General features: G+C 28.0%; 2 protein-coding genes across 3 annotated transcripts; both read right to left on the minus strand.

Moving 5' to 3' along the window:
- Positions 1–3,442: 3,442 nt before the first annotated feature.
- On the minus strand, positions 3,443–11,097 carry LOC107454951 (uncharacterized). Of its 2 annotated transcripts, none has more exons than XM_043057902.2 (2): positions 10,758–11,052; positions 3,443–4,060 (listed from the first exon to the last, which is right to left on the minus strand). In XM_043057902.2, the coding sequence occupies exons 1-2, from the start codon at positions 10,778–10,780 to the stop codon at positions 3,679–3,681; spliced, it is 405 nt and encodes a 134-aa protein (XP_042913836.1). In that variant the 5' UTR covers positions 10,781–11,052; the 3' UTR covers positions 3,443–3,678. The 2 variants fall into 2 exon arrangements, with proteins under 2 accessions (XP_042913836.1, XP_042913840.1); XM_043057906.2 differs by lacking the exon at positions 3,443–4,060 and adding an exon at positions 4,234–4,679 and having other exon boundaries at positions 10,758–11,097.
- Positions 11,098–23,395: 12,298 nt separating this feature from the next.
- On the minus strand, positions 23,396–29,809 carry LOC107454955 (uncharacterized). The gene is made up of 2 exons (XM_016072320.4): positions 29,536–29,809; positions 23,396–23,942 (listed from the first exon to the last, which is right to left on the minus strand). The coding sequence occupies exons 1-2, from the start codon at positions 29,571–29,573 to the stop codon at positions 23,591–23,593; spliced, it is 390 nt and encodes a 129-aa protein (XP_015927806.2). The 5' UTR covers positions 29,574–29,809; the 3' UTR covers positions 23,396–23,590.
- Positions 29,810–52,685: the final 22,876 nt, after the last annotated feature.

Here is a 52,685-nt window from a genome sequence, read left to right on the forward strand (position 1 = left end):
GTTAATAAGCAATAATAAGGTTTATAAAATCAAGGTTCTCACAAAATGTAATAATAATTATTAAAAATGCACATGGTAATCGAGAAAGAAGCATTTATATCATTTATTGAAATAGGGAGCCTTATCTCTTTACAGGAAGGGTTTATAAAATGAGAAATTTTTGAAGGAGCTTTTTTAGCTATAATAATATGAAATATAAAAACTCAGACTTTCAATAGTTTCGCGGTATATACATTACAGTATAGGTCATGTCCCACAAAAAATTTTATTAATTGGAAAATTTTCTTGTTAAAAAACAAAAAATTACTCTTAAACTTTGAAAGTGCTTATCTTCTCTGAGCAAAATGTTTTCTATGAATTAGGATTCTTGACACTCAAAATGAGTACTTTTGATATTGCTATATAATTACTAAAAGTATTTGTACTATTCATTTTAGTTACCTAGAAAGAAATGTAGAATCGGAAGTAGGTGTAAGTCAAGGCCTTTTTATAAATTAAATCGTTTCAACACTTAAAACATCAAAATTATTAATTCTATTAATTTGGTTTCGATCTCTGTCTATTTAGAGAAAAAAATACGTATAATCAAATATATTTATTTGTGTATATACAGTGACAAACAAGTCAATATGCATAAATACAAAACCGTACCTTTTATCAATGAAAAATTTTATAACTTTTGAACAACTTCTAATAGTTCTACAAATTTTACTGAGTCTTTATTTGATTCAGCGTGGAAAAACACTTCGGAAAAAATATGTCACCATACTTGAGCCGACGCATCAAGTTCAAGACCATTTACTTGGATGCAAACAGCAGCAATACTGAAAAAAGAACCAAGAGAAGGTGTATCACTCACATTATATATAAAAAATAAATATAAAAGCTAGCTAAACGCAAAAATACTTTTTCTCTATTTTACTATTAATCTGCTCTGAGGCGACTGGGGTAAGTCTTGGTTTAAAAAAATAAGAGGCATGTTAGAAACATTAGAAAACATAAAAAACGATGACTGGATGAAATGTTTAAGACGTATGCTGTGACTCCAGGTAAAATGTATAAGTTTTAAAACCCTTTGCCCAAAATGTGATTTTTTTTTAAAGTGATTGATTAAATCTACTCATTAAATTTCATTTGATAGATTTATTTGTACTTATTTTCAAGATAAAATTCATTCCTTACAGCCTATTTTAAGTTTTTCATATCAACTGTATGAAATGTGTTATTTCCTTTAAATTAAATTCACTTTTTCAATTGCTGTATTAAATCTCCTCTCGACATTAAGATATGACCAATTTTTATGTTTGCTTTCAAACAATTTTTTCTGATATTTTGTTCTTAATATTTCACTATTTTTTCTCAATATATGTTGAATAAATGTATGAGAATTTAAAATAAGCATAAACATTTCTTCTATTTCTGTTCTTAATATTTTTACTTTGATTTGAACCATATCTAAGACCTGCGCTATAAAAAGTATTAACTTATAATTGCATTTAGTGTTTGAATGAAAGTAAAAGCCAAATACAGAACTAAAAGGAGAATTGGACCGGCTTATTGTTCAAGTAGCATCTTGGAAATATCGTTTAATAGTTAAAGTTGAGAAAACAGGCNTAAAAAGTACTAATTTATAATTGCATTATTTAGTATTTGAATGAAAATATACTCCAAATGCAATGAACTAAAGAGAGAATTGGGACTGCTTATTGCTCAAATAACATCTGGGAAAACATAGTTAATGTTGAGAAACAGGCAGAAAATGAGAGTTTACTTATTATCAAGCAATCATTCACTTTACTGATCTAAGTTACATAATAGTAAATACTTGTGTTTTAATTAGGTAGTATTAAATGCTAAATAATCAGTAATCACTAGTTGCTTTTGTTCCTTATTGACGCATAGTTCTTAATGAGTCTTCTACCCTTGTTGCAAAAAATATAGTATTGTCTTGTTGAATAAATGAATGAACATAAAAAATGAGGGTGGGTGAGATCTAGGCCTCTCCCGATTTGTATGGTGAATGTCATACCATGAATAATTAGGAAAAAAGTTTTAAAATAGAGGGGGGAAATAAAGTTCTTTTTGTTTTTAATTTAATAACAAAAACTTTCAACCGATTGTACACATTTTTTTTGTTACTTAAATTGACTTCGTTTAAATGGATGTAGAAGTCGTTATAACTTATTCGTTTTTATTCTTGATAAAATACATTAAGAAAATCACAAAAATTTATTAATTTTCTATGATTTTCTTAAAATTCCTCTTGATGCTTGACTAATTTTTCAATAAGTAAATTTAACAATAGTGTGTGTTTTCTTTTCCTTTTTCGTATAGCCCCATACAAATAAAAGTTTATCAAGAAATGCATTCCAGTTTTTAATACATTATAAGGTAACCGACAAATCGCAAATAGAATTTCTTAAATTTGATAGTTTTTATGTGAGTTATTATCCCATAAATTTTCACAGAACTTCTTTATATACCTGTGTGAAGTATGGAATCTTTTTAGAGTTTGCATGCTTGTTTAACTTCAAAATGTATCAGAGGTACTGAACACTTATTGCAGCATTCAAAATTTACAAACAACACATTTCATAAACATTTATAGTCAGTTTTGTGTTAAATTTAATAAAACTGTTAAAGTTTTTGTTAGCAATATTAATATTTCAAAACTTGCTTCCATTATTCTTTATAAAAAATTATTATATTAATATATTAATTGCTGCGTTTTAATACTTTTTTTAAGAAAAATTAAAAAACATAAAAACTTAAATCATGGAATTTTTTTTCCCTTGAAGTAACATTTGAAAAAATTGAAATTCCAACTTCTACTACTCAAATTTCCTACACTAGAGTTTGGTGTGAATTGGATAAGGAATTTTTAAAAGAAGTAACTTCAAGAGATTTGGATTATTATGAAACTGAGATTTCATTCATTGTTAAGTAACAAAGCATAATATCAACTCCTTGATTGATTTCTCAATGAATATGTAACATTAAAAAATTCTTCCACTTTAATTCAGATAAAATAAACACTATCCTTAAATTACGGGATCAGATAAAACGTTTTTATAGGAATAATATATAGCATTAAATAAATGTCAGATTTAAACTTATAACACTGTTGCTTATGGGACATTTTTTAATTTGATGAGTGCTAAAATAAGCAACAAACTTCCATGTAAGGTTCGGGAAATTTATTATTATTACAGTTCTGAATTAATTTAATATATCCTAAGCAAAAATTCACTAGACTGAATAATCTGTGTGTTTAAATGTGGCAAGAATGATAATCTCGCTCTAGGAAAGATTAGCTAATAAACTCTTTTCTCGATAAATGAATAAATAATGCTGTATCAAATCTTGCAATTGGAAAAAAAATTTAAATAAAGCAATAAATCAGAAACAAAATAAATTTTTAAATAACCACAGTGCAAAAAAATAAGAAATAAAAAATTTATTGAAATCATTAAAAAAGAAACTAACTTACTATACACATCTGCTTTTATATATTCTTCAATCTAATTCATACAACATTACTCAAATAACATTTCCCTCATTCATTGCACAGACCGAGTACTCTTCCTTTCATCGCGCGCAAACATAGATACGGGATTTGATTTGTTAATTAAAATCGCGTTCTTTAAAATACCTATTTAACCCCCCAATTTTCTGCGTCTATGGTACATCTTTTTTTGCACCAATATCTTTAGGTTTTACCCATTTGTATGGATTAGGCTTTTGCTTTTCTAATTTCTCGAGCAGTAATCGGAAACTGTTGGGTTGCTCGTTCTCCTTGTTCTCGAAGAGCTCTATTTTTCTGGGACCAATGTGTCGGTAAATGCACTTCATATTTCTGCATGCGGCATTATACCTGCAGGTTGGATGCTGGAAGTGGCACTTTTGACCCATGCGGCACTTCGGAAAAAATCGGCACCTGGGAGTTTGCTGAAGTTTCTCTGTTTCAGGATCTCTTTTCATACTCTTGCTGTTTTTAGTAGCAATATCTTCAACCGCTTTTCTCTTTATCTGTTGAAAGGGTCTAACAGGTGCAGAGATTCTGAAAAAAAAATAAACAATTAAATCAAAACACTTCATAAAAAAAGCAATGTATCAGCAATGGTGTTATTAAATTACGCCGTAAAAAATTTCAAAACTAATGGCGGTAAAAAGTACTGGCACTCAGAGTAAAATATTTCACAGTAAAATATTTCGGGACAANATGGATACGGGATTTGATTTGTTAATTAAAATCGCGTTCTTTAAAATACCTATTCAACCCCCCAATTTTCTGCGTCTATGGTACATCTTTTTTTGCACCAATATCTTTAGGTTTTACCCATTTGTATGGATTAGGCTTTTGCTTTTCTAATTTCTCGAGCAGCAATCGGAAACTGTTGGGTTGTTCGTTCTCCTTGTTCTCGAAGAGCTCTATTTTTCTTGGACCAATGTGTCGGTATTTGCACTTCAGATTTCTGCATGCGGCATTATACCTGCAGGTTGGATGCTGGAAGTGGCACTTTTGACCCATGCGGCACTTCGGAAAAAATAGGCATCTGGGAGTTTGCTGAAGTTTCTCTGTTTCAGGATCTCTTTTCACACTCTTGCTGTTTTTAGTAGCAATATCTTCAACCGCTTTTCTTTTCATCTGTTGAAAGGGTCTAACTGGTGCAGAGATTCTGAAACAAAATATAAACAATTAAATCAAAACACTTCATAAAAAAGCAATGTATCAGCAATGGTGTTATTAAATTACGCCGTAAAAAATTTCAAAACTAATGGCTGTAAAAAGTACTAGCAGTCAGTGTGCTGGTGCGTTCCACAGTAAAATTTTTCGGGACAATATTTATATACTGCAAATTTTGCAATTATTTTTACTGTAAAATCACTAAATCACCGTAATTAAATAAATAATTCTGTTAAATTAAAGTGATTCCATAAACTAATGCATAAAATTTTATTAGAGGCGAAATAGCCTGTTGGTTTGGTAGGGAGTTGGAACCATGTCCGAGAAGCAGTGAGCTCTATCCCAGACTGGCGAAGACTCCCCGTGTATAGTAAATGGCACTGTCAGATCACTAAAACCTCCAAGTTCCCATAACAAATCAGTTACTCTGAACTCTAACTAATCGCTTTCTGATTTAGGTCAAAATTACGATCTGTGGATGTATGAATTGGTTCATCCTTTAACACGGGCTGTGACGGAAGTGTGGGGCTGAAGTCGTGTTCTTTGAAATAGATGGCGCCACTGAAAGCAGGAAAACGCACCATATGCCTTGGTTGGTTTCACATAACACATTTGCTGGTATTTGACAGATGGCATTAGAAACAATAAAAACATATAATTTTGCAGTAACAATGGATTTTGCAGTAAAATGGATTTTGAAGATGATGCACTAAGGGCACCAGTAATTTTTACCGTAATTGATTTCAGAATTTTTTACAATGTGCGCAGCATTTCCAGTGTCCGCTTAGTTAATTCTACATGACACTTTTCTTGAACCCATTAAAGAAAAAAATCACATATATGGAGTGGTTCAAAAACTACATGATTCGAAAAAATTAACGACATAAATTTATTTTAAGAATTCTTTTCTTAAAAATTTTACTTTAATGATGGGAATTTTAAAGTAAGACTTTTAGATCAAAAAACTTAAGCTTAAACAGCTTAAGTAGTATCTTGTTTCGCTTATAACCTGATATAACTTGACATATGATGACTCCAAAAACTATTAGCCCATATTGCAAGTATCAAAGTGAAAAAATTCTCAGAAACAATTCAGCACATTAAAGTTCATAGAAATAAAGCACACAATGGTTGCTACACTGTGAAATTTTTTTAATTAAATTACGATATAAAGTACATCGTCTGTGCGTGCATCAGCAGTGCACTCCAAATTTACCATAAAATAAGATACTTAAAAATCTTACAGTAATATTTATTTAATTAAAGTGATTTTACGGTAATTATTACTGCAAAAATTACGATATATCAAATTTCTTGCTCCGTAACATGCTCCAGTAAGAGTGGATTTTATGGCAAAAAGTATCGGCACCATGAGTGGTGGTACTTTATACCGTAATATGATCCGAAATCTCTTACAGTGTACAGAATATGGAGTATTTGCTGTTTATAAGCATGGTTAAATGGATATAAATCTTTTAAACTCATTAGTGAGAAATTTCGGATTTTTAAAAACAATTTAAAAATTTCAACTATGAGTCATAAATATTCTTCCAACATAAACTAAATTGAGAAATTATTTTTTAAGTTTTATCATTCACAGCATTTGCAATTTATTTTGCATGAAGCAAATTTAATAAATACAATTGTAATGATACAGGTAGTAGACAAAATTATGGAAACACTTTTATACTACTACATTTTTTCAAATTTCTCTGAAAATACATAACGAATTATTTTATAACTTTAGAAGTGTTTAGATCATACGATTTTTCATACATATCAATAAACTTAAGACCCTTGAGGGACTGACAATGAAATACAAACGAAAAAAAATACGATTTTTAGCACCCTATACCAAACAATGTGACAATAAATTTGTATTATTTGAATTATTTTGGTTCTTTTATGCAATGGCAGCACAAACTTTAGTAAGCCTAGCTTAAATATTTATGGAGATATAGTAATTTCTATAAAATTAAGCTAAATAATTATAACTAAGAATTAATAATTTTATAAGAAAAAAATATATCTTTCTTGTCGTACGTTGTTTTTCGATAACTTCAATGAAAAATATTCAATAAAATTAATCAGAATATTTAGAGAAATTTAAAATTAATTACAAAATGCATGCTTTAAAATTTGAGAAAAATTCTTTAATACTGCACGACATATGAGTAATGAAGAAAAAAATTTTACTGCACTTGCGCTGGAAAATTTTTACATTTTTTCTTCATAGTTTTGACATGCATCGCACTTGGCAACTAATTTATATTCAAGTCTCAGTTAAACATCTTTAAAACGTATAGAGTATCAAGCAGTTTTCTATGTAGCTTTTGTACTTTCTAAAATAAAACCCAAAATGAACAGGTGTCTTCCACAAATTTTAGTCCAATTTTACTTAATATTTTTTTAAATTTAGCAAAGCACCTAAGACAAAAAAATAAACATTTTATAAAAATGACCAAATCTCCATAAATACTTCAGTTTGGCTTACGAAATTTTGCATAATTATAGTATATACTAACCAAAATAACTGAGTAACTAACAAAAATATAAATCTATTGCTATATTTTTCGGCATAGGATGTTGTGTTCAAAAACATTATTTTGCATTTACAATATGGTGTCTGCCCTTCAAACCTCTGAAAAAGCTCTGATTTTCATTTATATGTTTGAGAAATTATATGATCTAAACCCTTCTAAAGTTATAAAATTATTCTTTAAGTTTTTTTTTTACAGAAATTTGAAACAAAAATGTATTAGTATAAAAGTTTTTCTATTGTTTTGTTCACCCCAGGTAACTTCTTAAGATCATATCTTGCGTAATTTTAGGTTTTGGGGTTGCATCCTGCGTTTTAACAATTGACGATATTTTTCAAATAAAGGAAAACAGTTCATTTGAACTTTTTCTCGGTATTATCATAGTAACTTCAGTATACTTTTTGTGTGACAAACTAAATATTGTTAAAGAATGGTGATTTAGTTAATAATGGCTTAAAATAATTGTTCATTTTACAGAAGAAAAAAAAACAGTTTTTTTTTTCAAAAAAACTTGCGTCTGTTTTTTCATCAGATAAGTACTGTTATTTCTGAATATTCCGTTATTTCAACAGAAATTTCTATGAAAAATTCATGTCTGCATTGCGGTCAGCGCATGCTGAGAGCAGCATTCGTACGACCTGTTGACGCGAAGATGGGATTCGAACCTGGGACATAGCAATGGATCCTCTGTACTACCGGAGCTCTAGCGTCCCAGTATGAAGAAAATCTTAAACTTTTTTCATCTTATATATTATTTCAATAACTAGTTTAAGTGTAAAAAAGTTTAAACTATAGAGGCCTACCAGAACGAAAATTTTTGGTAACTTAACTTCCGAAAAATTATATATTAAGGAAATATATAGTTAAAATATTGATTTAAAAATAAAATCAGATCGCAGTTTAATTTATACTGAAAGATAAGATCAAGTATTTTTCGATACTTTTCTACTACTTTCTATACTTAATAGTAAAATGATTTGAAAAAGAAAGAGTGATTATACGGTAAGAAAAACTACTTTGCAAATATAAATAAAGTCTGCAAAAATAACGGGAATTTTTTACAGTGAGCAGATAACGGAGAAAAACAGAAACAGTTTCTAAAACAGTGTTTTTTTCCTGTAAAAAATATCTTTTTCTTCCGTTAAGTTAATCCTTACTGTGCACGATACATCTTTAAATTTAGGACTCACTTATTATTCACAAACAAACTCGGAGCTAATAGTTCGATGTATCGATATCTCGTGAGCCGTCGATAATTTGAATTTATCGCGAGAATGGTATTTAAAGGATATTCTCACGAAATATAGTAAATGCAAAAAATTTTAACTTAAGCTAAATATTGATAAATATAAACACACGATGAATATCAAAAAATATATGGGCACAATAAATATCGACAAACGATAATATCGTAACAAATTCAGTAAAACCCATCCGTGAAGAAGAAAACCTTCTCCTTCACTACAGTATTTCACAGCCTAAGGACATGCTTGGTGCTATTCTTAGAGTACGCGATATATCAGTAAATCAGAGTACATATTTTACCCCTCTTTTTCACATGTATGATTTTTTTTCTTAATTTCTTTACATTTTAACTGAATTTGGAAAAATAACTAATATTAAAAACTTTATTTTTGATAAACCAAATCGAATATTATACTATTTTATTTATCTTTATCAATTGCAAATAATCAAATTAAATTTGACGTAAATTAATATTTTCTGACGTAATTGGATCAAAAATTTTCTATTTATAAGCAGCTGAATTCAAGATTAATGGATTAAATCTCTTTTTATATTCTAACGTCTCTGATGAAGTTTTAATTTTTTTCAAAAAAGATTAGATTAATGTGTAAAAAAAAAAGAAAAAAAATTTCTATAAGTATTTAACCCATTAATTTTTCAAATGTAAGGAAACTCAATTTTTTAAAGGTAAAAGTGCGAAAAGTAATCGCTTTTTTAATATCCATTTTCGCAAATAAAATGAAGAAAGTTTATTCACAAAAAATATATTTGACAAAATTTTAACATTACCACATATTTAAAATAACAAAACTAATTCAGAATCTATTAATTTAAAAAATTCAAAATAGTAACTTTGAACGAATAAATACTAAAACAAATAAAAGTAATGGCCAATGCGCGCATTGCAACTACTACAGCACTGCCTACTATTGACTATGACGAAATTTTAATAACAATATTTTAAGTAACGAAATCCATATCATCAATAAATTTAATTAAGTTTAACTAAAAACCAATTTCAGGAGAACAAAAACAAATAATTTAATACTCTCTATTATATTTACTTTGGTAAAAAAAGTATTACAAAAGAGAGAAGAAATTAGATATAATTTCGGACGTTTAAATGAAAAATCACCTAATTCCTCATACCTCAATACAGAATGAACTGATTCCTGATACCACAGAATAAAATATTTTATAAAATGAATTATAAATACTTTAAATAATGAAATCCATTTCAGCAATCAACTTAGCTAAATAAAATTTTTAAAAAAACTGTTTCTTAGGTCAAAAATAAATAACCTAAACAACTAAACCTTATATATAATTAAAATTACATTATATCACATTTGCTTTGCAAGAAAAGGTATTAAAAATGATAGCAAGGAAAAGCTGAGATATTTAGAGTTATTTCTGGGGCTTCGTTGCAGAATCAACTGATTCCTGAGACCACGGAATAAAATTTATTAATAAATATTTGAAATAACGAAATCCATATCATCAACAAACTTAATTAAGTTTAACTAAAAACCACAACAAAAACAAATAATTTAATACACTCAATTTCCCATCTAAATATTTACTTTGGTAGAAAAAAAGAATTACAAAAGACAGAAGAAATGAGATATAATTTCGGACGTTTAAATGAAAAATCACCTAATTCCTCATACCACAAAATAAATATGTAATAAAATGAATTTTAATTAACATTAATTATGAAAATACATTTAAGGAAATTATGTTAATTAAATTTAAATAAGAAAAAACTATTTGTGGAGTTAAGCACTTTAAGGCAAAATTAATTGAGATATTTGAAGATAATGTATGTAATTGTATCGATGTTTATTTAAAGTAAATTTGTGACGTTTAAATGCAGAATCAATTGATTCCTGATACCACAAGCTGAAATAATTTATAAAACAAATAAATAAATATTTTAAATACCGAAAACCATTTCAGCAATAAACAGAATTAAACTTTAAAAAACTTCTGGAGGAGTTCGAAAACAAATTATTTAATCAAATAAATCTTACATTAAATTAAAAATATATTAAGTCAAATTTACTTTCCTAGTTTATTTTCTAATATATCCAACAATTTCAAATACTAATTACAAATACTAAGAAATTTCAAATACTAAAACTTATATTCAGACACAGATGAACCATAACTGTAAGCCACATTTTTTTTTTCTAATTAGAGCGTATTAAATAAAATGGAGATAGTAGAATGAAAAGCCTTAATTAATCCATAAATAAATCAGTAAAATATAAAGAAGAACTTACTTAATATCCTTGAGCAGAGACATCGTTAATGATCCTAAGACTTTTCCACAAAATCTTGACAGAAAATTCACTACACCAAGCTTCAAGACTATAACGAAGTAACTATACTTTTCTACTAATATAACTATAACAAGTGAGCTCACAGTTCAACACCGAAATGAATATTACAATTTTAAAGTAACAGTTATGTACTTTTGCTGCAACAATAGATAGATACCTCCCATTGGTCAAACCTGGACACTGAATCATAACTATTGTCACTCGTGTCAAATCATAATCCTCCCCACACAATTCTTTTCATGCAACATACAAACTATAAGACATCATTCAGGGTATTATATACTTTGAAGCTCTTATCAATGACAATTAATCTTTACAAGAATGACATGTCTTTGAGGCTAATTTTACGAAAAGAAAAGTTCTATAAAGCTCAAAAAGCATTACAGAATTTTGTCACAATTCTTTGAAATTTAAATATTTCATTCAAATACTTAAAAAAAAACAGTTATTATTAGAATTCAATTAAGTAGCATTGAATATTTGTGTAAAAATAAAAGTGAGTTACGGATTGTTTCACTGAAGCAATTTATAAGTGATATAAACCTTCAGAAAAAGTCTTCAAATGTACTATCTAAAAGTTCATCTCCAACATTAATATTTGTGTTTAAGAGAAATAATTTTTTGCAAATAAAATCTTAAAACACTTTTGATTTGATATTATTCTCCATCTTATTGAGAATGATCTTTTTTTTAATGTAATTTTCAAAGATAGCTTATATGGATAGGGGCAGTGTCAGTTTTGGTTTTTCCACTGACAACAGAAAGGCTCATGTGTGTTTGTAGATAGTGTGTTCCCTGAAGAAGTACTGTCTACCAGGCACACATATATTCTATTTCATTACTTTTTCCTGCTTTAAAATTTGTTTCAATATCTAAACTTATATAGATAATATCAGATACTAAGGAGACTAACAATTTTTAGTAATATCTAAGTAATTTAAATGCATTTTTAATTATTTTTAATTTTGAAGTTTATTTTAGTTTTTTACATATTTTTTCCTTGCACTAAAAACGAGAATTTTATGGAAAAATAATGTGAAATTTTGAAACTGCTTACGGCAAAGTCAAATTTTTCATTCAATATTTTTATTCTCTTCCAATTTTCTTCTTTTATTGGAGCATTCCATTTTCGCCACGAAAATAACTTTGTGGATAATACTATAGGCTACAAATGATTCAAATAAAATATAAAATTCCGAAAATTTTACCCTAGCAACTATATCATTGAAACAATTTGGCTTAATTTTGCAATATTTGACGAAACATGCATAATAAAAACGAAACATAATTAAAAATGTACCAGGTTTCATGCAGTGAACATGAAAAAAAAAAGAATTCTAAATATTTTTTATGCAATTGTCAGATTTTCACGCATTATAACTTAAGAGTTTTGTACTCTGACATTGACTAAGTCGATTAATAAGCGCAAAAAAATAGTTAAGTTGTGAAATCTAACTCAAAGTTAACTTTCTTTAAATAACCTCACTTTTTTTTTAATTCTATTTAGATTTTTGACCATGAAAATATGGGTAGCTATAACGTTTAAAATATGTTCTTAGAAGTTTCGGTAGGAGTGCGGTCAAAAGCTGAGATAAGCTATAGAAAGTGTTAAATGAGGTCCAATAGTAAATTGAAGAAATTATAAAAACTCATATAAAACAGAAGACTTTCTTTTTCGAAAGTTTTACAACACATTTAAGAAGATCCACTAAAAAAAAGCGATTATCTCGTTCTTAAAATTACTCATCTGTTAAAGGAATTCTATGTAAGGAGGGAAATTCAATCACTCCTGCTTCAGTCTCCTCAAGAATATCTTTTATTTTCTCGGAAATGAGTTAATTCAAATAAGAATTTCTCAGAACAACACCTGTGAATTGACGACCACCCCCATAAGGTAGAAGATTGTTTGAGATAACATTCTTCTCTACATTGTTATGAGTCATTGTTATTGTCACACCTCTTATCATACCTAAGGACAAAGACACTTTCCATTCATATTAAAAGTACAAAAGGCAGTTTCCTGCTTCATAAATGAGAAAAATGATTTAGTAATAACCCCCCAGACTGACTCAAATCATCTTTTTCAGTCAAAAATTTTAAAAGATTGGTTCATGGACAAAGGATTGTAGAATACATACTTTTCTCAATCTAGAATTGTGAAGCATCAGTTTCCTTATCTGTCAGAGTAAAGAAAAATGTCCTGTGCATTTTTAAAGTTAATTTTTTTTCCGAATATGAAATTAGAGTTCCCCTTATTTTATGCCCGTTTTATTATACCTAAAAGCATTGTATTTTTAAATAATTAGCGGGGTTTTGAAAATTAGCTTACTATTAAATTAGCTAGAATTTAAATCAAAGGAGTACAGTGAAAGCTTCATATCGTGANAAAATCATACTTTTCTCAATCTAGAATTGTGAATCATCAGTTTCCTTATCTATCAAAGTAAAGAAAAGTGTCCTGTCCATTTTTAAAGTTAATTTTTTTCCGAATATGAAATTAGAGTTCCCCGTATTTTATGCCCGTTTTATTATACCTAAAAGCATTGTATTTTTAAATAATTAGCGGGGTGTTTGAAAATTAGCTTACTATTAAATTAGCTAGAATTTAAATCAAAGGAGTACAGTGAAAGCTTCATACGGCATATTTTTTCAGAAATGCTGTTTTTTATATGTTTTATTGCATAAAAAAGGACAAAATGGAAGAGATCAAAATTCTTTAGACCTTAAATTCTTTTTCTAAAGTTAGTCCTTTATTTTTGTATAACATACATGCGGGAATAACAACGATCAACTACCTTCCAAAAAGTAATCTTCCTACTTACAAAAGAAAAATGCAGTTTATTGAAATTTTCAATACTGCTTATTGAAGAAAAATTGCTATTTTAGCAATTAATGTAAGTATTCGCTCATTACATCAATTTTGCTGAAATGGAAGTTCCATCAGCTATTGTGAAATTTTACAAATAGAAATTAAAACTATATGACTAAAAAATAGTACATAATTTCAAAAAATTATATTTATATGGAAATATTTTTGAATTAACAAATTTTATAAATGTGGACAAAAACTTTTTGATGTGCTAAAAAATTTCCCGAATATATGCAAAAACTTAACTGTGTAAAACTAAACTATGTAGCAAAACTATATAAAAACTAAAATTAATATTAAAGAGCCAACTTTTGTGACTAAACTTTTCAGATTAATGACCGAAAATCTAAATCCATCGAAAAAAGTTACGGTTATTGAGAAATTTTACATTTGGTATGCTTACTTGTTGATCAAAAAACAATTAATTCATAACTTAAAATTTCGTCTTAACTTTAGAAATCTTACGTCACGTTTTCAAAGTATTAACATTGGTACTCAATTCTTGAAAATTCAATAATTATAACCAGCAATTTAGGGTAATATACATTTTCTTTTATTCATTGTATCACTACACATTAATTGAAATAATAGCAATCAGGTTGAAATAACAGTTGTAATGTGCTATATTTTCAATGAATATTTTTTATACAGAGCAACTCCACTGTAATGAACCTGTAATACAGTGAACATCCGATTGTAATCAACTTTTTAGTGGTCCTTCTGATTTCATTTAACTAATGTTATTTTATACCCTTATAGTGGACAGCTAAAAATGGGTAGTTCATTTATAGTGAATTTTTCAACTTTTTTTTCCTTTTTTTTTTTTTTTTTTTTTTTTTTTTTTTTTTTTTTTTTTTTTTTTATTTGTGATTTTAAGTGGAGACATTTCCTTACGCAGTGTCAAATTTTCAATCTAGCATGCCCTGCGAAAACAATTTGTTAAGCAGCAAATCCCCTTCATGTTGATGAAGAGCAAGGAATTTCACCAATTTACCTCAGGAATGAAATTTTCTTACAACAGAAAATGAGGATTAAAAAACATTGGATTCTGTATTAAAATTGTTGATACGGAACTGTGCTTCAAATCGAATTGTAGTACATCAGAAATCACTAATTTCTTCCGATCAATGTGAAAATTATTCAATTTACTTTTTATTATTCAATTTAATTGATTAGTTAAAACGAACTTTATTAAAACAATTATGAGTTTTCGTAATCCCTATTTCCATTATGTGCTGAAAATAATTTTTCAGAAATTGGAAATAGGGAACCGTCGCTTATAGTGAACCTGTCACTGGTCCCCAGACAGTTCATTATAACGGAGTACTACTGTCTTTTATTTTTTATTAGCATCTGTCATTCAGAAACTCTAGTATTAAAGGTATGATTAATTAAATTTTTACGCAATCTCGTACCTCTAAAAATATATTTTTTAATTTTGTGTTTTTTTTTCGGATATTATGGGAGTATCCTTCAAAATATAGGGGACTACCTTTTTGAGTGTTTCATCCCACCTTTGGAACAAAATAAATTTTTAAGACAATTTACACTCAATTATAAAAGTCTAAAAATAACTGCGTGTAAAATATTTTTTAATATTTATTTATTTATTATTTTTATTACTCACTTTTTCCCAATTCTAACCATATTTTAATTTGTAAGGCATTTACATTTTTTTCTATTTCAGAAATTATGTTACTTTAAATGACAATAGTGAAAATTTCCATAAAGTTCTTTATAAATAAAAAAAAATTTCAAAAATTTTAGATCTTGTCAGTTAAATTAGCATTTTTTAAATTACTGTGAAAACTTTATGTACCTCTAAATTAAATAAACTGTAGAAGAAAGTAATTAATCTCATATTGCCTGTAATTATTTTGAAATAAATATTTTTTAACAATTGTGTGCTTAAATTTTTGACTCGTTTAATTAGTTCCATCGTTGAAGTTTTCAAAGAGTATGAAGAATATTAATGGCTTTTAACTTTCAAACTAAGCTATTGGAACTATATTTTACAGATTGAAAATATTTTCTCCCTATTTTGAGGGTTGAAAAGGAGTATTAAAGTATTATTTTCGTGTCCGATTTCGTCACTTAACTCAAAATTACCACTAGTTAATATAATTCTTAATATTAATTTTTATGTAAAAATTTGATGATTAAATCGAATAGTTAGTTTTTATAGTGGACATTCAAACCAATGAAAAATAATCTAAAGAATCTTTTTTTTAATATATTTTAAAGCAATGCAGCTTAACATTTGCAAATAAAATAAAAAGTTTATAATAGATGAATTTTCTTGGAGCTATTAGGTTTTCTTACCCAATAGTTCTTTATTTAACTTAACTGCTACTATTTCGGAATTTTCATAATTTTTAAACTCCTTCAGAAGCACCAATTTTTTAAGTTCAATTTTCAAGCTAGCTGAACTTTTATTAATAATTAATTAAATAAATGTATCATTAGTTTTGCTGAAACTAAGTTGATTTGTAAAATAATTTTTAAAAATAAGTTAATATAGTTCTTTAAGAAAATCGAGTAATATGGCTAATTTATTATTTTTGGCAAAAAATGGGGGGAAAAGCATATTACATATCATGAAAATATATGGATAAAAATGACACGAAAAAAAAACAGGTTTAAACTTACATGACTAGAGAGCCAATAATATTTTTAAATTTTAGGTATCCTGGACTGGTTCAATATCGGCAAAATTAACAAAAATTTCCATTTTTCTAATGTGGTCTATTTTTGAAATGTTCTTGATTAGCTTACTAAGTCTTTTTACGTTGATTTTGAGAAAATCTTTTTACGTTAACACACATTGCAAAAAATGTTTAACATAAAGTTCTTTGAAACTTTGTAAGCAGTTTTTTCATATTATTAGCTCTATTTCGGATTAAAAGCTAATGTGCTAGTCTGAATTATTAATTTTATCAGCCTTAATTACGAATGTTAATAATTTTTATTTAAAAAATCAATAGTGAACAATTTATTGAGTTCCATTTCATTCTATAATCGAAATTCTTCGGATTTTGCAAACAAATTGTTGAGACTGACGGTACACCGTCATCCATTGATAATTCCACACACACACATCACTACTCCCACAGTGTAAAAATGGACGCCCGGGAAAATATTGTATTTTGGTTGACTAGTGTAAATTTCATAAATATCTAGAAAACAAGGAAAAACATTCTATAACTATATATACTTATATATAGCTACTAAGCTATGCTATTTAAGTAGGAAAAAGGCGTTTCCCCCCCCCCCCATTATTTCTATATATATCCAATTTTATCCGATAATGATAAACAATACCGAGTCTTAGCATAATTCCATAGAATAACCAATTTACACTATAACAAAAATTCAGCTTTTTTTGTTCTTTAAAAATTTTTTATTTTTTAAGCTAAAGATCTATCTGATTTCATGCAAATAAAAATTTAAGCGATTCTGTTTATGAAGTTGATTATGATAAGAAAATTTAAGGACCCGGTTTTTTGCACCATTGTAGTATTTATAAAATTTTATATAATCAAAATTTCGTACGAAATTTCCCAAAACTTCTCATTCAAAATTTTAGTTTTTTCAATAATTGCCCATTGATTGTCCCTTCAGTAATCAAAAGTAGAATTGAAATGAAAACAATTTTTGTTACTTTTTGTTTTGTTTCAACTAATTAAAAAAAGTTCCTTTTTCTCTTTACCTTTTGCTATGCATTTCTTTATGAAACATACTTTTTCGAAAATTTTTTCTAATGGAACAAACGGTTTAATTTTTAATAATAACTACTTTTAATGGCAAATAAAAAATAAAATTAGTTCTTCTAGAAAAAATATATAATTAAAAATAATTAAATAAAAAATAATTAATTAAAAAATACTGCTTTCTAATCTTTTAGCAACGTTAAATACCCGCCACCCTTTCCTTATTTAGCTGAACATTTTATTTTTATTTATTAATGATTCAAGAGTAATGCTTTAATTTTTTATTCATTGTTGAATAAAATCACTTTAAAGTTATCTTAACTAGTATAAAAATAATTAATTCATACAGCTTGATATTTATTTCAATGTCAAGTTATGTTCTAGTAAAATTCATAAATGATTCTCTGCTTAATTGACTATTAATAGTTATTTTACTAGCTTTCGAGAATATCTGCAATGAAGAGCAAAAGAAAAAAAGCAAACAGATATGTATTTAAATATATATTTTGTTCACTTGCGCATGAACAATTAAAAATGTGTAAAATAAATTAATTGAAGAAAAGAGTTATGCTATTAGTTTTTCGCAATTAATTCAATATAATTTTAGAGAATTAAACAAGGAAAAGTATCTATTTAATGCATTTTTCATAATTAACAAAACGCACTAAAATACCTTAAACCTAAATGAGATTAGCAGATTAATCCCACTTTAGAATTTCAAAAATTTATCTTAGGAATATATGAAGTTAGAAACATTGTTTCTAAATCAAGACCTATCAATATATATTTTTAAACATTTTTAATAAATGTATTTAAACATTTATAATATTTTATATATATTTAATAAAAATTTCAACTAAAATTTATATAAATAAGAACATTTAAAATGCATTTTTATAATAAAAATGTCTTTTAATGTATGCCAAAAAAAATCTTTCAAATATATTCAAATAGTTTATATAAACATAAGTCACTATGTTCTGAATGATGTTAACATCAAAATCATACGTGAATTCATCGTATTTTCCCTTCGAGATTAGAAATACATATGAATCGGATTGAATCTCTGAGTCTGCAACAGCGACGAAAATTGAACCCCATCCAATTCTTGAAACCAGTGTGACGGCGATCGCTGGTTGTTGCAACAGAAGGAGGATGAAAGAAGTGTGCATGCGTAAAGTCATTGCAACATGCGATTTGTTGCTGTTGCAGTCGGTATGGTATAAAGATATAAAGGGGGAGAATCCATACCGACAGAAGCTACGATTTCCATCCTTATGACGTCACTGTGTCCACAGATCTCGGAGATCGCAAGCAAAGATATTACGATAACTTTTCATCTTTCTCTTAGTAAAAATAAGCTAAGACTTTTTCTGGTTATTAGCTTTCAAACTTTACGTAATTAACACATTATTTCCGTTCATAAACATAGTTCAAAAAAAACTTTCTTGGTTATTATATTAAAAAAATACCATTTTAAACTTATAAAAATGTTTTGCTAGTTGGTGAAAATGACACGATAAATACTTTATTTTAAAAAGTTCAGTTTTAACTTTAACTATTAAGAAAAATGAAGGCATATATCGACACTTTTTTTATCTACATATTCTTTTATAACGATAAGTTAAGTTAAATTTAGAATCCCTGATTTTAAAATATGTCGTTAATAGCAATTTGTTCATACTTAATCATTAGGAAACATCAACCTTAAACGCTAATTACTGAAACAAAATAGTATAGGTTCATAATGACATTAGAAATTTTACAATTGTTTACAGATATTTAAATTTACTATATAATTTATAGATATTTAATTGAAGAGAATATAATTTTTAAAAAAAATCATAAATATTTGGAATAACTACATTAAAGAATATGTTATGAAATTAGGAGAATTTTAACTATATACTATAATTTTATTTATACTTTTTATTTACATTTTAATTTTCTTTGACTTTATCCATTTTTTAATTCTTTTCACCTGCCTTTCTTTTTGAAGTAACGAGGTGGTTTCTATTTATATAATGAATTTTTATAAGAGTTCTTAACGACAGAATAAACGTATTGCTTGTTTTATATTAACTGTGTCATTTCGGAATCCATTCCTTACATAGTTGTTCATTTACTTTAGGGAACACGCGGAAAATTATATTTTTTCCTTTTGTTTTTCTATCAGAATTTTTGCAAGTTGCAATCGCGCAAACTGGCATTTCGATAATAGATTTAAATTCTTGTAAATTCACTGCAAAAACTGTCATTATAGAAAATAACAAATGTCTTGGAATATCTCGCAAAAAGAAATGCTCCAATATTACTTAGAGCTAGTAAGACCGAACGCTCCGTTCTTGAAATAAAAGTGCGAGCTTTTACGTCACTAGAGAAAATCGGAGGATTGGCGCGGCGAGAGTTTTTTCAAAGGAGTGAAATAGCCCTTCTCTTCCAGCCCTTCCTTAGCCCTGCTCTTCAATAGGGACTTCTTGTTTATTTGTTGCTCTGAACAGGTGTTAGGAATATAGTTAAAGAATTAATCAAATCTTGCTGGTAGTTATACATTAGATTGAATGAAGGGAATTTTATCTCTCTTTGCTGTGCTTCGTAATTGCCTCAATTATAACCCCCCCACTGCTAACAGTATGGGGATTGCTCTTCTATGTAGGTCTCTCTTCCCATTGACATGTGAGAGGTGCAATTTATAAAAATCAAACATTATCTTGGCTAATAAGCCTGACCCAGATTAATGTATCGTAATACATTATATCAAGTTATGCCAAGAATAAATTTAATTTTTAGATCTACAACTAAAATATGATGGCTTTACTGATAATCTTGCATTTATCTTTAAATTTTTATTATCGTTATGGGTTATTGAATTTTACAAATGATGCTGAATTATAAATTTTGGAATAAAATAATGTATGAACTTTTCCTATTATTATTATTACTACTTTTTTTGTTTGCTTTTTTTTAAATTGACTTGTTATGAATAAAAAAAATTGATTAGGGCGCGTTTAAACGCATTATTATGTATAAAAGTCGTAATCAGTGTTTTGTAGTTAAAATTGGGAAACAGTGTCCTCCAAGTAATTTCTTAAGAGTAAGAATAAGTTTTACAAAACAACAACTCTTCTATGGTTTTGCCCGAAAAAGTAAAATATTGAGTGTAACTTTTGAAGTTATAAGAATTGAGTTGATATAGTTTTAGTCAATTTATCAAACATCGTGTTCATTTTATATAAATTTTATCTTAAAATAAGTTACAAGAATTTCTTACTAACTTTAAAAAGAAAAGCGGATGGTAAATCGGAGTTTTATGATTAATAATAACAATATGAAATAAATCCCCAACTTTTCTCTCTTTGAAAAAATAATACAGAATTCTTGCAACTCATTATTAATAAAATTTATTTTAAATGAACATGATATCAGAATTAACTGAGTCAACTCGATTCTCACAAATTGAAAAGCTACACTCAGTATTTTATATTTTAATTTTTCGTGCGAAACCATAGAAAAGTTGTTTTCTTAATCTAATTTTATAGTCTTTAATACTATTTCATCTTATGTCTCATTAAATGTTTAAAAAATTGCTCTTTAAAAAAATAAGAAAAAATAATAAATATTAAAAGAATTTCAGTTTTTTTTTCTCATTTTTGTAGATTTCGAAATGACACTGAAACTCGATATAAGATCAAATGCCTTTGTATTCCATATGCTATAGAGTGAACCTTATATAAATCTGCTTATATTCTTGCTAATCTCCATCAACAGAGTAGATAGATATAAAAATACAGGATACTTTTTAGCACTAGAATGTTAGAATAGATGAATATCAATTAAATTATCAGTTAAATAGCATTTATTTACTTTACAAAAAAAATATAAAAGATAATTTCGTTATAAATAAGAATTTCCTGGAATTTGGGTGAAATTTTAATTGATTATAGATCGGAATCGGAGTCAAGTTTAAGGAAAAGTCCGGAAACAGATTAGTTTATTTCAATAGCTCTAATCAACACAACAAAATCAAACACAAAACTAAAATACATGTACCAACACAATTAATAAAGATAACATTTTTCGGCTTTATTTATTTTTAGCATTTTTGTCGATAGCTTTGCGTTATTAAATGAAGTATACAATTTTCTTATAGGTTTAACAAATGAAAATAAAAATTGACTGACATCCGTATCATTTGACATGATATTGTTACCCAAGGCCCTCTCATGATAGCCACAATCAAGTACTTTTTTCTGGTTCCTTTCGTTGAACCATAAAAAACTTATTACCACAATACCTTATAAAAATAGCACCAATTGCCATAATACTTGTAAAACTAATGACCAAAATTAATTAAGTGGTGACAATAATACGTGGTGATTTGTTTATGGTTCCCCTTAATTAATTTAAGTATAAAATATTTTCATTCAATATTAGTAATAAATACATTCTTAAAGAAGTGATTTTTTTAAGTCTGATTTCATTGATAATGAATGTTTTTTAAGGGAGCTATTATAATAAAAGAAATAATAAAAGGCATATGCATCGAAAATGCTAAATTATTCCTTTCATCAAACAATGTATTGATTTATGTCAATAGTGATTTTTTTTAAATAAATCAATATTTTTAAACAAACGGATTAAAAAATATTATTGCTTGAAAAAAGTACTAATACAATATACAAGAGAATTAATAAATACTTTCTTTATAGAACAATTTTTTAAAATCTGATTTTATTGATAATGAGTGTTTTTTTTTTACTTAGAAATAACGAAAATGATATGCATGCAAATTATTATGTTTCAAAATTGACTAAACCTGAATATAAGTGTTATAAAACTTTTAAATTGCAACTTTCCTCTGAATACATTTAAAATAGTTTTCTGACTGAAAACATATTTCAATTATGCCCATTTTTGTTTATTAAAATGTAATGCTTTTCAATCTTATTAAATATGTAATATGTGGTAAACGTGTATCAAGACTTGTACAATCCAGAGTCGACATATTTTTTTCTTCAGTTATGTTTTTTGATCTAAACTAATTTACACTTCATTACATATCTAACAGACAAATTATCTCCAAATTTTTAACAATCATCAGCAAGTTGAGCTTGAAAAATATAACTATAATTATTTTAACTCAGTGATTAGTATGTAACAATATAATAATTTTATCCATTTCTGTAAGAAATTTTAACTATTTTTGTTATATTATTTAAATAATTAAAATCTTTAATCAGATGCTTTGGGTGATAAATTAAATAAAATCTAAAAAATTTGATTTATAGAAGAAGAAAAATTGCGATTCAAATCAAATATATGCTGATTTGTGATTTAAAAAAGAATCGCGATTTTTGCCAACCGTGGCTTTTGGTCAGAGTTGCAGTTATAAACATCTCCCTAGATGAACGGTGAAATGTAGAGTAAAAAATAAAACTTATTGTTCTTAATTTTCTTCGTTTTTTTTACGTCTTATTTATCATGAGGTTGTTCAGATATTACGCAAGCACCGAACAAATTTTAATTTGATTATTTTTGCTGACATTTGCTGGGGCAAGAGGGGTATGAACACTTTTTATGTAAGACGTTAAACTCATCTTGTTTTAAATTTTTTTAGCCGCATAAAAAATATCTATGTAAAACAAAAATTACACTCGGAAAATTTTCTAATTTGGAATTAAATTTGATGCAAAAAAAAATTTTTTTTTAATTTTTTGAAGCGTTTTAAAGATCAAGAAATTTGGCCTCAGAAAGAAAGCACAAAAATTTCATGAACAATAATTTACTCCAAATTTTATAAAATGAACGAAAATGCAAATTTTGTATTTGAATTTAAACCTAAAATCAGATTACTACAATGAAAGTTAAAGCAAAAGCTTTCATACGTAATCGTTGGAGAGAGTTTACGATTCATAAATGTTTTTTGACAAGAAGGTGGGTTGCTCAAAATTGCCAAAAAAATTCTTACGTAATATTTAAGAGAAAATTGAACGTAAAAATTGGAAAAATATTCACCAGATTTTATTATAAAGCAAAAACATAATCGAAACAACATTTTAAAGTTAAATCACGTGCTTTGAAATCACAAGTAAATTTAAGTAAATTGGAGAAAAACAAAATAAGAAAGTTTTCCAGTTTAAGTCGTTCGAGAACTTGTTGTTAGCAATGAGTAAAAAGAACTCTCCGATGTTCATTCATTGGGTCTCAGAACTAGACTCCATTTTCTGCTCATCGGTTTCTTCTTTCTCTTCCTTTTTCCATTTGTATGGATTAACTTCATTGTTGTTAATATCTAAGAACTCCAATTTCCTGGGACCGACATGAACGTAAGCACATTTTGGATTCCTGCATGCAGCGTTGTATTTACACTTGGGATGAACAAAGTGGCACTTCTGACCCATCCGGCATTTGGGGAAGTAACGGCACCTCGGTGCCTGTTTTGGAAACGGTCTCACAAGGCAAATTTTCTGTTGCTTGCTCGCGTTTTGATAGTCTTCAATGGCTTTTCTTTTGAGAAGTTGATTTACAGGAAATGCTGAATTAGATCTGGAAAAAAAAATAATAATTAAAATAAATTGCATATGGCAATTATGTAGCAAACTATCCATGTTTGGAATATCCCCCTTATCAATACCCTTAATATATTTTTAGAATCCTTGGGAAAAAAATTTTAATACATACATAAAATGTATAGCCTATAAAATATATATCTTTGAAAAAATGCATGTACTAAAAATCCCAAGTTAATATTTAAACCATGATAAAAAGGAAATACTGCGAATTTTTTCAGATCAAAACGATGACTAAATAAAAAAAAAAGAATCGTTTTGAGAAAGGCGAGATTAAAAGTATCAAAACATATATGACTGATAGGCGAAACTGTAAACTGTTAAAACGTATGATTTCTTTGTAAAACTTGTGCAAGTTTTAAGTTTCATAAAACAACCTTAGTAGTTTTGACACTTTTAATCCCGCCTTCCTTTATATTTCCAAGATCTTGTCATTGATTTTATTTTTTCCTCGCTTATTTATTATTTATAGGTTCCAATTTGTAGGACTTCATTTTTAAAAATGGATCTAAAAATAAACATTAAGAACGGTTTTCAAGGAACACTCAGTAGATGACTGGACAATTAATTGAGTGGTGTCTATTAGTAGTTTGTAATTGAAAAATTTATAGAACCTTAAAATTTTTTATTAGGTTGTTTTTGGTTTTCAGTTACAACTTAAAATCTCTTTAATTATCAAAGAGTTAACAAAATTTCAGTGCAGGGAATAGTTATATCCTAATTTAAAATTTTAAACTTTAAAAAGTGTGTAATAATAAGTGTAATTAATTTTTTATATGTATTAACTTAATCATATATTTAACTCATACATATTACCTTAATTACTTTGATTAATTATAACTTAGTTACTCTATAATCAAGGAACTAATAAGTTTTGTACGAAGAACCGTAAAATTTTAACATTTTTTTTAAATTAAAATTTTACTTTTATCTTTACTTACAACGTAGTTACCCTATAATCATCAAAAACTAAGAAGATTTTGTTGCAAAAAAAAAATTACATTTTAACAATTTCTTAAGATTTCTATTTTAATTTGAAAAATACAACAATTGTTTATTGTTTTTTAATTATTAATTACACTATAATAGCAAGGGAGCAAATAGTTTTCTTTTTGCAAAAAAATTAACAATTTTTTAAATAAACTTTGAAACATTTAACAATTTAAAAAAGTTTTAGCTATTTATTTTTTTTTTTAAATGTGGAAGATTTCGCAATTTTTTATCATATTTTAATTATTACTTAGTTACTTTATAATCATCAAAGAACTAGCAAGATTTAGGCGGAGGGTAAAGCTTTAACACTACAGACAATAAAACTTGAAATAAACCTGAAATACACCTTCACAACATTACTTTCTAAAATTTTCACACATTTTTAAAATTATTCATTGCTTTTTCCTACTGAAAGCATACTTAAATCAAACCCAATATGAAATAATATTTCGAAAAACAAATTAAATAAATAAGATTTGACTGCAAATTTTTCGGATCATGCGAGTCTTTTCTTTCGACTGTCATGAAAAAAAAAAAGGGATTAGTCGAATTTTAAGGCAATAAATATTCATCAAACCACATAAACTACTAAATGTTAGCCTAGGGCCGGGATAGCCTGGTCGGTAGGGCGCTGGGCCCATATCCAAGAGGTCGTGGGTTCGAACCTCGCCGGCCGAAGACTCCCCGTGTAGTAAATGGTGACTGATGCACGTTAAATCTGTCGAGTCTCAAAGTCCTCCATGCTCCCACAACAAATCAATACCTCTGGGGGTACTGATCCAGGAGTTTCCTTGTCTTCTGGATTGGTTCAAAATTACAAGGCTACGGAGTTGAACGTAAGTAGTCGTAAACCCATGAAATTGGGTCAGCTGTTCAACGACGGTTATAAAATAAAATAAATGTTAGCCTTTGACGAAGATGAGATACCGGTCTACCTTTTATACATATTTTTTCTGTTGCTCTAATTATAATACATTTTGATATTCTTTAACTACAATAAGCAGTCTAATAGTTAACTAAAAAAATTTTTATTAAAAATATGCTAAATTATCGAATTATATTTGTACTGAAATATAGAATCAAAAAAAAAATTAGTTTAAAAAAATTAATTCACATTCAAAAATTTATCAATGTATAATTTTCAATTTACAAGTTTCAATAATTATCAATATATAATTACAAAAATTTAAATAATTAGGAATAAATATTTGTCTTATATCTAGAAAACTGAAAAAATTATTGTTAGTTCAATTGTTATAGTTAGTTCAATTGTTATTGTTCGTGCTTGGAAGAATGTACCTGTGGAAGAACGCAGGTAAAGATATCGGTTGCTCCTGCTAAGATATCGTACTTTAATTATAACTTAGTTACTCTGTAGCCATGAAAAAACTAGTAAGATTTTGGTGCAGAGAAATATAAAATCTAAGCACTACATATAAGAAAACTTCAAATACAGCTGAGCTATAAACACTGATAATTTTTACATTATTACTTTTAAAAATTCCGCCCAACTTCAAATTATTCTTTCTTTTTTTTCTTTTAAAAGCATGCATAAAACAAACCCAATATAAAATACTATTTTGTAAAGTAAATTAAATAAATAAAATTTGATTGCCAATTTTTCAGATTGTATTCTTTTCCATAAGGATTTATATAGATTCCAGCACGTGCATTACAACATGGAGCTTCTGACTGCCATGGAAAAAAAATTATTCATCGAATTTTAAAGCTCTAAATATTTATAAAACTGTATAGACTGATAAATGTATATAATACTTCGACGCGTATAGGATACCAGTACCCTTTGCAATATTCTTCTGTTTGCTCTAATTACAAGCAATAATATACTTTGATATTTTTTTAATTATATAAACAGTCTATTGGTTACTAAAAAATCTGTTATATTTTTAGAATTATATTTGTACTAAAAATGAAAAAAGTAGTTGAAAAATTACTGTTTTCCTTCATATTCAAAAATTTATTAATAATTGATTTTGTAAATTGAATAAATTTCAAAATTTTTGAGGAAAAAAAAAGGATTCGTCAGATTTTAAGGCACTAAATATTTGTCAAACTATATCAACTACAATCAAACTATATAAACTACTTCCTTTGATACTGATGGGTCGCCCATGTGCCCTTTACACATATTCTTCTGTTGCTCTAACTACAACCAATAATATATTTTGATATTTTTTAATTATAATAAACACTCTAATAGTTACTAAAAAAACCTGTCATTAAAAATCTGTTAGATTATCAGAATTATATTTGTACTGAAATATAAAACCCAAAAAAAGCAGTTTGAAAAAAATTTATTTATATTCAAAAAATTATCAAAATATGATTTTGTAAATAAACGAAATTTCAATGATGAATAAATGTTTCACCTATGCCAACATAACTGCAAATTTGAAAAATTATTTTCTTGTTAGGAGGTCAGCCGTGTTTGGAAGAGCTTACCTTTAAAGCAGAAAAAGACACCGGTGTTTCCTTTTGTATTTCATAACCGTAGATTATTAAAATACTAAATATAATATTTTTTACTTATTTTGAACTAAATTTATACGAAATATTGAAAAAAAGAATGAAAATTATGTTTAATAAAATTCTTCGACAAAAGGGTTAAACGTTGAAAATTAATAATGCTTTGTTTGAAAATGCAATCGTTTAATGTTACGGTGTTAAACATCGTACAAATATATTAACTGACCTCTACCAAATATTTTTATTTAAATTCTCAAATCTTCTTATAAATGTTAAAAGAGATTATTAATAATCAGAAAATAATAAACGAGTTCATTTAAATAAAATTAAGGGAAAAGATTGAAATTTTTGACTAACGATTATAATTTAAGCGTAATTGATTCTTGTAATATATTGTTAGGGTATATCGAGTAAAAAATGTACAAATTCCCTAATCCTTACTGTTTATAAAAGTTAAATGATGATGTCGCAGTCGGACCCTATGAATAAGCGAATAAATTATTTAAACATCATCAGTTTGATCTATTGTCATAAATTATTAGTTACACTATACAAAATATTACACAAATATTTGTAGATAAGGTAAAATTTGAATTCTACTATTTAAGAAACTTCATTTTAATACACTTTACTATCAACAAATCGAATGCAAGAATTTTTATCAAATAAAAAGAAACATTCGTTCCTAAGTTTCCTTACTATAATATTTGCAAAAAAAAAATTTCATTTGAAGCAATCCAAAATGTTTAAGCAAAAAAGAGAAAGGTAAGTCACTTTTTGGCATTAAAGCGCATATCGATAAAATAAGGTTCTAAAAAATTTCAAATAGCATTTCCTCAAATAAAAATGGTTATGGCTTTTATGCTAAAACGTATGTTGCTAATGTAGTTTTCACTGAGTAGAAATATTTGGTTAAATTGTGTAAAAAAATCGGACTTAGGTAGAAATATCTAAAAAGTTTAATTAGTAATTATTTTTATAATAATTGAGCTTCAATATCTACAGTTTAATTATAATATACATCATATTATCTCACATCATTTAATGAACATTCTAAACTCGTTTAATGCATTAATTTTCGCATGTTCCAAAAACCTCTCCTGATTATAAATTTGTTTTGTGATTATTAGGGGATTAATTTATAACATGAGTTTAACAACTATTATGTCGTATTATTAAAAATAAAAAGATACAGATATGCCCATATATTATGTATGGATAAAACAATGCACTTTTATCGATATTAATCAGAAATTTGTTTATTAGAAACGTAAATGCATAGTAAATAAGTGAAATGCTCGAGTTCAAGAAGTACATTGTGAAACAACAATCGTTGTTTCTATTAAATTTCATAACATAACCCCATATCTCATGGCGTACTCCATACCCTATAAACTAAAGTAACTTATTAAGTATCAGATTTAAAATGAAAAATTAACAATATCGAGAAATATTAACTATATATTAAGAATATATTAACAATATCAGGAACTCACTTTACTTATATATTTATATTCCTTATCGGTATGAAAGGCAAAATACACCCAGAACTCGAATACTTCACTTATTTACTATGTATGTATTTTTAAAACAATACATCTGTAATTAATAACAATAAAAATTTATTGTTTATTGACTCATAATATATAGAAACATCATTACCTCTAAGAGGATAACATAGCCGCTAAACGGTAATTTACTAAAATCACATTTTAAATAATCAATTTTTCTATTAATGTCAAAGAAAAGTGCATTGTCTTGTTAACTCTTAATATACGAGTGAATCTATACTTCATTACCTTTAATGATAATACCCTGTAAACACAAATTCACTAAAATCATATTTTAAACTGAAAAGGAATATTAATATTTCCCATTTCTCCGGTGCAAGTAATTTTAATTGTCATATTTATTATTTTTTAAGAAAATTAGACGTCACCTTAAAAAGATTAATTGAAAAAAAAAGCTGAGTTTACTGGCACCCGTTGACCTTACACTGCCGACTTTATTCCTTTTGCCGGAGAAATGAAAAGTATCAAAATTACTAATATTAAGTTTAGTTTAATAATTATAAAACAAAATGAAATTACTTAAGAATTGAAGTGTTGACTACTTGGCTTGATGACATCTTGATGATACGCAGCTTTATAATACCAAATTAAAGTAAAACTCAGTCGGAAAACAAACTAAATATTACTCCGTGCTCTAAGAAGCGTGTACTAGAATGTACCAAGCATGGATGGAAGAACAACACCTTTATGTTGGTACAGAATACTACTTGAAAAACGACTTTTTTCCTTATCTCTAAATCATAGCAACTTTACTGACTCATTTCGAATTTCCACTTGTAACTTGCAAATTAATAACAATGAGGATATTTCTGGGTGGTACTGGAATAAGAGAGTTTAGTTGGCCATTGATACAAAAGATAATTGTCAAAAGCGAAAGAAACATTGGGGCGGGGGGATGAACTACTGATAAGAGTTGGCAATAGTATAAATACACCACAGGAAGCTCTGTTCCAATGTATAACTAATATGACAATAGCTGAAACGTGCCAATATATGACTAATTTGACAATGATTGAAATTATTCTTAACTCTTTCAATTCATTTTTTAAAACTTCAACAATGCGAATGCATACATGTCAGTTGTTTGTATGAATATGCGATAAGGACTTATTGTTCAAGATATACATGTACTGCTTAAAAATCTTACCAGTAATTCCAGCAAAATATCACACTGATTTCAATCTAAATCTTCCATTGCGGATATTCTTTAATGGAGGATCCTCTGAGAGTATTGCAGCTATTACCGGTGTCAGTGAAACATTTTAGAGATGAAATTTAATTCCCACAATGTATGGTCAAGTAATTCATTATATCTATATAATTCAGTAAAAACTCTAACGGTAAAGATATTCGTTAATATTGCCACTTAACTATTTATTATGATAACTTTTTAATAATTCCAAAATTTTAGTAACGTTATTTAAAAGCACTGTATAAAAATCTGTTAAATTTAAGGAAAAAAATCTCAGCTAGTGTGCCAATATAAAACAATGAGGTCTGCAGCTATTATCAGTGTCAGTGAAACATTTTAGAGATGAAATTTAATTCCCACAATGTATGGTCAAGTAATTCATTATATCTATATAATTCAGTAAAAACCCTAACGGTAAAGATATTCGTTAATATTGCCACTTAACTATTTAGTATGATAGCTTTTTAATAATTCCGAAATTTCAGTAACGTTATTTAAAAGCACTGTAAAAAAATATGTTAAATTTACAGAAAAAAATCTTAGCTAGTGTGCCAATATAAAACAATGAGGTCTGCAGCTATTATCAGTGTCAGTGAAACATTTTAGAGATGAAATTTAATTCCCACAATGTATGGTCAAGTAATTCATTATATCTATATAATTCAGTAAAAACCCTAACAGTAAAGATATTCGTTAATATCGCCACTTAACTATTTAGTATGATAACTTTTTAATAATTCCAAAATTTTAGTAACGTTATTTAAAAGCACTGTAAAAAAATCTGTTAAGTTTACAGAAAAAAATCTCAGCTAGTGTGCCAATATAAAACTGTATATTTCGGTTGTTTAAACAGCATGTTAAAAATACTACTATATGAAATCGTTTTTCTCGTTGTGATCGTTTTTCTTTGTTCAGATAAGTACTGTTATTTCAATAAACAAACTCTATTATTAAAAAAAAATCCGTTATTTTAACAAAATAACTCTTTATGATAACCATACCAGCATTTTGATTGGTGCAAACCGAAAACAGAACTCGCATGACAGATCAACGTAGGAATTTGAACCCGGGACACCTCATTGAGAGACGTGCGCTCTGTGACCTGAGCAACGGCGGCTCCTGTGTTTAATTATGAAGAAAAAACCTTCAGATGTCTTAAAATTCCTACTTGCTTTAAAATTCTTACATATTGAAATCATATTTGAGTGTAAAAACATTTAAAATTAAGTGGCCCACATTTATAAAATGTTTGTCGATTTTACTTATCGAAAAATTATATGTAAAGATGGATAATAATCAAGTAGAGTATCAATTCGAGAAATAAGTAGGATCGCAATTTTATTTACATGATGGTTGAAGCCCATAAAACAATTTCTGAAAAGTAAGAGCAAATAAAGAAAATAATTTTAAAATTATTTGGAAGAGATAAAGTTATCTTACGGTAAGCAAAAGAGCACGGTAAAAAATAAAATTTGAACCAACAGTTTGAATTTGTTTATGATTAGGATTGAAAAAACAGAGAAAAATTGCTTTGGAAAAAACAGCTTCAAACCCTCAAATAAACGGAAAACACGGACATTTTTTTGTAGCAATAAATAATCATAATGCTCATAATAATAATGAAATCAATGCTTATTATGCTAGAAATAGTACAGTTATTTAAATGAGATCGATAAACAATATTTTTTACTTCAAATACAAATAAAGTTAATTCTGTGCATTCAAAAAGTTTAAAACGTTTCTTAGAATTCTTAGAAGAGATTTTGTTTGTGTTTCTGAAGCATTTCAAGAACACTTCTAAAACCTTTCTTACAGCTTTTTCAAGTGCAATCCTGAAATTATAATTTATGCGTAATATTTGCTACCTAGTTAGTTATCCTTCTTTATTAATAGCAAAGGTAAATACAAATAGTAGACAAATTTATTTGATAAATCGACTAGGCCAAATTGAGTTTTCACGATAAAGGAAAGACATTTTCGAGTTACTTAGAAATAATTTTTCTAAGTAACTCGAGTAATTTTAATAGTCACCCGTGATGAGATAATAGATTATTATATTTAATATTTTCATTTAAAATCTTGAGAACTAATTAGTCCTTCTTTCTAACTTTTGGAAAAATAATTTGAAAAAGACATTGTTTTTAAAATAGTGCTAAGTAAGATAAACTTCTCTTGATTGAGTTATTTTTTAATTAAAAAATCAATGAAATAATAAATAAATGAAAAATGGTTTTAACTGAAGCATTCAAAAACTCAGGAAAATGAACGAACTGATTTTAATAAAATGAATTTAATAAACTTAATTAAATAAAAGAATTTACTAATGGTATCAAAAGATTTGAGTTAAAAGGAATTCATTTAAAACTTTTTGGGGAAATTTTAAACATTTTTATCTTTTCAACTATTATTTCTATATTATTATTTCATTTTAGCAAAAGGATTTGATAAAGCATTACTTAAAACTTTTGCATACAAAAGCAAAGGAACTTTTACATATACCTCTTAGAAAAAATAAATTGATTTGACTTCAATTTTGGAGAAGTTAATAAAAATTTGTTTTAGTTTAAATTATTATATTTATCCTAAGTGAAAGAACAAGAGCAACTAATATGAGTTTTTCCTTTTATTATCAATTTGACTGCATTTCATTATAAATAATCAATTAGATATATACATAAAAAGGAAAGTTTAATAATTGTTTTTTTCCATCGTTTGCGTTTTAATCCCTATCTCCCCTCAACTAAATCACATGGAAAAAAATAATATGACTTTTGTATTAAACTCTTTATGCAGTCTTCAAATTTCTCTTCTTTTATTTTAATTACCTTAATCAATATTGTAATTTGTCTTTAAGAATTGAAAACTTTTGTTTTCGTACAAAGTAATCCACGAAATGCATGTAAAAAGGAGAAATTAAAAAAGAGAAAGGAGGGCAACAAAAATAGTATACCGTTCATGTATCGAGGAAAAAATATGGTCAAAATTACCAGAATATGATTAAATGTACCGTATTTCTGGCCCTATGGGAAATCCTAAAAGCTAGGTCATCCTGTTAGGTGGGTCATCTTGACCATCATTTACTAGCAGGTGTTCCTTTGTAACACTCCTTACAATGCCCTTTGTTCATTTTGGGGGAAATAAGTTTGTGACGAACCGTATCTGTCATCAATTTTTATTGAAGCGCTTTAATAATGATTTTGATAAAATTAACTATATAGTTTTATAATATGCTTTAAAATTTCTCAAATGTGTTTAAAAGTAATAAGTTTATCATGATCCCTTAGAGCATGGCATAAAAACCAGGGCTCGAAAAAACTCAGAAATTTCACCCGTCCCCGAGGACGGCTTGTCCAACAATGTATCCGTCCTCCTTTGAAACTAACCCGTAGCTTCTAAATAAATAAAAATATAATTTTCTCTTATTCATTACAAACATTTATATAAATTGAACAATGAATTAGTTGTTACTAGGATTACATTATACAGTAATAAAAGAAATACTAGGTAACTAATAGTAACCAAGTATTTCTTTTACAAAATAATTTATTTCTTTTATGAAATAATTTAAATAACAAAGGTAAGTTATCTGGAATGTCAATTTATCCGAGGGTACTGCGTTTTTTAAATGAATCAAATATGACGTTTGCTAGTTCCACAATCAAGTCAATGATTTACAAAGGTTTCTGCGCAGAAATCTGAAAATAGTTTTCCATTTAGGTAGATGTTCATAATTGTGTTTAACGCTTCTTGTTTAAGACCAGTACGTAATGTGTTTTTTTATAAGTTCATTGCTGAATCCATTTCTGGGTCATATTAGAAACGAGACGCTAGACTCTTGTAAGATAACAAAAATTTAAAATGTTTCGCGAACATTAACGGGAAAATGGCCGTCCGCGCGGACGTCAGATTCGAGAAATTCGCTGTCCGCGGGGAATTTTTGACCACCGAGGACGGGTGGTTTTTCGAGCCCTGATAAAAATCATCCAGTCAAATTTACTTTAAGAGTTACGTATTTTTTACAGTGCTAAAAAGTACTGTAATTTTGAAAACCGGAATTTTCGGTAAATTGTTACCATATGAAAGGAAAAGCTACCAAATGGATGGTTTAAATACCATAAATTTTTGTTTTATTAGCCAGAATTATGGGGATTTTTTTTACCAGACATGTCATTACCATACCATAAGGAAATTTTAAAAAAAAAAATTTCTCCATGCACAGTGTTTGTTTTAATATACTTTTTTACGTTATTATGATTATTTTGCTTAGTCTTACTACGAAAAATTTATTAAGAACTTTATACAGTTTTCAAATGCAATCTTAAATCATTTTAAATATATTAGTTAATATTAGTTTAAAACTTTGAATTGAAAACATTACTTTCAGATAAATTGTGTCAGCTTTTAAAATAATTTTGCTCATTGTTAAATGCTATAACACTTCTGTAAGCTATTTAATTTAAAACAAAAACGAAAAGTTTGAATATAACTTGGTTTTTTGAAACAAAAAAGCACCAAGTGTTACATCAGAATTGCTTTGAAAATCTTGAAAATAGTTTCGGAGCACAAAAACTTTTTACGGGTAAAGAATTCTAAAATAGATATTTCTATCAACCAAAATTGTAAAATAAGATTTTTGAACTCTTCTCCATGCATAAATCATCTTCAAATCCCCGACTGCTTTGATGTAAAGCAGTGAAAAATGCATCTTTTTTTCTTTTTTTTTTCTTTTTCAAATCCGATAATTATTTTGACGGCAGTTTTACTTTTCATGAAAAGCGTTAAAACGTGAAACTTCTAAAATATATTTCTGATTATACAATTTTCATAATTTAGTTAAGTTTGTTAAAAAAAAATTCATTCTTTGTTTAAAAACTCGCAACTGGAGTAATTATACATTAAATATAAATTATTCAAAATTTTAAATTATATTACAGCGTGCAAGAATGCGAATTGAATACACATTCTAAATTTCAAAATATAACACAAATAATAGAATTTTATTAAGTTATAACACAAGTTACAGAATATTCCATTTCTATCCTTGAAGTATATTACTTTATTCTTGAAATATTAAAACCATGTAATTATTTGAAACTTCAATTTATCTAAAGTCAATGATATCGCAATAATCTTTCAAGAAATGTTTTTTTTTCTTTTTTGCATATTTTTTAAGAGTTGTAAGTTAGCTGACTGAAAGTTAGTTGTGATTAGAAGGTGTTTAAGTCTTGTCTTTTTTTCTTTAAATTTATCTTTAGTGCAAAATCAAAAAAAAAAAACGAACCACTTTTGATTTACTGATCGGATCTTCACGTTCTAGGACTCAATCTTAATGACTCAAAAGGATGATCCCAATAATTAATTAGTGCAAGCGTTGTTCTAAGTTATGAAATCAGATACAGAAGCGAACTTTTCATGAATAAACATGCCTTTTTTTTCGAAGAAATTGGTTTCAGACCCCAAAATATATAAGACATAACCACAATGTATAAAATATGGTCCCAGTTGTTTGATCACGAGAGCGCTCTTAATTTCGGACAATTTAATGTTGAAATTACTTTTTGCGTATTTCGCCATAACTCGAGAATTTCACAAGCAAATTGAAACAGAATTAAGAAGTTTGTTCACCTAAAGATAAATCCCCTATAAATCATTCAATTTTGCTCAATGAAAACACAAAATGTGGGCGAAATAGGTCGAACAGTAACCAATTCGAACTAAAAAGTCGAATTTTAACTATACGATTTTTGCATCTTTGGATAAAAGAATTTTATAATTGTATGTAAAATTTTTCAATTCGCTTAAAAAGTTCTCGAGATATGGTAAAATACACAAGAAGAAAAATTAACATTAAGGGGTCTAAACTTAGAGGGCTCTCCTGACCGAACTATTGGGATCATATTACCCAGTTTTTGATTATCCCAGGGAATCTGAAGGTCAAAAATCCGAACCCGTAAAAAAAAGTTTTGTTTTTTCGGAAGAGTTCGTTTTTATGTCTGATTTTGTGATTAAAATATCGTCTGCCCTAATTAATCAACATACACTCAGAGACAAAAAAAATTAGCGCACCTAGAAGGAGTCGTCAAAATGAAACGAAATTTTACATACGCAATGACTACAATGATATAAGTAAATGATTAGAAAATAAAAGATTATCGTTTTTCTTTAATTTTCTAATCATTTACTTATATCAAAATAGTCATTACGTATGTAAAATTTCGTTTCATTTTGACGACTCCTACTAGGTGCGCTAATTTTTTTGTCCATGAGTGTATTTTAGGTCACACCCACAAATCAATAAGACTGACTCCTAGAACGTGAAGATCATTAGATCAAAAGTTATTCAGGATAATTCGTCTTTTTTTATTCATTTTCTTTTTATTTGCGACTCTTCGTTGCAGATGGGAAGAGTTATTCGTCCAAAATGAGAACTCCTCCAGGCATTAATCTACACCTATGGCGGTGACTATGGCAACGAGGTACGACTATTTCAATTAGGGGTTCGGGGTCCCTGTTTTGGAGTGTTTTCGGGTCGAGTTGGCGAGACAAAGGGAATCTCTTCGGTCTTATGTGTTAGTTCTAGAGTGAAGCTACCCTCCTTAAAATGTGCTATTCTTGTTTCCATAGCACCAGACGGCCTCAGACTTTGTGGCGGGAGGAGTTCTTAGCTTAGACAGGCCTCTCTCTTTATAGTCAGTGGTTTGAGCATCAACGCTATTCCATCGTACTTGGCATAATCTTTCTTTCCTGAGGGGTTGATAGTCATGATACATTTATCTCTCGTTTTTGTAATATTCTGGAGTAATTTCAAGCTATTTGAAAGCATTTTTGTACACACCATTTTATAAAACATAAAATAAATCAAATAAAGAATTTTTTCACAGAATTTTAGTGTGACTATTAAAGAAAAATATTCATAATTTGCAAAATGTATTGATTTTACAAAACATGAAGTAGATTAAATTCATAATTTTTTTTAGGACAGTTTTTTTTTCCGATGTGATTTTATCTCTAGTTAACATATGCTTCAAAAATTCAGATTAATAAAAGCTTATATACTGCAAAAATATATGTGTGTATGTTGCCTCTCCTGAAAACAGCATTCTTAACTTCTTACATATTTCTTCCATCTCAATTCAATTTTAGTCACTTTATCTGTATAAATACTGTCAGAACACAAAAAAATACTTAATTTCTGAAATACATTCCTTTAAAATGAATTCCATAAAAAGTTAATTTTAGAAATAGCATGAAAAATACCTAGTGCATAGTTTCCTTAAAATATCTCTAATATGTAATATGTATTAAGAGTACATAATATGTAATATGTACTCTTAATTCATTAAGAGTACGCGACTTCTTTTTAGAGAATTAGTGAGTTTTATACTTCAAGAAATTTAGCAGGACACGAAGTTACACTAAAATACAATACGCCAATGCCAATCTCATTGTGTAACCCATATGTTTTCTTGGAGTTCTTCCTCCACTCTGCACCTGACTATCATTAATAACAGGTGTTCTTTGGGGAGAGGACTGTTTTGAGTAGTATACAATAGTTATGTTTTGGAAGATACGGGTTAATGTCCAGAATAAAAGCAAGTACAAGGGAATAAAATTTATGAAAGAACAAACGCAAACGATATGTTGGTTCTAAAATCATTCTTATATAAAGCACATGATTAGAGCGATTCTAAGATTGGAATAAACTTATATCTAAACTCTAATTAACAGATAAATTTAGATGCAAGAAAATATTGCTTAAAGGTTTAAAAGTTAGTCTAGTCACTGAAAAATGCTGAAAGAGGGTTAGAAATACATTTTCGTAAAAAGTACTTTCCAATAAAATGTCAGTTACACCTACACGGAGAAAAAAATTCTAATTAAAATACTGTACTGTATGATAGGGACATTTCCAGTAAAAAAAAATCGTATTTTAAGTAATGAAAATAAAATATACAGCATTTGAGCAATTCATTTGGTAATTTTCTGGTTCACACGGTAAAAGTTTACCGAAAATTTTGGTTTTGAAAACCATAGTTCTTATTACCCCACATTTAACAAAAAACTGAAAGCAAATTTACTTAAATAAATAGTTTTTATGCCTTGAGATAAGGTATGATAAAACTACCAAATTTTAACACATGAACCAAATTTTATGCAAAGTTGTTCAACCATATTTTATTGTTACTTTTACCAAAGCAAATTATGTGAACATTTCGGTAAAAATTACTGAGTTTTTTAGTGTTCCTATAGAGAAAGAAATATTTTAAATTTTGCCATATATACATGTAGTTTAGACCGTATTTTTTTCAGTGTAGAGCAAATTTAATGGTTAAAGAGAATTAAGCAAGGCTACCTATGCAAGAATCTAAACAATCAAACAAATAAACAAAACTGTAAAAATGCATTATTAACCTTTTTTCACAGTAAATTATTCCCTTCAAAATTAAGAAATAAAATACATGAATAAAAATTAATTAGTGGAAAATTTAATTAATTTGCCAAGGATTAGAAATGCTTTAAGAAATAATTTTCATTAACTATTTCATTCTCACGAAATCATGTAAGAATAAAAGTAATTTCCTCTTCCTGAAGGGTGCAAGCGTTTTATATAAATTTTGTAAGGAATATAATTAAAATCTTTTGTTTAAAAATTAGTTATTCTCAGATTGCATCCCTCAGCTTAACTTTTATGTCTTAAAACGTTGTTTTTAAGAAACAATTTTTGTTGTTTTTAAAAAAACAACACACAAGCTTGTTAGTTTTTCCAGCAATAAGTATACAATTTCACATAATTTAATTACAAAATCTTTATAGTTAAAACTTTGATTGGAATTTTTTTTTTAAATATTTGTAATAAAATAGTAGAATATAAAACTTTTAAGAAGAAAACACCTAAAAATCTACTCAATTTTTGGAATTAAAATTTAGACAAAAACTGTCATTGAATTCGATAATAGTTTTAAAAAATGTATGTAGCAAAATCCAGATTTATTGGAGCAGTAATTTAAGGAAAATGGCCTCCTTGCAGCAATAAAAGAAAATGGATACTCAAATACAATAAATCTTCCTCGTTTTTAACGAAACCTTTTCTTGGTATGTGATCTGAGTGAATTTTTCGTCAAAGTGACGAAGTAACTATTGCCACTTCTTCGAGGAAACGTATTTCGTCAAAATTAAGGAGATATTTCGTCATTCTATTATTTACCAAGACAAAAAAACTCGTAGTACTTAAAATATCTAACTTTTCTAATAATCACTTTATAGTGGACATTGTAAAGATGGATCAAAGTCGTCTTAACAACAAAAGAAAGACAGATAGAACACAGAGATAAATCACACCCATGTCTGAAAGGAGACTCGAACCCCGGATCTTCCCGGCACGAGACCATCTGCTTGATCACCTTACATCCAGTCGGCTTACTTTGTCACTTTATTTTCGATCGTCTAGTCTTCATTTGGTTTCCCACAATGCACTACGATGAGGTTTCGAGTCAAAGAAACATTTAGTCATATATATGAGAGTTCGCGTTTCATCACAAATCACGTGACGAAATGATTCTCAAAATTGACGAAATAGAACTCAAAGATTGCTGAATTGTCAAAAGTGTGTGTTATAATTTGCAGTTTTGAGAAAAAAATCGCCGAAAACAATGTTAGTGTGTGAGACTCAGAGGTTTTGAAAAACCATAAAAATACTTCAAATTTAGATCGAATGATATTAAGAAGTTTTGGAATTGTTAGAATCTGAACTTTATTAGGGAATAAAAATTGAGAAGTTTGATTCAAAATTAATTACGATTCTTTTTTTAGAAACTAAGCAAAATATACAGTTTAGGTTTGAATATTGTTTACAATTTATACTCATATTTTACAATTAATTCAGTAGAAAAATGAAAATTGGCCTAGTTAAATACCTTTAAACTTTGTAATAAACGATATTAAAAACATTTTAATATAATTTCTTTAAAATAAATGAGATACATAATGGAATTATGTCATAAATTTTAAAACCTTTTTTTTCTTTATTTATTATAAAATGATAAATATGTATTTTTACAGCTCTTGCTTTGTTAATTAAGAAATCAAATGTATAAATGCATCATAAATCCCGAGTATTAGGATTTTATTTATGTATAGTTAGAGTAAAAACAATATATATTTCGTAACTTTTCTGATTTCGATGTATAGTTTTTAACTTTTCTGACATTATATGCCAATTAAAAAAAGAAAATCATAAAGCAAAAATAAAAAAGCAGTATGACTTTTTTAAACTTAAAAATAACGAATGAGAGAATAAGACCAACAATTATAACACGAAATGAATAAATAAGACGGCACAGTGAAACAAGAATTTTCAAAAACTAAATTATAAAGTTTAACACTTTACAATTATTTTCAAAGTGCAAAGCTACGAATAATGAGGACTAACCTTTTTTTGGCTCGAATGTCAAATCCTTGCGAATATTTACACTTAATTAAGGCACATTATATACTTAATTAAGGCAAAAATATCTTAGCTAACTATTAATCTAATTTAAAGCTACTTTTTTTTTTACATTTCATACATCTACTGATTACACTGGGGAATAAGTTTTTGGTTGGATCATTCGCCCTTTTAAAGTTATTTAACACTTAATTATTAAAAGAAATCTACAAATATTGGAATTTCCCTTGTTATTTTTTTTTCCAAATACTTAACCATTTCAGAAATAGTAATATTATGCATCGATTAATGCTTTTTTACATTAATATTTCTAAACTTTTTTTTTCCAATAATTCTTATTAATCCTAGCGAAAGATTTATTCGTCAGCAATAGTACGCAAATTCTATTTTAATCTTCTTCTTATTCATGACTTTGGAAGCAGTAGAAAATACTTAAAAAAGACGTTGCAGTCACATTATAAAACCAAATATCGGGTTGTCATAGTTTTTCTATAAATAGAGTGCATGTATAAAAATAAGAAAATGCTTGTATTGAGTTGGAAAACAAGCGTAGTAAAGTTTTTGTAAAAGGAATTGTAGTCAAGAATGATGTTTTCAATTTTAAGATAAAATAGATTTATATTAGCTTTTGTAGAAAAAGAAATGTAAGTAGCAAAAACAAAAAGGCTTGCTCTTTTCCTTTTTTTTCTTTTTTATTTACGAAACCAGTTTTGAATATGTTTGTGTCATCAAAATATTTGATGAAGAGATTAAAATGTCAATCGATATAGATAAAGCAGAATATTTAAAAGTATGCGTGTGCATGTATGTACCTTATACAAATCCGCAATTCTAAACTGTTTCGAATGGTGAGTATACCTTCATTCACATGAAGTACCTAATTGTCTGCTATAAAGCTTTCTCCAATCAGCGGTTCGCACTCTATCTCCATCGAAAGAAATATTTTGCAATATTAAGCTGTAGTGGCTCTAGGGATAGAGCACTCGTCTTCCAATGAGGTGACCCAGGTTCCAACTCCGGCGGTGACTGTTTGCTGCGAATTCTGCCCCCGACTCTCACCGTCCACAGTTCTGAAGCAAAATATCCTCAGTTGTAGACAGATTATGAGTTAGAATCCCCTTACAGACAGTTTAATCTTGGGAGGTTTTCGTGGTTTTCCTAGCTATGTAACACAAATGCGAGTTAATTCCAGAAATGTCCTACACGAAAGCAAATTTCACCCAAGACTTGATCCAGGTAAATCCTTTGTCTTCCGGATCGGATTCAAAATTACAAGGATACGGAGTTGAGCATTGGTAGTCGTAAACTCAAAACTGGGTCGGTTATTCAGCCACGTCTATTAAATATTTTATAATATGAATGATTTTCTTGCTTACATCTCAAATCAATCAAAAAGTAGTTTTATTGCACATTAGTTTTATTGTTCTTTTGAATTATTTATCAAAGATTTCCTATATTAGGTTATCACAAGTGAAATCAACGTTAATATTTATGCAACATTACCGGAATTACGTCACTGAATTCATATTTTAAATTGCATATTAAACCACATGATTCTTATATTGATAGTTACGCTTTTGAAATTTAAAATTCCTATACTTTAAACTTGTTAAAAATTCTTTACCTTTATTTGTACTCAATTATTTACAAGATTATAGCAGTTTTTGTGCAAGGTCACAGCGGTCGATAGACAAAATCAGGTTTTTTTACATTTTACACCACCTAAAAAACACGATAACTCATTGTTGTTTGTAAAGCAATTATCTACAATTTTTCATGAGTGTTAATGATTATAGCACTCAAGTTTTGAACTACAGACCATGGGGAAAATGAAGAATTTCATTTTTATGCATATTGTTTTGTAAAAACAGGTGCGGAATTTTGTAGAAATTTGCTTTTTTAATCCCTTAATCAGTACGCAACTTTTAAGGCAACAGTTCAAATCGTAGTTCATGGCCTTCTAAATAAAATCCTCAAAGGATTTTGGGTTTAGGCGATAGAAATTTTCTTTTACTGAGTTTATAGGTTGTTAAGTAAAAAAAAAATGCTTTGTTTTTTGCCTAGAAATAGCCATTTAAAATTTTGCTGGCTTTATAAGTTTTTACTCACAATAAAACAAGTAAACTAGTTTTTTTTTAATTTTATAATAATACTTAAGGAAAAAAATTTTCGAAAGTAGTCGAAAACAAAATAAAGGGGAGTCTAAATTAAAACTAAATAAAGTGTAAAGGCTTTGAGAAAAAAAAGAAAGAAAAAAAAAAAAAAGAAGTGTTCTTGATTCTTTGTCAGTGTTTTTGCGATTGAGATACACTAAAAGTTTTTACAGTCTACGTTAAGCTTTGAATTAAAAATATAAAGATTTTCATGATAAAGATATGCCTATATACCGAACTGTGTAGAGGTTAGGGAACTGGTCTCGCATCATAAAGGTTCTCGGTTCAAATCCCGGGTAAGGCATGGATGTGTTCATTCACTGTGCTATCTGTCCTTACTGTGGGAGCAATGTTGTCCCCCCTAATATGGTACCCCTGAAAGAATGGCCAACGAATCTGCCCTCCAGATGTACGTATTGACGAAAAGTCATTCCCGATTTGGTCATTGGAGAAATAAATGATATGTATAACGTTTTATTAAGCGCATTTGACTTTAAAGTCTCTCCCTCTTGATTGAAATTTAAATAGTATTGTTACTGTAATCTAATTTTTCATAACATTCATACGGTTACAGAACCAGTTAAATGTTTAACTGATTAAAGATCATACCAGTTAAATGATTAAAGATCATGCTCAAATCGTTCTTTCCATTCTCAAATTTTCACATCTTATACAATACTTAATTTTCTGTTTCTGTGCTAAGCAGATTATGGCATATAAAAAGGAAATTTATATTATTAACAATAGAGTTTTCACAATTTTTCATTTTAGACTGAATTTCGCTAAGTCCATCTTTAGAAGACAGCAGAATTCTTAGCAATTTCATATGAAGACAATCCCTCTAATACAACATAAAAAAAACTAAAAGAAAAAAAGAAAAGAAAAAAAAAAGATTTGAAAATATCTTACTTGTTTCTAATCAGCAAAATGTGCAGTAAAATATTTGCCTTTTAAAAACACATCGGTGCCAAGTACTTATAAGAAATTGCTGCTGCTTTATTTTGTTATTAATAAACCTTCCTAAAAAGTAATACTCATATTTCTTTCAAAAATTTCAATTAATATCAATAAAGCAGCATTCGCTTATTGCATTACATATTTTACATTTTTCCGATAATGAATTGCAAAATACCCATCTTTCGAGATAAACAAGAGCTGTTGAATAGCTAATACTTATTTTAATGCACTTGAAATAAAAAATAAAGTAATCCGATAGTTTTTTTTTTATCTAAATTGACCATTAAGTGAATTCTGAAAAAACAAAATTTAATATTTTAAGCGAAAATGTGATGTGCCTTGTTGATGTAACGTTGTTATTTTATCGAAAATTGTGTTACATAAAAACTTGTAATGGAATTTGATTTTTTTCTATTGAAAAAGAGTTTTTTCTACTCTTTAAATCACGTGGACTGTTTTTAAATAATATAGTAAAAAACATCGTCCTGATAAGATCGTAAATCATTAATAAGGATAAACATTGATTTATTTTCGTACCTTCACCTTGATCAATATAAGTAAGTAAGATATAAAATATTTAGTTACGTTGTCTCAATAAACAATATTTTAGTCATGTTAATTAAATTCTTGTTAAAGTGCTTATGTTTAAAAATAGTCAGTTCAGCCCTTCGTTATATAGAAACTTTATGCCATATAGTAAACGTATACATTGGGAAACAAATTGTCGCATTTATGGAAACATTTGAGCTTGCCTAAATCGGATGTTGGGATTTGAAACCCAAAATGTTTTTATCCTAAATCTACAACTTTTTTTAATGAATTTTTTTAATCTATTTTTTGTCGAAATGTACTAGTTTAAAAACGTTGTATGTAACACGAAGTCGCGTAAATATTGCGGCAAACGTCTAGAGGAGTTAAGGTCCACCATCAAGATTAAAATTGCATAGGAATCCTTGCAAAGGTACGTCGTCATACACCACTCATGGCGCTTTCCTATTATGAAACTATTTCATCGTTTGCTTCTGAACAGGTTTGTATATGGAAGTGCTCCTAGTGGCGTACAATGACCTTTCCGAGCATGGGTTAATATTTCATTTTAATTCTGATGATGCGCCTTAACTCCTTTGGAAATCTGTTACAACCTTTGTGCAATCTCCTGTTATACATAACGTTTTTAAACTTGTACATTTTAACGAAAAATAGACTAAAAATGTTTTTGTTTTTTTTTTTAAAAAATCCGCGGCTTTCGAAACAAAACTAATTTCAGATATCAAATCCCCCCGAATTAGGCAAAATCAATTATTTGTATAAATGCAGCAAAAAAATTTTCCCCATTGTTATCATTTTGCCCAATTCATATATATTGTAATTTATATCGCAGTGTTTTTATAATTTTTAAACAGAATTTTTTTTGATTAACGTTTATTAGCTTTTTTAAACAAAATACGTTTTTAAAGTTATCATATATGAAATCAAAATGCTTGCAATAAATTACAAATCAAAAATTTTAAATTACACGCTTTTATTGTTTTAAAATATTGAGAAAATACCTAAACGAACGTTAAAATGATGATTTTGAATTCGTCAATTTTACTAAAACAAACTGTTACTTTTGATGCAGTATGATATTTAACAATTTAAAACAAATTTTTAAACAGATATTTGATATTGAAAACAGATATTTAAAACAAAAAATACTAGAGTCTAAAACCCCAAATGAGACAGGTCTTTTAGTGAATTTACCATCCTCAAACTTAAAATATAGTAAACTCAAAGCAGCTCAAATTCTGGTACTGATTATTTAATAAAATAAAGTATGATTCAAACAAATAACGAAGCTGAAGTTCGCGAAAGTCGCAGATGAAATTCAGCTCGTTGTAAAAGAACTAGACTAATTTTTCAAAATCTCATTTGTCCATTTGATTTACAATATCTTTCATTGAATATTAAAAAATACTTTTCTTAATTAAACTTTTGAAGAATTAGACTTCAAAAATATTAACCTGATTTAAAACCAGTAATTGGTTTTTTGGATCCCAGCTTTGGCTTTGTTTTATTTAAAAATAAAATTATTCAAATATCTGAACTTTTAATGCCTTCAAAACTTTAAAGGTTACCCAGAACTCGAAATATTGAGATATACCGAAAATTAAGTTTTTATAAAAAGTGAAGCTAAATTATAAGCTTAATTTGCATACTAATTAAATGAAACTTTCAAAATGCTACAAGATAAATTAACTTGATGTTACATACTCGGGAAAAAAAGCTTATTTTGTCTATGGAAAACAATATTTTTAAATTATATCATTTAATTTCTCTGTCTTCAATTTTGTTTACTTTAGTAATAACTTGTAATAACAATGTCGTGCAATAATATCAAAAAAATTTAAAAGCAAACAATACATTTTTATGTTTCATGTTTCAGTAAATTTGCTGATATAAACTATTCATTATAAATTGTAATATAGTTTAAATTTTTAATTTTTTTTCATTTTTAGAAGGATTAAAAACATTTTTTGCTTTATAATTTATTAAATTTATCAGTCAAAGACTAAATTTTAGAATGTCATAAATTGCATTGAATCTTTAATGATATATAATATTTTTAATTTCAAAACATGTAATATGTCTTATAAATGAAAATAAGCTGAAAATAAGCTATCCATACAATTTGTTTAAAAATAATAATTATTATCTAGTTTGTTCTTATTGTAATTTTAATAGAACAAAAAGTTCAAGTTTTAAGCAAAATTATTAATGTATTACTCATAATTTTTTTTTCTGGTATGGCCTGTAAAAACCAAAACAATTCTGTATTGTTCTAGAGATCTATTATAACGAAATTAGCAACTATTTAAACTTTGTAATTAAAACCACAAAATTTTCATTTATCCGTGGATTTATAAAAAAAATCTTTTCATATGAATTCTAGATTTTCTTCCACTTCATTGAATCGACAGTCATTTGTGGGCCAAGGATTTCTTTAGAATCTTTTTTTTTCTGTTCTGCTCTCTTTCTCTCGTGCTCCAGTTGCTCATTTTTAGTGCTTTAAAATCTCTATTAAAGCAGGCAACCCAAATTAGTCTGGTCCTGCCTCTGGTTCGTGTTCCAATCGTCTTAAAATGAAAGACTCTGGATGTTACGGAGGATAGGTCCATTCAGCAGACATGTCCAGTAAATTTGATTCTGTTTACTTTAATGTGATAAATAATATCTGCCTCTCTATGCAGCCTGATCAGCTAATTATTGTTCCTGCCTCTCCATGGACCATTATTATTCATGGTATCCAAAATCCATCTTAAAACTTTTCTCTTATAATTAGCTGGTCTATTTTCATGTAATTTTGTAATATCTTACGTTTCTGAGGCATATATGTGAGCAGCGGTCTGATAATAGTTTCACATAATATTATTTTCGTTTTCTTTCTTACTAATCTTGATTGTAGAAAATTTCTTAATCTAATAAGACAACGATAAGCAGCAACAATGCGTCGTTTTATCTCAGTATCTATATTGTATATATCTCAGTATCTCAGTATTATCTCAGTATGTATATATCTCAGTATCTCAGTATTATCTCAGTATCTATATCTCAGTCTCTGTATCTATACTGTCTGTTCACATCACGGTCGAGCCAAGATAGTCGAAGCCATCGACAAGTACAAATTCGTGATATTCAATTTGTAAAAAATTAAGGTTTACTTACGTCTTGAACGCAAGCAAATATTTTGTTGCGTTTCAATAACTATTAAGTGCATTTTAGCTGCTAATCTTTCAATAGTGGTATATGTATCTATCACTGCTTTTTTATTTGGGGCAATAATAACAACATCATCAGCGTGCGAAAGAATTTGAATTAATTAAGTGTAGATACTTCCTCTTATTTTGCTTTATATTTTTATATATATATATACACATGAGGAAATTTCTTTTTCCATTTTAGCAAACTAATAGGCACAAATAATTACGCAAAATCGATTTATTTGAAAAATACTGAACAGAATAATTTAGATTTACAGATAAAAAAATTCTTCAAAACTGTGTATAGTCACCTTATGCTATAAAAATAAAGAATAAAAAATAACCGTATAATAATGTAATAATAACATACTAATAATTTAAATCTAATAATAATGTAAATAATAATGTAAAAGGTTATGATAATGTATAATGTAAAATAGCGTGAATAATAATGTGAATAATAACGTAATGTAATGTAAATAACTGTATAATAATGAAAAATAACTGCATAATAACGTAATGAATTCCAAGCAATATTAGGGAATTGTACTTTTTTCTTATACTTTTTGCAATATTTTTAAATAATATATATTTCGCAAAAAATGCTTAGTTCCACAGTCAAAAAACAAGAATGGTTGGGAATCAACAATAGGGATTTGCAAACATTTTTGTTTCTTAACTATGACTGAAAAAAATTTAAAAAACAAGTAAAATTTAAAAAACAAAAATGTGAAGGAAGAGTAAAAGATAAGTGAACAAAGCTATTATTTCAATTTTATCCCAATAGAATTGGAAACTAAATCTGTGGAACATAAATCTGTGGAACATAATCTTTGTAATAAATAATTTGTAATTTTGGTATAATAATGTATTCATTGACAAGAAACAAAAGTAATTGTAATTCGATATTTAGGGGGTTGGTGAACGAAGCGAGCTAAAGGGTTCCCCCCAAGTAAAATAAAAAACAATAAATGATTATATCATTTGTGTTTCATAACAATTGGGTGTTATTACACTGAGAAAAAAGTATAGTACAGCTACAAGAGTATGGTAAAATTCACCGCGTTTCTGTCTCAATGGAATCACCAAAAACTTGGTAACTTTTACCGAAGTGTTCTGGTAATGATTTTGCTATAATTAGCTGTAAAATATGGTTTTATAATATGAGATAAAATTTGATTAATGTGGTAAAATTGAGTAATTTTAACATAATTTCATAGAGCATAGCATAAAAACCCTTTATTCTGTTAAATTCACTTTTCAGTTTTGCATTTTTTACTAAATGTGTGGTAATAACCACTAGAATTTTGAAAATCAGAAGTTATGGTAAGCCGTTACCGTATGAATGAAAAAGTTACCAAATGACTGGCTTAAATACAGTACATTTTGGTTTTTATCACCAGAATTATGGTTTTTTCTACTGAAAATGTCATTTCAGTTAATCATTACAGTACAATACTTTTACCAGAGCCGCGATGGCTCAGGTGATAGAGCGTTCGACTTGCAATGAGGTGAACCGGGGCTCAAATCCCGGCGATGGCTGGTCGATACGAATTCCGCATCCGGCTTACACCGACCACAGTGCTGACATGAAATATCGTCAGTGGTAGACGGATCATGGGTTAGAGTCCCCTTGCAGTATATGTCACATATATAAAAAAAAATAATAATAATAATCTTGTTTAAACTGTAATTAATATTTCTGTATATTTGTAAGCAAATTATTATTTCTGTACATTTGTAAACAAAATTTTAACCTCCTTTCTTTTGAAACTTTAAATAATTGATTGAGGTTGACTGGAAGTAGTGGCCAGACGCGGATTATACGGGTAAGGGTTTTACTAACCTAGGTACGTGTCCGCGTCTGGAAGGAAAGGAAGAAAAAAAACAAAGTCCCCTTGTAGTCAGGCTGACCGTGGGAGGTTCTCGTGGTCTTCCTCTCCATGTAACGTTCATCTCCATGTCTTCCTTACATGTGGTCTTCCTCTCCTTGTTAGTTTCATTAAAAAGCCCTCCGCGAAGGGAAATTTCTCCCAATACTTGATCCAAGAGTTCCCTTGTCTTCTGGATTGGGTTCAAAATTACAAAGCTACGGAGAGCATTAGTAGTCGTAAACCCAAAAACTGGGTCGGTTGTTCAACTACGGATATAAAATAAAATACTTTTACCGGAATTTTTTACACCGTGTAACTAAACACACTAAACACATAAAAGTTCTTTTAAAGGGAGAAACAGAAATATTTTTCATACTTAACTTGTCTTATTTGTGCAAGATTTGATTACTTTGCATTTCTAATGCAAAGCTGTTGGGCTTTTGTCATATCTTTTTTAAATTAGAAGCATTTAACGGACGCTAACTAATTAGTAGCTGTTTCTGACTAAATATAAACAACTATTAAAGTTTTACGCTGACAAGTCTTTCACTATTTTTTTTTCTTTTGACAAAGTGTGTAAACGACGACAAAAATATCAGTAAAAGTTTTCATTATAGTCACGCTTCTCTTTTATGGAGTTTTCGAGAATAAATGGAGAAATCACGTGTTGTTATTAGTTTTAATACTCAAATGTGCAAAACGTTCTATTTCATATCGACTTACATGTTGTTAATATTTAGTTAAATAAAAGTAGTTTTAGAACAAAGATCCTCGTATAGATAAATCCTATTTCAACTCTGAGTCATTTTATGAATTTCTTTCAAATTTATAATTGTTAGATCTAAGTACGAATAAGAAGATCATGCTGGTATTTTTTTTCCTTTGATAATAAATGCATTAAAAAAATCTAATTTATCTATTAAATATTTGCAAGACAAAATTTTAAGCTCTGTTAAATATTACTTTCTGATTATTATTCTTACTCAGTAATGCATGTTATTATTCTTACTCTCAAATATATTTGTTGAAAAAATGGGAAAATGCCCATTTTGAAGTTTCCTGAATTTTTACGATGTATGTTTTAATTTTTAATTTTTTCTTAAAATATTTATAATTTGTTTGTAACATTTTTTTTTAATTCAAATACACGCTCCTTTTTTTTCTTTTCAAAAATTAAAAAGCAATCATACCCAATCAAATCTCATTGAGTAAAACATTTAATTAACATGAGATAAAGTACTAGACATTACAAGTAAATTTAATGTTTATTTGATTGATTCATCGTGATCTTTACTTGATAAAATAAATCATGGTTTTTATGAATAGTATGTAAATTACGTTAGCGCAAAGCACAATTAATTGGGGAATAATAATTGATAGGACATAATTATTAGAGCTGAACATAAAAAATTTTAGCAAAGTTTACACTCAATCTCTTCCTTTTAATGTCACTATCTATCATGTGTAAACAAATAGATAAAAAGAAATATGATAAATAAAATGACATTATCACTTTAAGTTATATTTTGCTTTGCTGCATAAAATCTATAACACTTAGAAACTTGAAATTGCGAAGGTATATAGAAAAAGTACCGGAAGTACGGTGGAATAAAGAATCTAAGATTCGAGGTTAGTTCAAGAACTGTTAAACTTGTAAAGAAAAAATACCGCGTTTGATCGATTTGTAATGCGAGGAAATGTAACTACGGAGTTAAAATTTGACGTTCTGAAACAGCCATTTTAACGTAAACTTAACGAGTATTTAGTTTTCCAATTCGTGCGATAGTTACGGCAAAGTTGACGATAGTTATTTTCATCTTTTTTTTTACTTTTTATTTTAAATATTGACTATTTATCTACTGTTGAAGAAAATTTATTTTTCTCTTGGCTCGAGCTTGAGTAGATGTCAAGAAAAAGTAGAAAAATAAAGGAGATTGCATGCAGCCAGATATAAATCTTAACATTATTTTTAAAAACAAAACAAAAAACCATGATAAATAAAAGCGCCATGACAACCATTTGAATTGTTGTAAGAGTTTGTATTCCGTAGGGGTTTTTTTTTTTTTTTTCAAGTTCAGATGATTTTTTTTAAAATTTAGGTCATTATCTATTTCGTCGCGATGAGCACATTTACAAAATGCTCTTGTATTGAGCTATAATAATTGTACAATTTAAAAACGTAACGTTACTTGTTTTTGTGAAAAATATTGACGTTTAAAAAAAAACCATGATCAAGAAACAATTAAGTGGATTGGTGAACGGAGAGAACAGAGTGCATAGCCTCATAGTATACAAAAAAAAGAAGAAGAAAAAGACAGTAAGGTAAATTTTGGGAATAGAAGCGGGACTCACGCTCTACAGTGTTTTATATTTTATTTTATAACCGCCGTTGAAAAGCCGACAAAAGGGTTGGGTTTACAACTCCTAGTGCTAAACTTCGTAGTCTTGTAATTTTTAACCCAATCCAGAAAACAAGAGAACTCCTGGATCAAGTATCAGGAGAAATGTGCCTTCGTGGTGGTCTTTTTGATGGAACTAACCCGCATTTGCGTTCAATATAGAGGAAGACCACTAGAACGTCCCACGGTTAGCCTGACAGCAAGAAGACTCTAACCCATGATCCGTCTGCCACTGAGGAAATTGAGTACTGCGGTCGGTACAAGCCGGATGCGGAATTCGTATCGACCAGCCATTGCCGGGATTCGAGAGGAGGTCTCTAGTAATTAGTGTGCCGCGAACACTAATTAAACACATTTAAAGCTCGGTTGCGTTTTTCACTAACTTGTTTCGTTTTTACTGAAGGGGAAAACATTTCCTGCAAGAATGCACATTTACGGACGACCAGACTTATCCTAGGGTTCACCTGATTGGAAGACGAACGCTCTCTACTCTGAGCCGTCACGATTCGCTGTTGAGTGATAGATAACATTAGCGATGGCTAATTTGCAGATTGCTAGATGGTGACAGTGCTATAACGTGGTAAAAATTCTGAGGTTATATTTTCCGCTCTGGCCACTTCACCTACATCTCTCCTACTTTCGTAGAAAAAAGCGATGTTTTAAAATAACGACTTATGCTTACAATTTAGTAATAGTAGGGGAGAGTGGGGTCAGTTGTAACATTTTTTACTTAACTATTTTTAACTAACAAAAAATCCAATATGTTATTAGTATTAATTGACAGACGAGAAAAGTAGACTATCCTCTACTAGAAAAAAATAATAAATACCTTATTTTAAATGTTATTATATTAGTTATTAACAATTTTTGACAGCCGTTCACTTGTATCGCATTCTTTATTCTACGGGGT

The sequence above is a fragment of the Parasteatoda tepidariorum genome, chromosome 3, assembly GCF_043381705.1.
Source record: "Parasteatoda tepidariorum isolate YZ-2023 chromosome 3, CAS_Ptep_4.0, whole genome shotgun sequence".
Taxonomy (NCBI): domain Eukaryota; kingdom Metazoa; phylum Arthropoda; class Arachnida; order Araneae; family Theridiidae; genus Parasteatoda; species Parasteatoda tepidariorum.

Excerpts from the sequence above, each read along its gene's own strand:
- LOC107454955 (XM_016072320.4), bottom strand. The coding sequence starts at position 29,573 with ATGTCATCAAGCCAAGTAGTCAACACTTCAATTCTTAA. Across the intron at positions 23,943-29,535 it reads GTCAACACTTCAATTCTTAA|ATCTAATTCAGCATTTCCTG; the intron begins GTAATTTCATTT and ends TTTTTTTTCCAG.
- LOC107454951 (XM_043057902.2), bottom strand. The coding sequence starts at position 10,780 with ATGTCTCTGCTCAAGGATATTAA. Across the intron at positions 4,061-10,757 it reads TCTCTGCTCAAGGATATTAA|AATCTCTGCACCTGTTAGAC; the intron begins GTAAGTTCTTCT and ends TTTTTTTTTCAG.